Source organism: Schistocerca serialis, chromosome 5, assembly GCF_023864345.2.
Source record: "Schistocerca serialis cubense isolate TAMUIC-IGC-003099 chromosome 5, iqSchSeri2.2, whole genome shotgun sequence".
Lineage (NCBI taxonomy): Eukaryota > Metazoa > Arthropoda > Insecta > Orthoptera > Acrididae > Schistocerca > Schistocerca serialis.
Genome location: NC_064642.1, coordinates 399,164,852 through 399,236,940, shown reverse-complemented (window position 1 = coordinate 399,236,940; position 72,089 = coordinate 399,164,852).

Here is a 72,089-nt window from a genome sequence, read left to right as displayed (position 1 = left end):
ACGCAAAAGTGTTGGAAAGCCATTCTGATCCATAAGTACACAACCACCTACACCAATTCACTGACGTCGATAGCACTGTTTAACCCTGCAATGTTAGCGCTCTAAACAGAAACGTAAGTGTTCGCATGAATTACATATGTATGCCATTTTCTCAACTAAAAAAAGAGGCCACTGAATTTCCAAATACTTTAATGAGTGTTTTATGTGTTGCTCATAGTAATGTTTATTAAAACTATCAACAAAACGCATACGTTTCACCTCATATTTGAAAAACAACAAACGTTTCACAGCAAGTCACAATTTTAAGGAAGATAGGCTTTGATTTACTTTCAAAAAACACATATTTGTGAAAAACAAATTTAATCATGATTTTCTGAACAAAAAATACAGACGTTCTTGGAATGATTGGGGCAAAAAAAAATTTTACACGTGTTACACACTTTTCTTGTACTTCTATTTCTTGATCTTCTGCAGTCATAGCAGCGACCCACAGAAATACTCTGTGTCATTCCCGAAGTTGGTGGCTGACTTTCCATGAGAGGAATGCCAAGAAAGTCCTTTATTTTGAAGGGCAGACTTCTTGGCAACATTTTTTGGTCTAATCTTCGCCGATCCAGAGGTTTCAATCAAGACAAACACAGGTCAATAAGAAATTCTCGACGTCGAATAACAGTGTAGTTTTGGTTCGCTGTATAAATGCAAAGTGCATTGAGAGCACTAAGGTTCAGCAAATCATAAAATACAATAAGAGGCCATCTTCTTGAATTTCTGGATGCATCATAAAGCATACGCATCTTATCATCTAGATCCACACCGTTCTTTGTACGGTTGCAGTGCGTTATTATTTCTAGTTTCTGTTTAGATCCTGTATCGGCGTCAATTTTTGCGTCATTGTGCATTGTTGACATCAAAAGCACTACTTTATTAGGTTTTGGCACGAAAGAAACCAATGTGCAAGAGGGATGGAAACCAAATTTTGATGAATTTATTAGATTTCCTTCCGCCACACGAAATTTCCTGGGTACTTTTCTTTTGTAATTCCGTACCGTGGCAACCGTGGTTGTTCTACTTTTAAACAGCTGCTTGGCAACATGGAGCGAAGAGAACCAATTGTCCATTGTTATGTTCATATTCATGTTTCTGCCGAACACAGCACGTACGACTCTCATTACATCACTTCTATCATTACTCAAGCAATATGGCCCTTCCGGTTGTTTGCCTGCATATATTTCTAAGTTGAAAATATAGAGGTAGTGAGCATCCACAAGCGGAAATAGCTTCACACCATATATTACGGGCTTACTGGGAATGTACTGCCTAAATGGACAGTGTCCCCTGAATGCCAAAAGTTGTTCATCCAAATTCATTTCAGCACTCGGAACAAAGTACTGTTGAAAGTTTGTAAGGAACAGATCACATATTTCACGTATTGGGGCCAGTTTGTCAATTTTTGCACGCACTTCACGATCATTAATATCATCAAATCGCAAAGTCCTGATAAGAAATTTAAATCTTTGCTCAGACATAGTCAAATAAATTGCATCAATTCCAGTATGTTTTATGTGGTCAAACACTTGGCTTGTGCTCGATCGGCTTATTTTCAGAACTCCATTCATCAACAGAATCCAAATAAGTCCCTTTATTTCAGTTGGACCTCTATGTTCAACATCTCTCTCGCTACAAAAATTGTTCTTGATATGGCCTATTTTTATGTTAGTGTATTTGGTTATGAGATAAATGATATTTTCGTCCAAAAAAAAAAAAAAAAAGAACATACAATCTTCGATAGTAGTTTCCTGTTGTGCTGTTCCTTTAATACCAGTAGGAACATATACAGTGTTATGAGCTCTTTTTCTTCCTATATTGAGAGGAGGAGTCTTTGACCAGATTGTGTCATCTACACCAGTATAAAAATCAATCTGTCTGCTTCTCCAGGATGGTTTATCACATGAAAATTCAGGACTGCTCTCAGTTGCCTCACCTGGTACTTCTCCCTCTTTCCGAGACTCAGACTGATAGTCCTGCTCTTCCAGAACGTGATCTCCATCGTTATAACTTATCGGGAATATCTTCCTCATCCTCAGTCTTCTTCAGCCACGCCAGAATCCGAGTTTCTTCCTCTGATCCATAATTTACCTAAAATTCAATGAAATTCTTCTATTGTTTCAAATATTTATGCATTGTAAAACAATAATGAATAGATGTAATACGTATTCCAACAAATAAATGGAAAAAGTGGACTAAGAAAAAAAACTGTTTTTCGAAAATACTTACACAACAGGCTGCGCGGACTACAGTGGTAGACCACCTGCTTTGACGAGGTCCTGTGAGGCAACCACACGTGACCGACGCTCGCACAACACTGAGAGTGTCCGCTAACAATCCGTCTTAAAGTACGCAGAAGCTTGCAGCATTGTCGCTTCTGGACTTCCAAATTTATTGGAATTTCCACAGGTGGATTACATATGTAATTCACGCGAGCACTGCAGGGCCAGCACAAGTGTGTACATCATCTAGATGGCGTCTCAGAACTGACTGTCAAGTGACCAGGCAACAAGGCTCCCTTATCCGTTGAGTGTTCCTTAGACCATTCTGAAACAAAACTGAGAGCAGTGGGATGCCACACGGATATCATGTGTTATGCTCTGAGGCGACAGTAGTCGAGGGATACCCCGTAATGTCCTCTCGGATCTCTTTTTGCACGCATGAGTGCAGCTACTCGACCTGAGATGGACGCAACAAGTCGTTGGAACTTCCCTCCACAAATGTTGCGGCGTGCTGCCTCTGCAGACGTCCATAGTTGCCAAAGTGTTGCCGGTGCAGGATTTTGTACACAAAGTGACCTCTCGATTATGTCCCATAAACGTTCCATTGGATCACGTCGGGCGATCTGGGTGGTCAAATCATTCGCTCGAACTGCCTAGAATCTTCTTCAAGCCAATCACGAACAGTTGTGGGCCGGTGACATGACATCGTTGTTTGGGAACATGAAACCCATGAATGGCTGCAAAAGGTCTCCAGGCAGCCGAAAATAACCATTCCCAATCAATGATCAGAACAACTGAACCAGAGGACCCAGTCCATTCCATGTTCACAGCACACACCATTATGCAGCCACCACAAGCTTGCACAGTGTCCTGTTGATAACCTGGTCCATGGCTTCATGGGGTCTGTGCCACACTGGAATCCTACCATCAGCTCTCATCAACTGCAATCGAGACTCATCTAACCGAGCCACTGTTTTCCAGTTGTCTAGGGTCCAACCGACATGTCACGAGTCCAGGAAAGCCTCCACAGGCGATGTTCTGCTGTTAGCGAAGTCACTCGCATCGGTCGCCTACTGCCATAGCCCATTAACGCCAAATCTCGCCACACTGTCCAAACGGATACGTTCGTCGTACGTCCCACATTGATTTCTGCGGTTTTATAAGGCAGTGTCGTTCGTCTGTTAGCACTGACGCGGACGCCGTTGCTCTTGGTCGTTACGTGAAGGCTGTCGGCCATTTTTTATTCTTGGTGAGAGGTAATACCTGAAACCTGGTATTCCCGGCACACTCTTGCCACTGTGGATTTCGAAATATTCAATTCCCTAACGTTTTATGAAATGGAATATCCCACGCGTCTAGCTCCAACTAACATTCCGCGTGCAAATTCTGTTAATTTCTGTCATCGTGCGACCTTGTGACGTCGGAAAGCTTTTCAGATGAATCACCTCAGCACAAATGACGTCTCCGCCAACGCACTGCCCTTTAATACCTTGTGTACGCTATGCTACCGCCATCTGTATATGTGCATATCGCTATTCCATGACTTTGCCACCTAACTATAAATGAAGAGCAGATTCTCTTGATCAGCCAGAAAGTCCCAGTAGTCTTCATCAATGAGAGACGATGGTAGAGGTATCAAGGTCCCCATTTCACCCCACGCCATCTACTACTGCATGACTACAGTACATGCGTGAAAGGTGCTCTGCTGGTAAGAGGGCTTCCATCGCCTTATACGGTTCTCGACGTAGACGTACATACAAATCCTGTCATCCCCTTGGACTAACCTGAAAATGGTCCAGTTACATACATCTTTCATTCTTCCCTGAAGTAACCTATTCATTTAATAAGCACACGAGAGTATAGTGAATATTTAACGGCTGCTGTGGGGTAGGAGAAGGGCGACAAATTGGCAGAAACGTCTTTTATTTACCCACATTAAACGGAACTGTTTGTGGTCAGCGACAACAGGGACGCTCTCGGCCCGTGTACGTACAGCATGCCTGCCGCCGTGATACTTGCCACCACCGCTTATCCTCTACATCACACTTTTTGGGCTGCTTCACTCGATGCAACCATTAGATTTTCGGTAGGCTTCTCTAATCCAGCTGGAGAAGGCCATTACTGAATTCTATATACGCATTAGAATTGATCGTATGCGTTGCTTTGCGAATTCAAGTGAGCACTCCCCCACTACTAGAATTTCCACAGCTTATGGGTTTTGTTTCGATCTATCAGTGCTTACCCAAGCTTTTAGTCTGATGGCTTATTTCCGTTTATAGCTATACTTTGGACAATAGTAGTTCCATCAGGCGTGAGGTGATTACTTAAAAGCACCTGAGGATGCACGTTTAAAGTTCGAAACCGGCCATGAATCTTTAAAAGGACTACAAGAAACATCTGATGCTCTCATATGGACTTTCATTCATTTTAATTCTAATTTGGTGATAACACCTTTCGTAATTTTACGGCATGAAAGTTCCAGTCCCGTCAATAATGTATTATTTTACTGTGGTTGCCCCACATCTAGAGAACTTCCTGAGACCAACACCTCTTTGTGCAGTCAGTTAGTACCTCGATCTCGCACCCTCTCCCCACCAATATCGTCATTAATCCCTAACTAGACTTTAGAAAGAATAGGAAACTCGACATTTCCTGGCAGATTAAAACTGTGTGCTGAACCGAGACTCGAAATCGGGATCTTTGCCTTTCGTGAGCAGGTGCTTTACCAACTGAGCCAACCAAAGGTCCCGAGTTCGAGTCTCGGTCCGGCACACAGTTTTAATCTGCCAGGAAGTTTCAAATCAGCACACATTCAGGGTGAAAATTTCGTTCTGGAAACATCCCCCAGGCTGTGGCAAAGTCATGTCTCCGCAATAATGTTTCTTCCAGGAGAGACAGTTCCGCAAGATTCGCATAAGAGCTTCTATGAAGTTTGGAAGGTAGTAGACGAGGTACTGGCGGAATTGAAGCTGTGAAGAGGGGTCGTGAGTCGTTCTTGGCTAACTCAGTTGGTAGAGCACTTGCCAGCGAAAGGCGAAGGTCCCGAGTTCGAGTCTCGGTCTGGAACGCAGTTTTAATCTGCCAGGAAGTTTCAAATAAGCGCCTACTCCGGTGCAGAGTGACTATTTCATTCTGAATAGGAAACTTGTCTGAACACCTTGATTTTTAAAGTGATGAAAGATAAATTATATTTAATTTTTGCAGCTGTTTCATTTAACCACGAATTAATGAGTCATTAGCAAATTTGATACTGCGTATTTCTAACAACCTTTTTCTGTAGAATGATGAAGCAATTTTCAGTGCATCGTAGGTGCTACCTAAAACTCCTCCTCGGCAAAGAAAGCTGACTATCCTCATTGAGAATTGATGCTTGTTGCAAAACATGCTTCCTCTGCACCACTCCACTTGATTCATCCAAACTTTGCTCGCGAGTTGAAGTGAAACTAGTTAAAATGTTTTCACTGCATTAACTGTTTGTAAATCACTTGGTTGCTGGATTCCTTACTTCTGAACTGCCAGAAACTGGAAGATTTCAGGCTGCCACTGCTTTGTGTCTGACCACCCCCACTAACAACAACAACAATAATAATAATAATAATAATAATGGTAATAGTACTTTCTAGGCCCTACATCAGTTGTAACCTCCCCACTAAATTTGTTTCTGTATGAAATTTTAGCTCAACTTTACCTCCCACTCTATAAAAATCTTCATATTACCAAAACTATGTATTCAGAAACTGTTATCCAGCTTACACTTTTATGCTAACCTTTGACTAAAGAGAACCAAATTTGAACTGTAACTGATCGGTATACAACTTGTATCTACATTAAATGCGCGACTGAAGTAAAACAATTGTTTGTCCTCAATCAAAATTTCCACTTGGCAACAGTGTTGCAAATTTCTTGAAAGCACAACAGCAAGCAGGCAGCTGATAGCAGTGATCCCCATACAATTTACGTGGAATGTTTCACAGATGCAGGATCTGAGTGATGTTTTTTCGAAGGAATAGACGCCATGCATTCAAACAAACACAATGCTTAAAGATAAAAGAAAAATCATCATTATTATTCTTTATACTTCCTGAATATTGTCTTTCCGTGCCACACCTCATGAGTGATGAATTTTATCTTCACTTTCAGAATTTCAAATTTCCTAAACACCTACACTGATGGACAATATTGTTACGATATCACTTCATAAATATGTAAAGTTTTCTAGTAGACAAGAAAAAGACAGACCAGTTCTACAAAAGTCAGTACGAGTTTAATTTTTTTTCGCGCGCATGTAGCTAGATACAAACCAGAAAAAAGATCATTCAGCAGTATAAACAAAAAAATAGACACTACCCCAAAAACAAGTCATAAAAAGTTCAACGATGTACGAAATGCTAAAAGACTATGTCTCACTACGGAGTAGCAATCATTGTTTAGCTGAATCTTCGCAAAACGTATTCCGTGCACAAATGGACCCAAAGACTTACACTTCTCGAATTACTGTAAAGTTCCAAAAACCGGTGCACATTATTGTGTTCCGATAAAAAATGTCAGTATATGTTTAGTAAAATGGTTCAATAATTTACATCAGATAATTATAAATTCAGCATCAAAGAAATAACTATGCTGTCTCAAATCACATTTTATTATTCACATGTGTCATCTAGCTACATCTTTTCAAAAACTTACGTTTTACGCATATAAACTCGAAATGCATCCACATGGCATAACACTGACTATAACAAGAAACAGGGTCCCTATGTCCTAATCATTACTCACTTATTCTTTCTCTACATTAAGCATCATAATCGTTGCCTCATTCTATTACAGTCTGCATCATAAATCTCATAATTATAATCTCTTGTACCTAACCAACATAAATCTCATTATCCTATTACAACATTAATCACATATTCTGTCTTCATCTCAATACACATTTCAAATAATAATTCCCTGCTCTGTTTTCACCCATTTATTTCCACATAGACAACGCCTTGTAGCTATAATCGTAAATATTACAGTTCAGTAAACACAACCTCACTACTCATAATAGACCCTGAAAAGTTTCTTATCAAACCATCCTAACACCCTGTGTACCTCATCAAAAGTGTTAGAAAATGTTATATGTGTCTTCTTATCATCACTTTGTACAGCCAAAAATATTTATCGAGTAAATATCGCATTGCTGATAACCTGTGTCGTCTCTCACAAATGGTTTAAAAAATACTGTCAATTTTCATTTTATTAGGGATTCTACATCTACACGGATACTCTACAAATCACACTTAAGAGCCTGGCACGCACTTATTGGGTTTCTAAACGAAATTTCGAAGCTCGTAGCAGCTTGTTTAGCGTACATGTCGTGGCAGCAAATCGGTCGATTTGTTGCATGATAAATGAAGTCTGTTGCGCGACGATAGTCGCCCGATTCTTGTCAAAAGCTGCCTGTCCTGCGACGGGAGTTGCTCTGGCATGCGGGTACTAGCATTGTTTATCGCTAACTGTCGCTGTACGCTGTAATGCAAGAAATATTTTCGAAGTAGGCGACATGTAGTGCTACGATCCGGGTACAAATTTAGTAAATAGAATTATTCTGCACATGGCTTGATATGCGAAATATGACGAAGTCCCTTGCTCTCGTGTGTCCAGATACTTTCAGTTTCGTCCTGTATTGCTTCCTCATCACGTGGAGTTGGTGATCTGACTTCAATTACTTCCATCTGTCGCGCTGGGCTTGCCCTTCCAGAATTTTAGCACTGTTAATTATGATGTTGATTACTGGTGACTGTGTTGGTTGCTGTTTCCATAACTGTTGTAGTGCCATGTATTTTGCGGATTTGATCTACCTGAATAGTGCCCATGAATATTTGCTTGGTTATCTTCTGAGATAGGGAATAGTCTTTAATTATTTTAATTGTTGTGATGCTTATGATAACGCCTGTTCTCATTATCGCAACTCCTGTGACATCTGTTAATGAGTTCGTAGTCAGAGCTCAGAACATTACTTTTACCACAATAATCATTGCTTAACTGTGAGAATTGTGCGTCATACGAACAATTTTGGTTATTCCGTCTATAATTGTTTCTGTGGTTGTGTTTGTTATGTGAGTTCCAATAATTTTTGTTTTCACGTTATACAAAAGCGTCATGCGTATCATACTTCTGTTGTGACTCTTATGTTTTTTTGTTAAACCGTTGACACTGTCCAATTTCAGTTCCTCAAGTAGTGCTCGAAATGCTTCTAAATCATTTTCACATCTGCAGGCCAAAATTACGTATCTCAAATGTGTAGTTAACTTTGTTAAACAAATGCAAATTAGTTCTGACGGACTGTAAGGATCTGACAGTATGATATCTGCGTACCATGTCTTCACAGTGTTTTGCATGGCTAAAAAACCAGACTGTTCAATGTTTCGTAACATTATAATGCTATGTTTTCCCCTATCTTGTATGGCCTGCGACCAGTAGGCTGACAAAAATGCTCGGTAGAAATAATTTACGCTTTGGCAATCTCTCACTACTGATCGCATTCTTGCGGTGGGTTCATTTTTCAAATAACCGCAGAAAAATTCTAATTTGCGTTCAAGTGCCCAGCTTGGTGGTAAAGATTATAGGAAATGATCAGTCCAAGCTTGAGGGTGAATTTTGTGCTGTAATTCCCGAAAACTTTGAGTTTACGTATTGTCAAAAGTATTTGCAATCTGTGCGAAACAGATTGTTCTCTATTGCACCACATCGGAGATTCACTGTCGTATCTGGATGTATTTTCTGCCGTTTTGCCGTTAAGTTTTCCTCCATGCCTCGACTTCCTCATTTATAGTGTTCCTTTAGCGCCTGTCTTCCTGATTAATTTTGTCTTGGCTGTCTTTAAAATTTATTAATAACTGATATTCTGCTGTGTCTGAAAACTGTACTAGCATGGTATCATTTGAATCTCTATGTGCTCTGACTGACAAGTTTGTCGTTTTCGTTGTCAGGTCATCAACTTTGTCTTTAATTGTGCCTAGCTGTTCTTTTTGTTCTTCAGAATGTAATGTCAAAGTTTCCACCTATTCGCTAATTTTGTGTTACCGTTGTGTTAAGATGTTCGTTCAGTTCTTTTATCTGTGTAACTATCGCACTCAGAACTACTGTGTTGATTTTAGCTAACAATTCATCCTTGTCATTACGTTGAGTCGTTCTCATGTCTTCGTGTTCTGTTTCAAGTTCACGTTATTTAGTTTCAAAACTGATAATTATTGGTTTAAAGTCAATTTTAATTTAGTCCCTAATTTCAGCTATTAAATTTTGTGTTTTCAATTTCATTTCTTCCTGTGATTTTCTATTTTCATCTAGATTTCCTCTGTTACGTTCGGTTTTCTTACTCATTTCATCTTGTGTTGTCGCTTTTCTTGCTCATTTCGTCTTGTGTTCCTTGAAGCAACTGCAGAATTGATTCTAGAAAATCTGTCGGATTCGCGGAGTATGGTTCTATATAATTCTTGACTGAAGGTGATGTGTGTTGTGTTCGTCCAAAGGACATTGACGGAAAACATGGTTTTGATGTATTTGTTACCAGTTGTAAAATTTCGCACTGCTGTGGTGACTTTTGCAGGCTTTTGCTAGACTTATCGCTGACAGACTGAACTTCAGAATTTACTCGTGCATTACCCATCGTTTGTTCTGTTTCATTATTGTTCGCTAAAACGGTTAATAATTGTGGATCTACGCTATTTCCTGCAATTTCATGTAAACAATTGGTAATTGCTCAAGGTGTTTTATCTCATCCTGTACCGAATAGTTATTCTGTAACACCCTCAGTTGTCTTGGGTTACAACAGACTTTCATATTGTTTTCTGTTTGTCAAACACGATGACATACGATTTCTTGGAAAAACAGAATTGCTACAATGACCAAACAACCAAAAATTGTACTACCATGGATGCTAATACTCAACAGAGAAAGATACCCACATAGATCCCGTACTACTACGCCAACAGTTTATATAATAAAGTAATGTATAATCGTAACAAGACACAAAATTTCACAAATTTACAATTTCAATAACTTGCTGTAAGATTTGCTAATCTGTGTTGCCATCATTTGCAGTAGGTACTGTGTAGGCTTATTTAGCACTGTGATGAGGCTGTATAGTTGTTGTGTGCAAGTAAGCCACCTAAAGCTAGTAACTGCTTTCGGGGGTAAAGGGTTCTCTTCGTGACACCATTTTTTTGACACTTAGTCTATTTGATGAATACAACCAAAACATTTACTTCCGGGTACCTATAATCTGTATGAAATGCTACCCTGTATATTTCGAAGTCTGTTACTGAACTACAACACACAAAGGACTGTTCATTGCAGTACTCACTGAGCTATATGGCATGGAACTTCTGTTTATAAAGCCACATTACGACTACAGTAACGTGATACTAATTTGTATCCATCTAGTTGCACATCATAAAGTTTTGTAAATTCCAAATGACGTTATGCTATACACGCCAAGAGAAAAATAAAACGAGAAACGACGCACCACCAATGAATGATCTGAATCGAACAAGGATTGGTAAATATGATGTACATGTACAGATAAACAAGAGATAGTAATTTCAAAAAAATTTGATGATTTATTCAAGAGAAAGAGCTTCAGAAAGTGAGCAATTCAATAACGTGTCGGTTCACCTATGGCCCTTATGTAAGCATTTATGCGGCTTGGCATTGATTGAGAGCGCTATCGGATATCTTCGTGAAGGGTATCGTGCCAAATTATGTCTAATTATCGCCTTAGATCGTCAAAATCTCGAGCTGGAGGGCCCTGTCCATAATGCTCAGTTGTTCTCAACTGAGAAGAAATCCCCGACCTTCCTGGCCAACATAGTGTTTGGCAAGCACTAAGACAAGCAGTAGAAACTCTCGTCGGGTGCGGGCAGGCATTGTTTTGCTGTAATGTAAGCCCAGGATGTCTTGTCATGAAGCGTAGCAAATCGGGGCTTAGAACAAATAACAACTAAAGGGGTCTTGACATAAAATGTAGTGGCACCCAGGACCATCACCCCTGGTTGTCGGCAGTGTATGGTGGGGGACAGTCAGGTTTGGCCGGCCGTTGTGGCCGAGCGGTTCTAGGCGCTACAGTCTGGAACTGCGCGACCGCTACGGTCGCAGGTTCGAATCCTGCCTCGGGTATGGATGTGTGTGTGATGTCCTTAGGTTAGTTAGGTTTAAGTAGTCCTAAGTTCTAGGGAACTGATGACCTCAGATGTTAAGTCCCATAGTGCTCAGAGCCATTTGAACCATTTTTAGTCAGGTTGGTATCCCACTGCTGTCCAGGACGCTTTCAAACACTTCTTCGCTGGTCATCAGGGCACAAGTTCCAAAGAGGACTAGTCAATGAAGACAATTCTGTTCCAGTCTATGAGATTCAAAGCCGAAGACGTGTCTGGAGACGCTCTGGATAGTCGTGGGATTCCATGAAAGGTGTCAGGCTGTGGCCAACATCGTGTTTCATACTTTTTCACTCAGCATACTTAATTCTTCGATATGATGGATCTAACTGATCGATAATTTCTGATAGCATAGGAGTGGTATTACGCGTCGGAGTGCTTGACGATACTAGAGGATTTACTTTAATTTCTTTTAATTAAAAAATTATATGGTGAATTCATTCCTCTATTAACTAGAGGGAAGTGAAAGCAAGGCCCTTGCAGTCTGCTGTCGCCTCGGCTTGCCCTTAGCGGGTGGTCGGATGCACACAATAGGTGGACAAACCACGGTCATCTAAAACACTGGGAGCAGCCACCTCTGCGGCAGAGGCCGGCATGCGTCTTTGATAGTATTAGCAACGCTCGTGGAATAAAGCAGTCGCTTGCTGTGTTCTGTAAACTCCCCCAGCCGTCGCCGCCACTGCAGTGGCATTTATGGATGTGGAGATTTCTCTGTAGGAAGCAGACCACCCCGCAGAAAAGGCATGTCTTCTAAGACATCTCACTGTTCTGAAGCAACCACGGGTCACCTCCACAGGTGAACCGCCGCCGGGACACCGGCGTCTCGAGCGTAAACGTTGAGAAAGCAATGTTACAGAAAGCTTTTTCTGAATTGCTTTTTCTGAATCGCTTTTGATAGATCGACACTCGCAATCTATGGGAGTGGCGATTTGCCAGATTGGTGCTCTCACAAGCTTTTTTAGCGAACAGCTGACATACACGTAGGTCGGCCCTTGTAGTCTTCCGAAAAGCGACGCCGAACCCTCCAGCATAAAACTGTTAGGAGTTTTCGGATTAGAGAACTAAAATACACGATCTCAGAATGGAATGGCCAAAAATGGCAATGTTTTCGGGCTCACACTGCGAAGGAGGAGAAGAGCTAACTATCAGCTACTTATTCTCTGCTAATGGTAGAGAGCGGAAAACTTCTGTGTCAGAAGCTGGAGAGAAGTAGTTGATGCCTGGGTGTGACGAAGATTCGAACTCTTGACTTGAAGAGGAACAATCGATTTGACTATAGATGGGCCACACCATGTGAGCGTCTGTCTATATGTGCCACCTCACCACACCTCACCTATTGCAATTGATGCAAGTTTCGCAGCACAGTGGCGTTCGAAATTCGTAGATGGTAATAGGCACATTGTTTCATATTCATTAATTGGTCACTGTATGATGATCTCTCGGCCATGATTTTACTCTTTGAGGTCCTCTTTCTCTTTACTCTCTAATCTTCCTGTACAATCACCATCATCAATTTAATTTCGCGATTAGTTTTCAGTTACACAATTTCTTATCCATTTGGTCTGTTCTGTGAGAACTTTTCTGGTCATTTCCTTCTTGAAGATCCACAATTACCACACGTTCTTATGTGCTCTCATTCTCCCGTGACGAATATTTGATACTTATTTGTTCTGAGCAATCATTTGAATTTGCAGTCAATAAGGTACGTCATTTTTAGCTCTCGTTTCATTACGGTAACTGATTGTCTCCATCACTACCCAGTAATTATTAATATTTATCAGGGCACAAAGCTCCAGTCCAAGTGTTAGGGCCAACACTCTCCATCCGTTTCCTTGCACACAATTTATTTACATACATCTGGACCATAATGGGGGACTTGCACCTTGAGCAGGATACCCAACGAATATCAATGCCAAATCAGATTGACTACGGCCTTACCCCAGTAGCGTGTTGCAACCAACCCGACTGTTGTCCACCAGATGACCCAACAACCAGGAGTCTGTAGTTCTATTTCCTTTCATACCAGGACTCCTTTAGTCGTCAGTCGCGTCAATGGTTCGTCGACGATATTCTACAATCTTTTTTTGCCCTGCATGACACTATCCTGGGCTTACATTTCAACAAGATAATGCCCGCCCACACACTGTGAGAGCTTTTACTGTTTCCCTTCGGGCTTGCAAAACCCATCGTGGGTAGGACTCTCCAACCATCTCGGGATTTTGACGATTTAAAGAGCCATTTGGGCAGAATTTGGCACGATATCCCTCAGTAGGACATCCAACAACTCGAACAATCAATGCCAAGCCAAAAACCAGCGTGCATAAATGCCAGGGATGGACCAACGCGTAACTGGCTTGCTCAATTAGTGAAGCTCTTTCTCTTGAATAAAACACCCAATTTTTACGAAAATGTAACTATTTGTTTGTCTGTACGTGTCCATCACCTGTTTTTCGATTTTGCATTTTCCTAAGTTCATATTTCTTACTGCACAAGCTTCTTATAAGGTGATCGAAAAGATAAATGCATTACACTTGTTAACCTTTGAACTGTCAAAGCTGCTGTTTTCGTTACTACATTTATTATTGGGACTGTATTTGTAGATATTTGGTAGTTCTGTCTTTTGGAAACATTTACCCTAAAAAAGACACCGTTAAAATGCAGCTAATGACAGGTGTTGAAAAGACAGTGGTTGCACTGAATACTTGAACAAAATACTCTTGCAAGTAATCTGATGCAAAAACCAGTGAGATACAAACGCATTGATTGCGTCGATGTGTGTTCGCCCCACTTTGTTAAGCTATTTCTGTAGCTCTGAATATTCTACAAAATCTTTCAGCCAGGTTTTGTCATACCTTTTACAGAGTTATACAAAAGTCACATTTGTATAAGGACCATTCGCAGTGATGTGCTAACGCCATCCTTGGTTGCTTAGTTGAGGGTGCGGTCCGAAAAAAGTCACAACAGTAAAAAGGGGTTGTGCGACATAAACGAAAGTTGGTAGCCATCTTTCTACATCTGAAAGATGGTGTCTGTCAAAATTTCCCACCAGTCGCATAAGAGTGATGATAGCAGCACCACTATTAGGATGCAAGTCAGGTTATAGATACACGCCCTAAAGATCGTGAGCGTTAGTTACCTTTGACATTGGACGTGGTGAGTAGATGTTAGTCAAGAATGCCTTTAAGGCAACTTAGACGTCATTATCACCACCTCACTGAGTTTGAACGAGGTTGTGAAACAGGGCTACGGGAAGGTGGACGTTCGTTCAGCGATACTGCAGAAAGACTTTATAGGAACGTAGCCATTACAGTGAGGCTCAGCGAGAGTTAAATGCTTTTGAGTGAATGAATGTCATAGATCTCATCTTCACTGTGTGCAACAAATTTGGTGATTTTATACACATTCGTTTGTTGTAATGAGTGGAGGGCGCTGATAACCTCACCGTCGAGCTTCCATATTGCTGGCAGCGGTGGTCACGAGGATGCATGGTCGCAAGAAGATCGGTCTCGTGACAGTCACGTGCCACTATCGAGAGGGAAGATCATAGTGTTTGGCCTATGGCTCTTGTGCACCGTAACGCATCCGCAACAGCAATTTGAGCAGCAGTTGGCACCACAGTGCCTCAACGCACTGTTACAAAGCAGTTACTTCAAAGACAACAGCGACCTAGACGCCCTGCAGCGTGCATTCCACTGACACCAAACCAGCGCCGTTTGCGACTTCAGTAGCGTCAAGCGAGAGAGATCATTGGAAGGCGGGTTGGAGGTCTTTTGTGTTTTGTGATAAAAGGTGGTACTACCTCGTGCCAGTGATGGCCATATGTTGGTTAGGAGGTTGACAGGTGAGCGCTTGCAACTAACCTGTCAGTGGCTTCGACACATTGGACCTGCACCTGAAGTTATGGTCTGGAGTCCGATTTCGTATGACAGCAGGAGCACTCTCGTGGTTATCCCACGCATGCTGACTGAAAATTTGTACATCACTCTGGTGATTTGACCAGCTGTGCTGCCATTCATGAACAGCACAACAGGTTAACGCCGTTGTAACCAAGAGACCCTACAGAGTGTCGACATGTTGCGTTAGCCTGCTCGATCTCATGATCTGCCCTAGTTGAACACATGCGGGCCATCATCGGACGACAATTCCAGCGTCATCCACAAACTGCATTAACCGTCCCTGTATTGACCGACCAAGTGTAATAGGCGTGGACCTCTGTGGACGTTTGCATGCTTCCGTTCAACATTCTGACGGTCGTATTGGTTATTAACGTACTAGCATTTCACGTTGGCAATGTCTTAGCTCGTGCTTACTTTAACCCGTGATCTTGCAAAGTTAATACAAGATCCACCAGGTAGTGGTTCCTGCTGGTAGCCTGGTCGCGAAAGTGAAAGCAAGTGCGTTACTTCAAGGGAAACTATGGCAGCCAAGGCCAAGCCAGTGGGTAATATGTTAATGATAGCGAATGCCGTCAACCATCACTAACGGCAGAAGTGGCTAAACAGTCCGCTGTGGAGCAGATCACTTGCCATTTCAGTGCTGGACAACAACTGCTGAACAGCCACAATGTGTCACAGATGCCACCGCACTACACAGCCACCTATGAAGAGCTCACGCCACAGGACATAGTGACAGATACAGGCACAGAAACATCGAAATTCGGCACGAAAAGAATGGAAGAAAGACAATTGGTTGCAGGTTGTGCGATTCCAATCTTAAAAAAAAGAAACGACGCTTCTGCCTGAAGGTGCACTGGCTGACAAAAAAAGTTAAGCACTCAGATACGAAGGGGGAATGAAATTAAGTTTCACTGGTTGAGAGGGTAAGTAATGTTATTGTAGTCGTTACAAAACCGTGAGAAATCGAAAAATAACATGACAGTGAAAGACCACTGATCAATATGACATTGCACCCGCTCTGACCTCTACGCATTCACTGATTGAGTTGTGAAAGATATAAAGCTGTTGAGACCTCTCCTGAGGTAAGCTGGTCCACGACTGTGGCAATTGGTCCTGGCCCTGGGACAGAGTTGACGTCCGATGTGGTCCCACACATCGGCCCTGGGACAGAGTTGACGTCCGATGTGGTCCCACACATGTTCTGTCGTGGACAGATCACGGGACCTTGCTGGCCACGGGACATACAGACACATCCCATGTGTAGACGAGCATCGTCCTGTTGAAAACTGACACCACGATACTCTCGCTTGAGAGATAACAAATGAGAAAGCAGGACGTCCGTAATGCACAGTGGTGCCTTCAGAGATGTCTCCATCACTACCAGGTGTGACATGAAGCCATACCAGATGGGCCGGCCGGAGTGACCGAGCGGTTAAAGGCGTTACAGTCTGGAACCGCACGACCGCTACGGTCGCAGGTTCGAATCCTGCCTCGGGCATGGATGTGTGTGATGTCCTTAGGTTAGTTAGGTTTAAGTAGTTCTAAGTTCTCGGGGACTTACGACCACAGCAGTTGAGTCCCATAGTGCTCAGAGCCATTTGAACACACCATTGTCCCTCTTAAGAACAATGTAAGCATGTGGCCTCTTCCCAGGACGCCGACATACTCGCCGACGATGATTGTCCAGGGTAGTCCACAACAGTGATTCATCGAATGTGCTCCTACCTTCTGAAAATAAGGTTGTGGGGCCAATATTTGTTTTATGACATTCCATTGCTTCTATTTCTCCCAGAAACAATTGCATTTTGCGTGTCTGAGCCGCAGTCAGAACCTCTCTGGTTAGACAAATGGTGATATTTTCCTTCAAACACTCTCGTGGGTCCCTTAGTGACGTAAGAGCGTGAGCTTCTCCGCTCTCGAAAATTATCAACACCTACTGCGTCTTTACGTTAATTTACCATAGTTCCACATCCTACTTGATAAGGGCGAACCGTACAACACCGATACTGCATCTTCATTCTACCACTTGTAGTCAGATCAATAAGTATAATTAAGGTTCCACAATCACTATGTGGTCAAACATCGCTAAGTTGTTTTCCGACACCTCTGTACGTGTTGTAGCTCCACAGGAAACTCTCGTTCTGCTTGGTGGAATCCTGTCAAAAATTATTGTGGTAGCAGTAATACCGAACTTAACTGTCAGTTTTCTGCATGGTAGATTGATTCCTGCAACGATACCACTTCAATCCTTGTGTCATCGGATCGGTTTTCTAATGCTCGGAACATCTGCTAGTTTGCTGTCCAGTAAGCTCAGTCGTCTTTTATTTCTCGGAAATCACAGTTCACTGTTTCGATTCTATGCCGGGCGTAATCGGCTAACTCCAGGGTTAAGTCACGTACCATCTTGGTGTTATTCTGATCACCCTGCTTTAAATCCTACAGTCGCGTCGTATGCAATCCTGCTATAGCTTTGCAGTGTCTGCCATCGTTGCACTCGGCTAATCATGTTATTCAGCTCCTGGACATCTTAGTTACCCGCTGTCCGTGGTAGAAAGCCAATGTTACGCCTGCCTCCAATGCTTGAATACGAATAGTATGTATTGTTCTTCCAGTAATGCAGTGCATCGACGTCAGGATTGCCACAACCCATCCATTTGTTGCTGGGGATCCGCCACGTAAGATCAGTAACATCCATTATCCCTTCCCTCCTCAGAAAGTACTGAATACAAAAAAAAAAACAACTAAGAAATGACGATTCACAATTACAGCGTTCCATCTTGGATCGGTGGCACAGCAACCTTCATCGCTCCTGCTTAAAAAACAGTAGTAGGTTGCACTTGCCTAATCGTGTCATTCAGCGTCTGGCAATTTGAGTTATCCGCTGTTCCAAATACCGTTTTTAAAAATTTTCCTCCTGTTTTCAACCACCTTCTTTTCCTACTGACTAATGTCTGTCATAGTACGTCAGTGATTTGCGTCAGTTGAGCTCTCAGTATCCCATAAGATAGTCTCAATTCCTCCAATAAAGGATATTGTTCAATTTACGACTGTATTTTAAATAGTAAGAATAACACATAACCAATATATAACTGTAGCGACCTATAGTACAAATTCAGAATACACCTATTAAGAAGAGAACTCGTAGGCATAACATAACTAAACTTAACTAAACATAAATGCTATTACTTGTTACGTGACCTTCCTACGTAGGGTACGCTACGCACATCCTACTTGTCCATTGGTAAACGCTTCCGAACGTTTTTATTCTTCCCTCGCGCCCTGGCTCCATCATCAGGACTTGTGACAATGCATCCACCATTCCTCTAAACGATTTAACTCTATTTATAACGACAGTGGACGTTTTACACGGAAACTGTACCTTAACTTTTAGCGGAGAAGTCATCTCGATTATCTGATAACGACTCTGATATTTAGTCGAGAATTTTTCCGTCTTTCCCTTAGGAGTGTAGGGGTTGGTGACTAACGCCAACTGACCCACTCGATTTTTGTGGCAATTTTTCCACATGTTGTGTGGACTGTTCTTGTCATTCCAAAGCTTTAGTAATGGCTCGCATTACGATCTGTAAATTTTTTATTCAGTTCACAGTTTGGTCCTAATTTAGAATCACGACATCGAAGAATGATGGCATTTTTCTACCGTACACCATCTCGAAAGGTGAGAGTCCTGTACCAGGATGTACTTTAGGGTTCTACATTCAAAGTATGTGTTGTAAATATGTAGCTCAGTCCGCTTGACTACTGTTGACATAACTCAACGTTTTAGAGTGGTCCTATGCACTAGTTCCGTTCTGCCAGTAGTTTGTGGATGGAACGGGCTTGTTCATAATTTCAAAATATGAAGTTATGATATAACTTCTTCATCAAGTCTTACACAACATTTATGCGGATGATGACATGCCGACATCATTTCAGTGATGACTGAATGTGCAAACTTTAGGACTCTCGCGAAGTAACGTGGAAAATAAGTTCTGTAATAAAATTATCATTTGTACTGAAGCTTTTTTCGTTTCTCTTTGTTACTCTTTTCAGGTAACTCAAGTTCCTAATTACTTTGAATAACATTCCAGTAACTTCCAAAACTAAAAATATAATTAATTTGTTCATTAAGTAACTATTTACTGTAGATATTTCATTCTTTTGCAAATACTTTATCTTTTAGCACTGCCCTCACTGTTGCAATATTCACGCCTACTATTACTGGCAGTTATACAATATTTTTCAGTCTCTTTTCTTTCGCTTTTACTGTATATACGAGTATATTTACTGTGTTAGTGAATTTTGTTCCTACATTTGCATGTTGCCCGATTTTCGTGTTAAATTTTGTGTTGTTCATTGCAGTACGCTATAGAAACACACGCGTTGTATAGTGTTCGCCATTAAGCTATCTGCCTGCAGCCAGTCACAAAATGGTAAGTGTGTCCCCTTTGGTAAACATTTACATTGTGGAAAAGCTTAGATCCTGACAGATGTGCGTTCCAGTGCATTTGGTCACGTAGCAATATCCACATCTGTATCTAAATAATACTGCACGAGCCACACCGTGGTGCGCTGCGGTAGGTACTGTGTACCAATACTAGTCATTTCCTTGCCTGTTCCATTCGCAAATGGCCAACTGTCTATACGACCAACTGTCTATACGTCTCAGTACAAGTGCTAATTCCTCTTGTCTTATCTTCATGCTCCTTATGCGAAATGTACGTTGGTGGTAGTGAAGTCGTTGTGCAGTCCACTTAAAAAAAAAAAAAAAATTAAATTAACGTATGGCATCGTCGACCGGGAGACCCCTATGCGAGGAAGTTCGGCTACCAAGTGCAAGTCTTCTTTCATTCGATGCCACATTGGGCGACTTTCGCGCCGGTGATGAGGATGAAATGATAATGAGGACAACACAAGACCCAGTCCCCGAGCGGAGAGAATCGCCAACCCGGCCGGGAATCGAATTCGGGTCCGGTCGGATGGGAGGCGAGCACGTTACCACCCAGCTAAGCAAGCGGACAGCCCATTCTGATGTGAGTTTTTTAGATTTTCTCAGTAGTGTTCAGCGAAAAGAACATCGTTTTCCCTCCAGCAACTCCCATTTGAGTCCACAAAGCGTCTCTGTAAACTCACTTGTTGATCGAATCTACCGGTAACGGATCTAACAGACCGCCTCTGCATTGCTTCGATGTCTTCCTTTAATCCGACCTGGTTGGGATCCCAAACCCTGGAGCAGTACTCAAGAACAGAACGCATCATTGTTCTACGATATACGCGGCCTTCTTACAGATGAACCACACTTCGCTAAATTTTTTTCAGAAAACCAAAGAAGATCAATTGCCTTCCCAGCTACAGTCTTTACATGCTCGTTCCATTTCATACCGCTACATATTTAATTGACTTAATGTGGCAAGCAGTACACTATTAATGCCGTATTGAAACATTAAGCGATTGTTCTTCTACGTATCTGTGGTAACTTACATTTTTCTGCATTTAGAGGTAGCTGCATTCATCAAACCAACTGGAAATTTTGATGAAGTTACTTGATTCCTCCTATTATATCCGAAGTAGGAATATGTAAAGTAATTCAGTAGAAAACATCTACATCTACATTTATACTCCGCAAGCCACCCAACGGTGTGGCGGAGGGCACTTTACGTGCCACTGTCATTACCTCCCTTTTCTGTTCCAGTCGCGTATGGTTCGCGGGAAGAACGACCGTCTGAAAGCCTCAGTGCGCGCTCGAATCTCTCTAATTTTACATTCGTGATCTCCTCGGGAGGTATAAGTAGGGGGAAGCAATATATTCGATACCTCATCCAGAAACGCGCCCTCTCGAAACCTGGCGAGCAAGCTACACCGCCATGCAGAGCGCCTCTTTTGCAGAGTCTGCCACTTGAGTTTGCTAAACATCTCCGTAACGCTATCACGGTTACCAAATAACCCTGTGACAAAACGCGCCGCTCTTCTTTGGATCTTCCCTATCTCTTCCGTCAACCCGACCTGGTACGGATCCCACACTGATGAGCAATACTCAAGTATAGGTCGAACGAGTGTTTTGTAAGCCACCTCCTTTGTTGATGGACTACATTTTCTAAGGACTCTCCCAATGAATCTCAACCTGGTACCCGCCTTACCAACAATTAATTTTATATGATCATTCCACTTCAAATCGTTCCGCACGCATACTCCCAGATATTTTACAGAAGTAACTGCTACCAGTGTTTGTTCCGCTATCATATAATCATACAATAAAGGCTCCTTCTTTCTATGTATTCGCAATACATTACATTTGTCTATGTTAAGGGTCAGTTGCCACTCCCTGCACCAAGTGCCTATCCGCTGCAGATCTTCGTGCATTTCGCTACAATTTTCTAATGCTGCAACTTCTCTGTATACTACAGCATCATCCGCGAAAAGCCGCATGGAACTTCCGACACTATCTACTAGGTCATTTATATATATTGTGAAAAGTAATGGTCCCATAACACTCCGCTGTGGCACGCCAGAGGTTACTTTAATGTCTGTAGACGTCTCTCCATTGATAACATGCTGTGTTCTGTTTGCTAAAAATTCTTCAATCCAGCCACACAGCTGGTCTGATATTCCGTAGGCTCTTACTTTGTTTATCAGGCGACAGTGCGGAACTGTATCGAACGCCTTCCGGAAGTCAAGGAAAATAGCATCTACCTGGGAGCCTGTATCTAATTCTGGGTCTCATGAACAAATAAAGCGAGTTGGGTCTCACACGATCGCTGTTTCCGGAATCCATGTTGATTCCTACAGAGTAGATTCTGGGTTTCCAAAAACGACATGATACTCGAGCAAAAAACATGTTCTAAAATTCTACAACAGATCGATGTCAGAGATATAGTTCTATAGTTTTGCGCATCTGCTCGACGACCCTTCTTGAAGACTGGGACTACCTGTGCTCTTTTCCAATCATTTGGAACCCTCCGTTCCTCTAGAGACTTGCGGCACACGGCTGTTAGAAGCGGGGCAAGTTCTTTCACGTACTCTGTGTAGAATCGAATTGGTATCCCGTCAGGTCCAGTGGACTTTCCTCGATTGAGTGATTCCAGTTGCTTTTCTATTCCTTGGACACTTATTTCGATGTCAGCCATTTTTTTCGTTTGTGCGAGGATTTAGAGAAGGAACTGCAGTGCGGTCTTCCTCTGTGAAACAGCTTTGGAAAAAGGTGTTTAGTATTTCAGCTTTACGCGTGTCATCCTCTGTTTCAATGCCATCATCATCCCGGAGTGTCTGGATATGCTGTTTCGAGCCACTTACTGATTTAACGTAAGACCAGAACTTCCTAGGATTTTCTGTCAAGTCGGTACATAGATGTTGTGGGCCCGTACTTTTACCCTTCTTATATACGGGAGTCGCCTGCGCTTCTTTCCAGTAGCTTGGGAATTTGCTTCTCCATAAATGTAAGTAAGGGGCCAATACCATAGAGTAGTCTGTAAAACCGAATTGGGATTCCATCCGGACCAGGCGACTTATTTATTTCAACTCTTCCAGTTGCTTCTCTACGTCAGTGATGCCTATTTCTGTGTCCTCCACAATGGAGTCCGCGCGATGGTCAAACGACAGTGTGTTTATACGATCTTCCTGCATGAATGATTTCTTTAAGGAGACATTTAAAACTTGAGCATTTCTTTTCTGTTTTTTATTGCCACATCAGACATCTTAACGAATGACAACACAGAAACCTTAGACCTGATTAGCAATTTTACGTCGGACTAGAATTTCCTCAGGTTCGGCCAGATCTTTTCCTAGGTATGACAGTGGTAATTGTTGTATGCCTCCCACATCTATCTCTTTACAGACGCACTAGTCTCTATTAATTCTGCCTACGTCACTTGCGCGTTCGTTTTTGAACAGAGTGTGCAACAGTCTCTGCTTGCTTAGCATTCTTTTAGGATTTTTTAAATTAAATCACGGTAGGTCTAGATCATACTTAACCCTCTTACTCGGCACATACGTTTCCAGAAAGCGATTTAAAATCCGTTTCAACTCTACCCATAATTTCTTTACGTCCATCATACAGACACTAAATGATTCCATTCACTACTAACAACTGCAGAAATACTCTCCTAGCCTTCTTGGTGGATTTATTAACTTCAGTAACTATCGTTGCTAATACCTGTCTATACTGACACGGTCGATAAGGTCCGGCCTGTTTGTAGCCACAAGGTCTAAAATACTTCCTTCACGTGTGGTCTGTCGAACTAGCTGCTCAAGTTTCCGCCGTGCTGTGGTATTCCGAACCAGTGTAAGACCTTGCTTCCTTGTTTGGTAAATGGCTCTGAGCACTATGGGACTTAACAGCTATGGTCATCAGTCCCCTAGAACTTAGAACTACTTAAACCTAACTAACCAAAGGACATCACACAACACCTAGTCATCACGAGGCAGAGAAAATCCCTGACCCCGCCGGGAATCGAACCCGGGAACCCGGGCGTGGGAAGCGAGAACGCTACCACACGACCACGAGCTGCGGACTTGTTTGGTAAAGATTAGTTATCAGTTCAACCCATATGGGCATAATAACCAACACTGTCCTTGTTTCAGCCGGCCGAAGTGGGCGTGAGGTTAAAGGCGCTGCAGTCTGGAACCGCAGGACCGCTACAGGCGCAGGTTCGAATCCTGCCTCGGGCATGGATGTTTGTGATGTCCTTAGGTTTAACTAGTTCTAAGTTCTAGGGGACTAATGACCTCAGAAGTTGAGTCCCATAGTGCTCAGAGCCATTTGAACCATTTTTTTGTCCTTGTTTCAGCTATCTCAAAATTTATGTACATGAGACCTTGGGTACATTTAATCAGAGACGTATCAGAGTTCCGCCACTTGTATTCAAGGATCACGGCCATTTATAAAAGGATTAATATTATACGCAGAAAAATGTGTTCTCATTTGTTCCATGTGCCACTTCGTTCAGCAAAACTGTAAAAACAAATCATGTTACGCAGCTTGAGTCTATAGTCATGCCGAAACGCACTACACTCAGTATGTTCAAGCTGGTGAACACTAGTATTCTGATATTCTACAATGTATCATGTTTATAATGCACTACAGAGGAATGAATATAGGGCTATAAAAATGTTGAGGATTTCGTTACTTTTTTTGACGTATTCCCTGTTGTCTTTCATCCCAAGATCTTCGGCCGACGTTTCTATAATCATAATTAAACAATTGTTGACGGTCATCCCGCGACAAAGGCGAACACGCAGTAAGTCGAATCTACGAGGTTAAAGTCCACAGAAATGGATCAACAATCCAACATTTTAGCAGATTGGCAAGTATTAGAAATGTGCGTAGTGAAGTTTGGCTTCGTGCAGCTTCTTCTGTCTAGCATTTAGTTTTCTGCCTACACATCTCTCGGCTAATGCACTTCCCTTGTTACCTGCAGTATGGCCGTTGAAATGGCTGGTACATTAAATCAGAATGAAACGCCTGTCATCAGGGCTTAACAACGAAATCCAACAGCTAGGCGGATACAGCATTGCTGCCGGTGTAACGCATGTAATGAGTGAGGCTGAGGTAAACGCCGAATTCGCGGCTGACGTCGTTCGCACTAATGGTGGGGCTCAAACGAAATCGTGACTCACTTGAATTTACGACCCATGAGATGTTTTCTTGCCTGTGCCACGTATCGTGATAGGACGTAACATCACGACTGCGTTTTTTGCTATGAAAGACCTCTAAATGGCTACGGCTGGTGGAAAACCGCAGCTGACACGAGCTACGGGTCGTGTTGCCTCTTACGCATCGCACAAACTTTTATCCAGCTGCCTGTCAACCAAGGAGCGTTCCCTACGTCCCCATCGTTGATTTAACGTAAAACTATTAAATTCGAAGTAAAGAAATCAAGCTTTAAATTGTAAAAAGAAGTAATTCTTGTAAAAAGAAGCCAAATCTGTAATTTTACACCAACAAACACAATATCTTATTCATGGATATGTAATATGGAACTCAGTCCATTTGTATCTGTTTCTTTCATTCTCCCCAAAATATTAATTGAAAACAAAAGAAGATATTCAAGAGGTGGATCCGTTGCTTAGTGATGGAAGAACTGCTACCGTTTTCCATCCTCCTGCGATCGAATAGTGTAAGAACTTGATAATTTCGCCGGACTAACATCCATGTTGATTGTGCTAACTTTCGGTTGGCGACGCTTCGCTACTCCATTCCACCTCCGTGCAGACAGGTCAGTCAACGTCGTAAGTGGTTAGTGCACTGTATATGACCGATGGAGGTTGATACAAAGACAAATGAAAAGAGCAAGAAACTATCGGTCGTACGGTTTTAAATTCTGTTTGCATAAGTATCTCGTCGATGGCGTTGATGGTTGCAAGTGTCCGAGGAGAACACGTAAGTGTCTAGTGAAATCAAATTCTATAAATTGTACTGTGGGTTCGCAGTTGGACAATAACCATGAAAAGAATGATTATGGTATATTCAACCGTCAGAGAGTCAGTAACATTGTGAAGAGAAAAGCGGAAGAAAATTTTTGTCAGCACCCTTCGAAACTTATACGCGTCGATTTAGCCAATGGTGATATCGACAATCTCACAACACCGGATTCGGTTCGAATACGGAAAAGTATTAATGCCACTCGATCATGGAGTTGCCCAATAACTTACCATAATCACATGAAGCACTGGCGAGAAATGTTTTCCACACAAACAGGGGAGGAAATCTTTTATTTGTGAACGATTCTGAAAAGAATATTGTGGATTTCTTATGCCAAAGCAATTTCATTTCCCTGAAAGAGTCGAGCACTTTACTTATAGATGGGACTTTCAAAAGTTGCCCTAAGCTGTTCCACCAAATGTTTACAATTCATGGGGTAAATGAAAAAAACTATTTCGCATTGCTTTTTGTCTAGCAATGAAAGTAAATGAAACATATGAAGAAGCTTTTTCCTTAATGGCAAATAACATCAATTCTGACATTATGTACATTGAATCTGAGGTGGTACCTCACCTTGGAATTCCTTACGTTTGGCCCCAAACGAATATAAAGGGCTGCACATTTCATCTCCGGCAGACATGGTGGAGACAGATTCAGTAATTGGGATTATCAAGTTATTTTAAATCAAAGGAGTCTGAAATCGGAAGACTTCTGAAAGCTTAGTTTGGACTGCCTCTTCTGCCCTTTGAGCAAATTGAAGATTGCTTCGTCGAAGACCTAACGTCCTGCAAACCTAATAACGAACATCTGGACGACTGTTTTGGTTATTTACTTCATACCTATATTCTTGCAAACAGAGATTCTCCACCCATTAAGTTGGCTAACTTTAATATCAATTGTGAACGAACTATTAATTGCTGTGAGGCATTCCACTCTAAACTGAACTTTCATTTTTCTCTTCCCATCCCGACACTTTCAATCTCTTAGAGGCAATAAAGGGTGTTCAAACTTAAACTTACGTTAAAATTCGAAGTGAGAAGAAAACAGCTCAAAAGAGAAAAAAAGAGGGACAAACACAACTACATAAAAGAACAAATACAAAATTTTCTAATGCAACCATTATACCAGTACACATATCTTCGAAACATCTGCTACAAGTTTCTCCCAATTACATAATTTTATTACTTATGCTTAACAACTGGAATTTTGCTTGTACTGTTCTTATATTATGAGAATACCAAAAGGTCAAACATTTTTACCATACCTTCTGCTTGTAGACACTCCTAAGTCTATGTAAAATGGAAACGGAAATGTTCTGGCACTGTGGCCGTGCGGTTCTAGGCGCTACAGTCTGGAGCCGAGAGACCGCTACGGTCGCAGGTTCGAATCCTGCCTCGGGCATGGATGTGTGTGATGTCCTTAGGTTAGTTAGGTTTAAGTAGTTCTTAGTTCAAGGCGACTGATGACCTCAGAAGTTAAGTCGCATAGTGCTAAGAGCCGTTTGTTATGGCACTGTTGATAGCTTATGGGAATCAACATGCACGCTACGCTATGGAAAAATTAGATGGAAACTAATGGGAATCAATACGTCCGCTGTCGGATAAACACGGTGGCATCTAATGGGAATCAAGACGTTCGTTTCGGAATCAATTCGGGATCAGCCGATAGAAGGAGAAGAAGAGGAGAAATTCCTTTTATTAGTCATTGTGTTAAAATATGAGACAAATTACTGGCTGGCAAAGAAAATCTAAGACGTCACGCAGCATTGCATGCATGAGACTACCTACCTGATGTGAATGCGTCGGAGGCCATGGAGAATGGGCAAGGAATACGTGACGCAACTTCAACAGCCAGCAGATTTTTTCTGAAGAAACAAACCTAAGATTGTATGGTAAAACAGTCAGTTGTTCCCTTGTATTCGAACTGGACTAACGAATTTTGGTTGCATGAGAAGAGAACTATTTGCTTTTATTGCTTTATATCGTGAAAGTTACGTCATATAAGGAGAAACAGCTTTTGCAAATATAAATCATGGAATGTAGTCGAATTAAGTCAGGTGATGCTGAGGGAATTAGATTAGGAAATGAGACGCTTAAAGTAGGAAATGAGTTTTGCTATTTGGGGAGCAAAATAACTGATGATGGTCGAAGTAGAGAGGATATAAAATGTAGACTGGCAATGGCAAGGAAAGCGTTTCTGAAGAAGAGGAATTTGTTAGCATCGAGTATAGATTTAAGTGTCAGGAAGTCGTTTCCGAAAGTATTTGTATGGAGTGTAGCCATGTATGGAAGTGAAACATGGACGATAAATAGTTTGGACAGGAAGAGAATAGAAGCTTTCGAAATGTGGTGCTACAGAAGAATGCTGAAGATTAGGTGGGTAGATCACGTAACAAATGAGGAGGTATTGAATAGAATTGGGGAGAAGAGGAGTTAGTGGCACAACTTGACAAGAAGAAGAGACCGGTTGGTAGGGCATGTTCTGAGGCATCAAGGGATCACAAATTTAGCATTGGAGGGCAGCGTGGAGGGTAAAAATCGTATAGGGAGACCAAGAGATGAATACATTAAGCAGATTCAGAAGGATGTAGGTTGCAGTAAGTACTGGGTGATGAAGAAGCTTGCACAGGATAGAGTAGCATGGACAGCTGCATCAAACCAGTCTCAGGACTGAAGACCACAACAACAACAAAAAGAAAGTTCATAGGAACTATTTTTCATACCACCTTTGTAATTTCGGGAGTATGAGTGAACGGATGAGGAATGTGGTTTTAAGACATACATTTGCTTTTAAATGACGTAAAGTTATAAAATGAAAACCTATTGCAAGGTATTCTTTTAACACAGTCGCTTCTCTAAATTTAGAAAATTTACAGAGCTGTCATTTGAAGCTGACTGTCAAACGATACTACTGTCACCAACACACATTGCAGGTAAGGATCACGAAACTAAATACGGGAAATTAGAGCTCATTCAGAGGCGTATAGACAGTCGTTTTTCCGTCCTCTATTTGCGAATGAAACAAGAGTAGTAGTGGTACAGGGTGCCCTCCTCCATCACCGTACGGTGGCTCGCGGAGTATCTATGTACGAGGGTGAGTCAAATGAAAACTTTAAATCTGTAATAACAAATCGAAATTTCGCGCGGTTATCCTGTAAGTTGGTAAGCGTGCTACAAAAAGCGTGCAGAATGGCCTGTAGGTGGCAGCATAGTGCAGATGCACACATACCGTCGCAGTATCAGTATAAAGATGGCCGCCCCCACGTGCGACTTGCACCAGGGAAGAACAGCTTTCTGTTATTCGCTTTTTGCGTAGTGAAAGTGTGAAACCTATTGAAATTCATCGACGAATGAAGATTCACTACGGTGATGCATGTTTGTCACAGCAGCAAGCCTACGAATGGAGTCGGAAGTTCGCAAATGGTGTGACTTCAGTGGACAATGCTCTTCGTCCACGTCAGGCACAACGAGTTGTGACTCCACAGAACAATGCAGCAGTTGAAGCCATAGTGAAGAAAAGCCGCCGAGTGACAGTGAATGACATTGCAGCATGTTTACAGATTAGTCATGGGTCAGTACACCACATTGTGCATGATGTTCTCCAGTTTCACAAAGTGTCTGCAAGATGGGTGCCACGGCAACTGACTCCTGAAATGAGAGAACAACGTGTTGATGCTTGTGAAGAACTTCTTCGGCGCTTTGAACGACAAGATGATGGCTTCCTTGCAAGAATCGTTACTGGGGACGAAACCTGGGTTCACTTCCACCAACTGAAACGACGAGAGCGACCAAGGAATGGCGCCATTCCTCATCACCAAAACCAAAGAAGTTTCGAACAGAACCATCAGCAGGGAAGGTTATGCTGACTCTCTTTTGGGACGGAAAATGCGTCATTTTGGAGCATTACATGCCTAGAGGGACCACTGTCACGAGTGCATCATACGCAGATCTCCTAAAAAATCATCTGCGGCCTGCAATCAAACCAAAGCGACGTGGATTGCTGTCAGCAGGTGTCCTTTTGCAACATGACAATGCGAGGCCCACACTGCCCGTACAACAGTTTCAACAATCACAGACCCGCATTTTGAGTGTCTTCTTCATCCACCATACTCACCAGACCTTGTCCCAAGTGATTTCCGTATGTTTGTACCACTGAAAGACCCAATGGGAGGAAAGAAGTTCCGTTCTGATGAAGAGGTACGCCACGCGGTGCATGAGTGGTTGCGCGGACTACCAAGAGATTTTTTTTCTAAAGGTATTTATGCACCTTGCAAGCGCTGGAGGACTTGCATTGAGCTTGCGGAAGCTTATGTTGAAACGTGATACAGTTTGTACCACTTCTGCGCAATAAATAATATTTTAAGAAATATTTAAGGTTTTCATTTGACTCTCCCTCGTAGATGTAGACTTCATGTTTCGGCAGAATGTTAACATTATGCAGTCAGATGCTTTTTTAAGTCTCAATAACGCATTTCGTGATCTTAAAAATAGTTTTTTCAGAGATTCTTCCGAGCATAACCGTGTAGGCGGCAGCTTTTTATTTTCTATTTTTTTATCAGTAATTAATTTGTCCAAGAATAATTTTACAGGTATCCACCAGCTTAATGTGAGGAAAGCATAAGTCATGTATATGTAGTTTGGAGTACCAGAACACAGAAGCAACGGAACAAGGCATAGCAGAGGCGTTTTCTTTTGAACAAGTTTTGCCTTGCTCGGTTTCTTCTGTTTCTTCACATACAACTGTGTCACTTACATGAAAGAGCTACAATAATTTAAGGGACTCTTCTGTGGTTTTTGGTTTCCATTGGATCGATTATCTACAGACAGGCGTGATGGTGGGCACGTAAGGGGATATGTAACATGTTGCCAAATGTGTTCATTTGATCAGCGTCCCGCGTGTTTCCCTTTCAATACATGACAAGTATTCCGAGAACGTAGCAGCTCTCACTAATGTAAGTGGCTGTACATCTGATCATCCATTAAACTGCAATGCGTTTAGTAATTGAGTATCGCTTGCCGTCAGGCCGCATCTGTTCCCGAACGTTCGCATAGCGTGCGTTCCTCCTTTCAATGACGGATAGTCGATTGCCAAGAAAATTCCACATGACCTGCGCTGCTCCATAAACAAATTTGTGAGTCAGCGCTTCCTCATTTATGGCAGGCGGCTGTTGCACTGAGGCTGATTTTATGCATTTTGTCTAACATATAGATTTTATCATTTACAGTCAGCTACCATCGTGAGCGAATCCGTGAGGGCAGGAATGTCTGGTGAAGAAACCGCAACATTACTGTCCAGTTCACCTCCTGTTCCTTTACTTTAGAGGGGTTTCCAGGTGCGGCTTTTGTCATGGTTTTGTACACTCCTGGAAATGGAAAAAAGAACACATTGACACCGGTGTGTCAGACCCACCATACTTGCTCCGGACACTGCGAGAGGGCTGTACAAGCAATGATCACACGCACGGCACAGCGGACACACCAGGAACCGCGGTGTTGGCCGTCGAATGGCGCTAGCTGCGCAGCATTTGTGCACCCCCGCCGTCAGTGTCAGCCAGTTTGCCGTGGCATACGGAGCTCCATCGCAGTCTTTAACACTGGTAGCATGCCGCGACAGCGTGGACGTGAACCGTATGTGCAGTTGACGGACTTTGAGCGAGGGCGTATAGTGGGCATGCTGGAGGCCGGGTGGACGTACCGCCGAATTGCGCAACACGTGGGGCGTGAGGTCTCCACAGTACATCGATGTTGTCGCCAGTGGTCGGCGGAAGGTGCACGTGCCCGTCGACCTGGGACCGGACCGCAGCGACGCACGGATGCACGCCAAGACCGTAGGATCCTACGCAGTGCCGTAGGGGACCGCACCGCCACTTCCCAGCAAATTAGGGACACTGTTGCTCCTGGGGTATCGGCGAGGACCATTCGCAACCGTCTCCATGAAGCTGGGCTACGGTCCCGCACACCGTTAGGCCGTCTTCCGCTCACGCCCCAACATCGTGCAGCCCGCCTCCAGTGGTGTCGCGACAGGCGTGAATGGAGGGACGAATGGAGACGTGTCGTCTTCAGCGATGAGAGTCGCTTCTGCCTTGGTGCCAATGATGGTCGTATGCGTGTTTGGCGCCGTGCAGGTGAGCGCCACAATCAGGACTGCATACGACCGAGGCACACAGGGCCAACACCCGGCAACATGGTGTGGGGAGCGATCTCCTACACTGGCCGTACACCACTGGTGATCGTCGAGGGGACACTGAATAGTGCACGGTACATCCAAACCGTCATCGAACCCATCGTTCTACCATTCCTAGACCGGCAAGGGAACTTGCTGTTCCAACAGGACAATGCACGTCCGCATGTATCCCATGCCACCCAACGTGCTCTAGAAGGTGTAAGTCAACTACCCTGGCCAGCAAGATCTCCGGATCTGTCCCCCATTGAGCGTGTTTGGGACTGGATGAAGCGTCGTCTCACGCGGTCTGCACGTCCAGCACGAACGCTGGTCCAACTGAGGCGCCAGGTGGAAATGGCATGGCAAGCCGTTCCACAGGACTACATCCAGCATCTCTACGATCGTCTCCATGGGAGAATAGCAGCCTGCATTGCTGCGAAAGGTGGATATACACTGTACTAGTGCCGACATTGTGCATGCTCTGTTGCCTGTGTCTATGTGCCTGTGGTTCTGTCAGTGTGATCATGTGATGTATCTGACCCCAGGAATGTGTCAATAAAGTTTCCCCTTCCTGGGACAATGAATTCACGGTGTTCTTATTTCAACTTCCAGGAGTGTATATCGTCTTGTTAAGAAGTGGTACTGGCGTCCAAAGAACTAAATTCAAGACATCATTTCCAAAATGTGCTGGTATTCAGGAGGTATCTTCACTAGGGGTATTGGGGCGTTAGGCTCGTTGGTATCACGCTGGAAAAAACGCTACGAAGAAGGAATCCGCCCTCCCTGGCGCTTAATTACTTTTCTCATTGCGCTAATGAGGAGCGTCGCGAATTGGTATAGAACGCTGAGTAGCCAAAGGCCGTCTGCGAGGCAGACAGGGTGAATTCAGGAGTAAGGCAATCTATTTCTTGGACGAGCAATATTGAAGATATTCAGCTCAGTCGTAAATCGTGTGATTATTACCACAACATATATCGAGGCAACATTATCCCATTTACAAGGCTTCGTTACAACTTAAAAACAAGCTGCCCACTTGCAGTTGTGACGAGACGTAATGCCAAAAAAAAAAAAGTTTAAGTGCTTGAAAATGGGATAGCGTTGTTGTGAACATGTTGTGGCAATAATCACACGATGAACAACTAGGCTGTATATCCTCAATATTTCTTGAATAACAGTTATATGGTGGCTTCACATAAATTATCCTGTTTCTTGGAGACAGACGTTATCGTGCACACTGAGGAGAATAGTGCGAAAGGAGTCAAAAGGCTGACAGCAGTAATCAGTGTTAGTCATCACGTTTATCATATATCTGTAATTTCCATCTGTCATGCCAACCAACAGTCAGATCCATCCAATACAGATTTCATGGACATGAAGGCGCACATTTTTTCATGGGATTTCCTGTCTTTTGAATGATTTACGCTATCTTCCATTTCCGGAACCAGTGTTTTTATTTCTCTGTGCCTATTTTCTTATTGCACTACTCTTCGCACTGTAATTTAGTCTTTCCCTGGACTTTTCCTCCTCCCCAGTTTCTTCTGTTGACTCAGTATACGCTGAATTGAGAATGGTCATGAGATAGCAGTATGTGCCTACACAGATGGCGGTAGTATCGCGTACACAAGGAATAGAAGGGCTGTGCATTGGCAGAGATGTTATTTGTACTCAGGTGATCAGTGTGAAAAGGTATCCGACTTGATTATTGCTGCACGACGGGATTTAACAGACTTTAAACGAGGATTGGTACTTGGAGCTAGATGCTTAGGACGTTCCATTTCGGAAATCGTGTATGAGATGCACAGTGCCAAGAGTGTGTCCGAGAATATCAAATTTCAAGCATTACCTCCCACCACGGACAACGCAGTGGCCGACGGTCTCCACTTAACAACGAGAGCATCGGCGTTTGCTTAGAGTTGTCAGTGCTATTAGATATGGAACACTGCGTGAACTAACCGCAGAACTCAATGTGGAACGTACCAAGGACGTATCCGATATGACAGTGCGGTGAAATTTGGTGTAAATGGGCTATGGCCGTAGATGACCGGCGTGAGTCCCTTTGCTAATAGCACGACATCGCCAGTAGTGACTCTCCCGGGCTTAGGTAATATCGATTCGACCCTAGACGAATGAAAAACCTTGGTCTTTTCAGATGAGCTCCTATTTCAGTTGGTAAGAGCTGATGGTAGGGTTCGAGTGTGGCGGAGACCTGCAAAGCCGTGGAACCAAATTGTTAACAAAGCACTGTACCAGCGGGTCGTAGCTCCATAGTGGTGAGGACTGTTATTACATGGAATGGACTGGGTTGTCTGTTCCAACTGAACCGATCAGCGGCTGGAAGTGGTTACATTGGCTACTTAGAGACCGTTTGCACGAAACAACGATGAAATTTTTCTGGATGGCAATACATCATGTCAGCTGGCCACAGTTGTTCGCGGCTGGTTTGAACAGCATTCTGAACAACCCGAGCCAATGATTTGGCCACCCAGATCACCCGACATTAAGCCCATCGAACATTCATAGGACCCAAAGAAAGGTGTCAGTCCGTCCACAAAATTCTGCACTGGCAACACTTTCGCAGTTATGGACGGCTGTAGAGACAGCATGGCTCAATATTTCTGTAGGGAAATTCCAACCACTTGTTGAGTCTGCCACGTCGAGTTGCTCCATTACGCCAGGCGAGAGGAGGTCCGACACGATACTAGTAGATATCCCATGACTCTTGTCACCTCAGTGGCGATGCCATCGAACATTCTGATCTTCGCGAGAGAGAAGCTATATTGTCCCGCTTAATTTTGAACCATTCTGTATCATTTTTTGTAAAGTGCTTTCATCCTTTTTCCTTATTTTTTAAAGGAACATTTTTCGCTTCTATATATCATTGTACTCGAAACACATACTTTTAGAAATTTGTTTTTCAGCTCCATGATGGTGCAGCAGTAGTGCCTGTCATATTATAAACAAGATCGATATGCAAAGTAAATCTACTCTCTCTCCGCACAAGTAAGTATCGCACTCTCCTGCTCTTCAGTATGAGAGGAAATAATCCGTTTCATATTCCATACCGATTTTTCGAACACCATGTTTCCAATAAATAACATTCGTTTTACATTATTTTACACCTTTTTCTTTATACTGATTCTGCCGATGTGATTTCATTCTGCTGATAAACGTGCATTATGCCGGTTTTATTTATAAGACGTCCCATGAGATACTTTTGTAACATTTAGCAGAGTCCTATTTATGAAACTCGTCGACCAGTAACAAACGCGAAGGAAAAGGGCGTGGTAGATTTATTGCTGTGCATACCACATGTCCGTCGCCTTTTTTTGCCCCCAAGAATCTACAGTGTTAGACGGCACAAGAGTTTCGGCAGATTTGCAAGGGCAAGCAAACGAAAATGAAAACTTTTTCTTTGAATCTGAATGGTGTAACTCCCTGTTACTTTCTGATTAAAAGGAGCATGTAATAGCAATTAATTTTCCCTTCATTAATATAGAAATACGTGGTACAAAATTCTGTTACTGAAAAATTTTGAATTTGTATAAACTTTTTCCTCTAATTAATCATTCAGGAAACATTTTATGTATATTTTTCTCAAAAATTTGTAATTGTGAGTTGATTTCCTTGTGCAATGAACACCCCTTATTTCAACAGACTAAAAATTCGTTGTTTGCCGACCGCGGTGGCCAAGCGGTACTAGGCGCTTCAGTCCGGAACAGCGCGTCTGCTACGGTCGCAGGTTCGAATCCTGCCTCGGGCATGGATGTGTGTGACGTCCTTAGGTTAGTTAGGTTTAAGTAGTTCTAAGTTCTAGGGGACTGATGACCTCAGATGTTAAGTCCCATAGTGCTCAGAGCCATTTGATCCAACTTAGTTGTTTAATTAGATAACAAACTGCTCAAAATCTGGTGCATCACCCTCAGGTCTTGTGTAGTTAGTGATTATTTGACCGGAATATTCTTCATCAATACTCATTCGTCTACAGAATATCATTATGTACAATCATCTTCGTCTGTTTTTCTTCTTCTTGCCTTTTCCCGTTTCTTCGACGGGGTCAGCACTGGTTGCGCGTCGAGTAATCGAGACAAAGCCAGTGGAAGGATCCCCTTGCTGACGTCCCCTCCTGTATCCTGCAAGCGGCGCTTTAACGAGCTCGGCTATGGCGGCAGGTACAGAGTCATCCACATAATATAGGTACAGTAAGGAAATCTGCATTCCGATGCAGTTCAGTCGAGCTTAATGTCTCACCAATCGTCAGCGGCATGATGTGGCTTGCGTATAGTGTTCCGTCTGTCAACAAGCTCCGAGGGGTCATTGCAACTGCAGACTTAAGGTGGGACCGCACTGAGCGGAACTGTACCGCGGCATAGCGGCGCGGCGCGACCACGACGCGGCTCTGTTTAGTATAATGTATTTGACCTGCACCAGAGCGACAATATGTAGCAAATTTTATATGTAAGTCTTTTGGCAACCTCTGAGCACATGGGCGAAAGTGACATGGATTTCTGTTCTGCGTGAGGAAGAAGACTATAAATATATATGTGTAAACGTTGGTGAACTTAGAAAGAATAACGATGAGGGGATCTTTTCACGGTCGGATTTAGTAACAAAATGGAAACAAACATCTTGAATATACCAGATCCAAAAGAATTACCTGGCACGAGAGGCCTACTGTCTCAAGTGATTGTCGGAAACGAAGTTTTTCCATTTAAAACCTCTTTGATGGCCGGCCGAGACGGCCGAGCGGTTCTAGGCGCTACAGTCTGGAACTGCGCGGCCGCTACGGTAGCAGGTTCGAATCCTGCCTCGGGCATGGATGTGTGTGTTGTCCTTAGGTTGGTTAGGTTTAAGCAGTTCTAAGTTCTGGGGGACTGATGACCACAGCAGTTAAGTCCCATAGAGCTCAGAGCCATTTGAACCATTTTTTATAAGACGTTACACTTTTCTGCCATTTTCCCTCATTCTCATAGGGTAATTGACATGCAACCATGGTGATCAACACCTGACCTTGACTGTTACAATGAAAATTATTTAAGATGTTACATACGAGGATGGGCTTCATCGCAGCACAAAAGTATGAAATCTACGTACTACGTTTATGTCTAAGAATCAATTACGACTTCGTGGTTAGAAGCTGCGATGCTAAGGGCGTTGCTTGTTCGGGGTATCTCAAGTGCGAGAAGAAAATATTCACTTATCCACTATATCCTTACAACTGCATATTTGCTATAGCTACGAAACTGAAAACTGCTACGAGAAAGTCCATTGTAAATCAATGCACCACCGTAATATAGCTCTGGATGCAGAGCCTTCATTCGAATAATCCCATGTTGTTACCTGTAAAGTCCGTAATGGACCACAGAAGCAAGATTTCAGAGTTAGACTCGCTAAATGTATCAATATCAACCTTCTCACATTTCGACCAGTATACGGCAAGCCTTTCTGATACTCCCTTTCAGTGTTATAATGTGCTTTATCCTTTGCGAAAGTTGTTTAAAGTACTCAACAATTTTATTTTTTAGACAGTTCTCAACCGGCAGTAACAATGCAGGCTGCCGCATTTATTCTCCCAAATTTGCATCTGCAACTAGCGACACAAAAGATTAAGTACAAACAACGGAAGAACATTGAGACAACATTGATATCTACAAAATTTTGTCTTAGTTATATTGGTAAAACTTACACAGAAATATAATTGAAGTGTGAATTTATCAGCCAGTTTGGTTTGTTTCTTCTTCCTAAAGTAGTCGTGTCTGTGTGCACGCTAATGTGTGCTTTAAGTGGAAGGAATAGTAGACGATGCCGTCATTTCTCCTTTTTTTTGCCACTTTGCCTCAGTATAACTACACGGTGAGCACAATGTCTTGCCCTGATTATAAAAATTTATAACAGAATAGCCGTTTGACATAATAAGTCACATTTTATGGCGTTACATAGGTTAGTGTTACCGGCTGTTGTGACCAATAGATGGCGCTAGTACTCCACAACACCGAGGCGGTCTGTTAGGTCACGTTAGTTGCTGGCGAAATGGTGTCGAAGCAGGAGAAAGCACAATGTGTGCTTTGGTTTCACGAAACGAAATCGCCCTTCAGTGTTCAGCGTAAATTTCGGGCTTCTTATGGACGCAGCCCTCTTTATGTTAAATCAATAAAGCGATGGTCTGCAAAGTTCCACGAAACAGACAGCATTGAAAATCGTCCTCGAAACGGCAAGCCTCGTATGAGCGATGCAACTGTTGATCGTGTTCGGCAATCGTTTCACCGGAGTCCGTCTAAATCAACTCGTCAAGCATCACGTGAACTTCAAATACCGCAAGCAAGTGTGGTGGAGATTCTTAATGAATTGTTTAGGTTGCATGCTTACAAAGTGCAAATCGTGCAGCCCTTGCAACCGAATGATTTGCTGACACGTGCTGAATTTCAACTGAGATTCTCAACAGGATTGACAGCGCTATCGATCACTTAAATCGCATGCGCCTTACCGATGAATCCATCGTTCATGTCAGTAGAATGGTAAATAGGCATAATGTCCCTATATGGGGTTCAGAGTCTCCAAATGCTACTGTAGAGTTACAGCGAGACAGCAAAAAAGTGAATGTTTTGTGCGGCCTCATGCATAACAAGGTTTTTGGACCGTTTTTCTTCGAGGAAAAATCCATTACCGCTATATACTTAGACGTTTTGGAAGAGTTCGCCGGCCGTTGTAGTCGAGCAGTTCTAGGCGCTTCAGTCTGGAATCGCGCGACTGCTACGGTTGCAAGATCGGATCCTGCCTCGGGCATGGATGTGTGTGGTGTCCTTAGGTTAGTTAGGTTTAAGTAGTTCTAAATTCTAGGGGACTGATGACCTCAGATGTTAAGTCCCATAGTGCTCAGAGCCATTTTGCAAGAGTTCATTGCCCCACAGTTAGGAGAATATCAACTATGGATGATTTTCCAGCAAGATGGAGCATCCCCCCCCCCCCCCCACTGGGCTTTGATAGTGCGTGATTCCTGGATGAAACATTTCCGGATCGGTGGATTGGAAGGAACGGTCCAACACCCTGGCCACCCCACTCTCCAGACATTACGCCACTTGACTTTTTTTCTGGAGCTAAGTCAAGGACAGAGTCTTCGTCACACCAGTTGCTGACGTCGACGAACTGAAGGCTAGGATACAAGCTGCTGTGGGTACTGTGGCAGAACACATGTTACGAAACACCTGGCGAGAACTGGAATACCGCCTCGACATTCTCCGAGCTACAAAGGGACCACACGCTGAGATTTACTAACGTAACTGGAATTAAGAAAAACTAGTAACACTAACCTATATAACGGCATCAAATGTAAATTATTATGTCAAACGGTTATTCTGTAATAAATTTTTATAATCAGGGGAAGACTTTGTGCTCACCTTGTATATCAAAGACCTAAGAGAGATTTATAAGAAGCGCTTATGAATTAATGTATGGCTTTCAGACGCGATTGTACATGTAGCGAAGACGATAGGCATGAAAAAAAGGTAAAATAAGAACGCCCTCGACTTGTGCTCAGTAAGAAATAACTATACACTGATGAGCTACGATAATTACGACCACCTGCTTAATAGCTTGTCTGTCCGTCTTTGCAACGAAACACATCAATAATTCTGCTTATCAGGGATCCAGCAGTTTATTGGTAGGTTTATGGAGGTATACGGCATTAGATGTCTACCTACAGGTCATGTAACTCGCATAAATAACGGACTGATGATGTGCGTACGCGATTATGACGCCTGATAGCGACCCAGATGGGTTCCACAGGACTGAAATCAGGCGAATGTGGTCGCCGAGACATCAACGTGAGTTCACTATAATGTTCTTCAAACCACTGTAGCACGGTTCTGGCTCCGAGACACGAACGATTACACTGCTGAAAGATAACGTCAGCGTCGGAGAAGACATCAAGCATGAAGGGACGCAGATGGTTCGCAGCTGTCAGCGTGTCGTCGATTGGTACCACAGATCCCATGCAAGTGCAGGAGAATGTCTCCCATAGTATAATACTGCCTCCACTAGCCTGTGTTCGTGGCACGCTGTTCGTTTCGAGCAGCCGTTCACCTCGATGACATCATTTGTGGAGACGAGCATCGAACTAGTGTAGCAAAAATGTGATTCACACGAAGAGCCGACTAGTTTCCATTGATCGACGATCGAAAACCGATGGTCCAGTGACCGTTGCAATCGTAACTGACGATGTCGTTGGGTCAACATGTGAACACGTAGGGGTGGTCTGCTGAGGAGCTCCTTGTTCAACAATGTACGATGAACGGTGCGCTCCGAAACACTTGTGCGTGTACCATCGTTGTGCTCTTTTGACAGAGATGCCACAGAACACCATACATCCTACTTTACAGAGCAGACAAACCTCCGAACCCCACATCCTGTGAACAGTCGTGGGCGTCTAACCATTTAGGTTCTAGTGGTAGTTTCACTGTCCTACTTGTTACCGTAGATGCTCACGACAGCACCACTTGAACAGTCGATCAGCTTCGCCGTTTTCGAGATACTCTTCACACGCTTTGCGTAATAATAACCTGCCCATATCTTCGCTAGGGTGATCTCCACCTGTCTCTGCTGCTCTTACGTACTATTCATAGCGTGTTACGTGCCCGCAACGTCACGAGGAAGCATCCAACCACGCGGTAGGCGGTGGTCATAATGTATTGGCCGTTCAGTGTACATTACAAGTAAGGCAATTTAATATGTGCTAGTATTTATTAAGAACTATTAGAGTATGAAAGTCCCTTAGAGGGCGGCAACAAAGTATTTCAGCAAAATTTGAACACTTGTCTAGTTCGTAACAGTTAGAATGGAGGGGGGTGTTCTGCTAAAGATAGAAATTGATGTGACTGAAGATATTGCCTTAGAGTTACCATTACATGCTACCCCACTAATATGAAATATTGAGTTCAAAAGTATTAACGGGCAAGGTTTAGGAGAGAGTGTTAGTGGTAAAGTCTTATGGGACCAAACTGCTGAGGTCATCGGTCCCTAAGCTTACACAGTACTTACTCTAACTGAAACTAACTTACGCTAAGGTCAACACACACACACACACCGATGCCCGGAGGAGGGACTCGAACCTGCGACGGGGGGAAGCCGCCCGGACCGTGACATGACGCCTAAGACCGCGCGACTTGGAGAGAGTGGTAGAGTTTTTGTGGAAAGGAAATTCATGACACATTAGCATAAGAGTGGATGGGTCGGAAAGAGGTTTTCTAGGGGCGGAGAATTGAGGAGAGACACAATTTTCTATGTTCATGTAGATAGTAGATTTAGTAGTTATAGTCTGTTGCGTCATTTGTAGTCTATGGCTATTATGTGCGGTTTATATGTTAGTTTACGGTGGATGGTTAGTCCGAGGTCCAGATTGGGTCAAATAAAAGTGTCCCGGAGAATAGAGTTCCAGTGTACAAAGAAACACAGAAGAGGAAAGGAAATACGGTACTAACCTGACGACAGCAGACGTTGAAAGTGACCACCATGCATCTCCTGACACTTTTGGCCCTGATCAGCCAGCTGCTGAAAGCGATCGAAGCTGAACTGTTGGAATTGCTGCACTCGCTTCCGAAATGTTCTGCTGCAGTTCTTGAAGACTACGAGGGTTGTTGTTATAGATCTTAGAGTCCCCACACATGACAGATTAGGTGACCTGGGTGGCCAGATAGGACCACGACAAGTCTGCTAATAACTCTATCAGGCGTAATGATTAAGGATATGTGCACCAAGTTTCGGCCGGCCGTATGAGCAGCTGCTCCATCCTGTTGGAAGTAACTGTAGATCTTCTTCTCCTCCGTTAAAGCTGCCACAAATAGTATGCACTCGTACTGGCCACGGTTATTTGCCACACCTTGTATGTCAGTGGGTTAGTTAATTGGATAGAACGGTTATAATTAGTGAAGTAAAAGTGATGGGAGTGGAAGCTACGAGTAATTCGTCCTATAGCTGTGGCAAGTGCGATCTTGAAAAGTAAAAAATGTAATGGTTGTTTGGCATTGTTGGTTTGGTCCCATTTCTTGAGGATATGTGACAGTTGTGAGATATGTGCATTTGTAGAATGTAGGTGAGTGTAATGGATGCGTGTATAGTGGAGTGCTGTGTTTGTGGTGTATGACAATGACGGCCTCGGAGCCGGCCGATGTGGCCGAGCGGTTCTAGGCGCTTCAGTGTGGAACCGCGCGTCCGCTACGGTCACAGGTTCGAATCCTGCCTCGGGCATGGATGTGTGTGATGTCCTTAGGTTAGTTAGGATTAAGTAGTTCTAAGTTCTAGGGGACTGATGACCTCAGATGTTAAGTCCCATAGTGCTCAGAGCCATTTGAACCATTAGACGCCCTCGGAATAGCAGCAACGGGGCCACCGAGCTTAACTTCCTCATCCGACACAGTCAACAGTTCTCACTTCATGAGACACCCCTCCTCCCTTCCTCGGCCAAATACTGTCTATGAAAATTTTATCCACCACCAGGATTCGAACTGTCTTACCTCAGAGTCGAGTATAATTGTGCGATAGCGACCATGTCTCCGATAGTGGGTATATTGAAGAACCATCTATTGCAAGAGGATTTGAACAGGTTCATATGGTGTTTAAAGGTTCGTTTGGATACCAGAAAGCCTACCGTACAACATCACGGCTTAAACAGATGTTTTGTTACTCAACGGTTGATTTCTATAAATATTTAGGAATATTTTAGCATGTGCTAGCATGGAAAGAGAAGTGTTTACACAAATAAATCGATGGCTCCCAAGTCCAAGTTTGTTGCAACCATATATATACGGGGTGTATCTGAAATGAATGTATAAAATGAGAGAGCTGGTAGAGTGTATCATAACAAGCGTTTTTCACACAGCAACCCATGTTCGCATCCATTAGTGTACGGCACTAGACGTCGTTGAACAGCGTCCGCCCAATATTTCTTCTGACTGCCTTATCCAAAATTATTGAAAAAGTAATGTATTGTAGAGTAGCTTCACACCTTTGTAAAAATAAAGTTTTAACAAAATGTCAGTTTGGTTCCAAAAGGTTTTTTCAACTGAAAATGCTTTATATACTTTCACTAATGAAATATTAAATGCTCTGAGTAACCGGAAGTCACCCGTTGGGATTTTTTGTGATCTATCAAAGGCTTTTGATTGTGTGAATCATGGAATACTTCTAGATAAGCTCAAGTACTGTGGTATGAATGGGACAGTGCTCAAATGGTTTAAATCATACCTAACTGGAAGAGCGCAGGAAGATGAAATAAACAGCTCACATAATATGCAAAAAACGGGTGATTTCTCAAACTGGGGAACAATCAAGAATGGGGTGCCGCAAGGTTCGGTCTTGGGTCCTCTGCTGTTCTTAACATATATTAATGACTTGCCATTCTATATTCACGAAGATGCAAAGCTGGTACTTTCTGCCGATGATACAAGTATAGCTATCACACCGAACAGACAAGAATTAACTGGTGAAATTGTAAACGATGTTTTTCAGAAAATCATTAAGTGGTTCTCTGCAAATGGGTTCTCATTAAACTTTGACAAAACACAGTATATACAGTTCCACACAGTAAATGGAATGACACCATTAATAAATATAGATTTCCATCATAAATCGGTAGCTAAGGTAGAATATTCAAAATTTCTAGGTGTATGCATTGATGAGGGGCTGAACTGGAAAAAACACACTGAGGATCTGCTGAAACGTTTGAGTTCAGCTACTTATGCTATTAGGGTCATTGCAAATTTTGGCGATATATATCTGTGTAAATTTGCTTACCACGCCTATTTTCATTCTCTGCTTTCGTATGGCATCATATGCTGGGGTAACTCATCATTGAGTAAAAGAGTATTCATTGCACAAAAGCGTGAAGTCAGAATAATTGCTGGAGCTCATCCAACATCATCCTGCAGACACTTATTTAAAGAGCTATAGATCTTCACTGTAGCCTCACAATATATATATTCACTTATGAAATTTGTTATTAACAATCCGAACGAATTCAAAAGTAATAGCAGTGTACATGGCTACAACACTAGGAGAAAGGATGATCTTCACTACTCAAGGTTAAATCTAACTTTGGCTCAGAAGGGGGTAAATTATGCTGCCACAAAAGTCTTTGATCACCTACCTAATAGCATCAAAAGTCTGACAGATAGCCATATAGCATTTAAAAGTAAATTAAAAGAATTTCTTAATGGCAACTCCTTCTACTTATTAGATGAATTTTTGGATATAGTAAGTGGGTAACTTCCCCAACCCCCACAAAAAAACACAGCAACTATCATAAAGTAAACTTGTAGCTCTTTATTCATTGTATTATACTAACAATGGTGCCTTTGTCAAAATAATTACATAAATCTTAATTCAAGTGTCTTGTGACACAATACTTCATAAAATATTCAACTATTCGTCCACATCTGCAATTCTCTTACGACCGCATTTAAGAGTAATAAAAAGTCTAATTTCTTACCTGGCCAGCAATCGATTTTTGTAAATAAATATGTGTTATCAATATATGATAGTTGTCTTTTTTCATTTCTATAGAACATGTGACTTATATTACTTAACAGGCTGAGCATAGTTTTGGTTTGCATCTGTTTAAAAGTAGCAGCAGAGTTGGCATACGTCCCTAGAATGGTACCGCATTACTGCGCAATTGCAATGATGTCCACCGAAGTGGTATTGCAAGTGGTATGAGCGTCATTTGAGCGACAGGTCTACAGAGCTGATGTTCGGAATGACACATACTAGGGTTGGAACTTAAATAGTGGCAACTATTTATTCACATCCTATACAAAAGAGTTACATGTTTGCATCTGTGACTGTCCTTGAAAGTAGTCACCAGCGTTGTGTAGAACCCGTTTCCAGCGATTTGGAGGGTGTAGTATACAGTTAGCAGAGCCTGTCCTGTTGATTGTGCGAATGGAGCGGACTACTGCCTGTCGAATCTCTGGAACAGATCTGAAGCGAATGCCACGAAGTGGTTCCTTCGTCTTCGGAATCAAATCAAAGTCACAAGGACTTAAGTCTGTGGAGTATGGTGTATGTACAGTACTTCCCAGTCCCATCGACCGAACAGAGCACCCACGGCTTGCGCTGTATGAGCCGGCGCATTGTCGTGCAAAATGATGGGTGGGTTGTGCAGAAAGTGTCTCCGCTTCTTTCGCAAAGCTGCCCGCAGGCGATGCTCCGAAAACGGACAGTAATACTGTGCAGTGACGGTCTGCCGTGGAGGAACGTAATGCGTTAGGATAACACCATCACAGTCGTATACGAGAATCACCATAATTTTAGACCGCTCCATTCGCAACATCAACATAACAGGCTCTGCTAACGGTATACTACGTCTTCTACATTGCTGGCAACGGGTTCTACACAACGCTGGTGACTGAAGGTCAGTAACAGGTGCAAACATGTAACTGTTTTGTATCGGTTGTGAATAAGTAGTTGCCACTATTTAAGTTCCAACCCTCGTGTTAATTAAATTAAATATGATTCATATTCCAATCGGTAGGTTATTTTTTCCAGCTATGGACAATCCACAACTGCAGTTTCTCTAGAGTCGCTCAGAGAACAGGGAGGTAGCGAACACAGCGTTACTCACGCAGTCGGAAGCAAGGGGCGGCGCTCAGCTGGTCTTGCGCTGTGAGGGACAGTGAGTTGCGTCGGAACCCAGACGGCGGGTCGTCCGGAAGGCCGCTGAGGTGGTGTGACGTCAGCGACTGGAGGCCGCTGCACGCCCGCGTCAGTAGGCTTATACGCGGCGCTGAACACCAATGACGCGCGAATAGCTGATCCGTCTGAGGAGGTCGCTCTCCACGCTCGCTGACGCAACTATTGCGCTTCATGTATGTTCCGCATTCTCAGAACAAGGTCCAGTATCGAACGACATGTAACTAATAATTGTTGGATGCATACAATAATGGTGTACAGGTATTCCTATTGGGTTGGTCCATAAGTTCATAGCATTGTCCATAAGATTGATAAACACAGTAGATGCACATAACAGAGATTTTACTCATCAATAATCCTTCACTATTTACAACAGTCTGTCAACTCTGGGAAAATTTTTCGATTCCACGTTGTAAGGTGTCAGGCAAATCCAACCCCTTCCATGAAAACCCTGACATGATAAGCAAATCCAGTAGTATGTCACATAGCTCCGAATAAATCGTGAATTAAATTAACCAAAGTAATACGAGTAACGAGTGAGCAAATGGAATACCACAGACTAACACAAGAATGCATAAATGCATGTCATACCTTCCCACCGTGAGACAGACGCAGTCCCGAAGGGAGAAACGAGAACAGAAGCCGAGAGCAGAACCGTGTTAAGCGAGAAGGCCCTACGATAAGGGACGGACACCCACGTCGCCAGCTAACCGCTACGACTACACCACCCGCAAGTTTTTAGCGTGTGGCTCTTTCGCCTCTCTGTTACATTAGGACCCCCCCCCCCCCCCCCCCAGCCCATGTTAAAAGATAGAGCCCTCCGGAAGAACAGTATAGATCTTACGATAACGCTAAAAGGACCACACCAGCTGCAAGTTTTAGCGTGAGACTTTTTCGCGTCTCTGTTACGTTGCAAACTTTAAAAAACATTGCCCCACCACGAAAAGTATAACGTTTCTCATTGGATAGACAGAATTTTTGTAGGCGGAGCTTAAGGTTAACATTGAGACCCTGATTGGTCAGATGAAAACACAGCCAGATAGTTTTTTTTTTAAACCAACTTCGGTAAATTGTAGTAAGGAGAAGTTAGGAGGGAGTTGCTTGAGAGTTGCTTCAGAGACGGCGAGGTGAGCGGAGCTGTGCTGCCCGCGCCCCCTGGCGAACACCGACAAGGTAATGAACGCACGCGATGCCGCATAACAGCGCATAAAGCTTCACTCAGAACTGCAGAAGTCTCATCTGTTACGTCCCCTTTACGTAATACTAGTGTCGATCGTCAATTAAACCTCATGATGTTCACATTTGCCACTTGAAGTAAAAATCTGAAACTCGATGATTTTTCTGTTATATAGTTATTGAGAAGCCGCATCAGCCACTGTAATTTACGACAAATTAGATAAGTAATTAAAGACAATTGAGGGTCACTGTAGACCATTTTGATAGTTTTCTCTCTTGTGAAACTTAATTTAAACCTAGATTATAGATGTGATATGGCATAGGTCATCCTTCGATCCATTGTAGAACTTGGAAACCCATGCAGGGAATATTCGTTCACATTTTTGTTGAACGCAGTTGGTTTTTACCATCCTGTATTAAAAGATTTCCTTTTATCAATAGTGCAATTTATGAACAATGTTTTGTGAGTAGAATAAAATTTCCAATGGTAAACTTAACTGCTTTTTCGACGTTATTTTACCAGCTAACTAAAAATAGGAAACCCTTGAACCCCTTCCACTAAATTTAGTTAGTATTAAGATTCTCTTACAGGGAGTGCAGTGGAGCTGACGCTGAAATCATTAAGTATTTGGTTATATCATCGCTAGTCTCACGGAACTCTTCTGAATGTGTGGTCTGGCGTCTCCTTACCAGCAACAGGTCCCAGGTTCAAACTAGTCAATTCCCTAAAAAACACGCTCAGAGCGTCGTTGCGCAAAAGTGGTAGGGAGACACGATATAGATCAAACAGACACCACGCAGAATGTTTAGAACGTTTATGGAAATCAAGTGGTTCTGAGGTGAAGAACTCGTCAAGCCATGCTCCGAGCGCAGTTTCATCCGTAAAGCAAGTTCCTTGAAGGTTGTTAGATAGAGAGCGGAAAAGGTGAAAATCTGGGGGCGCAAGAGCACGTGAATAATGTGGGTACGGAGTGACTTCCCAACTCAACTCTGTATAGTGTTTTTCGTCAGTCTAGCAGAATTCGGGCGGTCGTTATAGTGGGGTAGCATCATTTCATATAGTCTTCCTGGTCATTGTGCTTGGATTATGTGTGCAACACGTGTCAGCTGTTGACAATAATTATCAGCAATGATGGTTACACCTCGAGTAAGCAATTCGTAGTACACAACACCGTCACTGGTCCACAAGATGCACATTATCTTTTATCGATGCACACAGATCTTTTTACAGAGAGTTGCTGCTTTGTTTTGGGTCATCAGTTCCTTTCTTTTCCTTATTTTAGCATAAAGACACCGATTATCGTCACCAGTAACAACACAGAATAGGAATGGTAGGTGTAGTTCGCGAGCTAATTGAGGATGAGCAAGCAGAGACGCACATATGGGCACCCGCTGATTTTTGTGACTTAGGCTTACAGCATACAATATCCATATACCCCGCCGCGCGGAGTGGCCGCGTGGTTTGACGCACCGTGCACGTATTGTGCGGCCCTTTCGCCGGAGGTTCGAGTGCTACTTCGGACATGTGTGTGTGTGTGTGTGTGTGTGTGTGTGTGTGTGTGTGTGTGTGTGTGTGTTTTGTTCTTAGCATAAGGTATTTTAAATGGTGTGTAAGTCTAGGGACCGAAGCCCCCAGCAGTTTGACCCTTAGGAATTCACACACATTTGAAGATTTTTATCCACATACCCACTTTTTGAACCTTTTCCATTGCATGTAAATATCGCAAGATGGGGTATATGACAGTTCATTACCTTTGCCAGTTCTCGACTACAGTGACTTGCATCGTTGTGGATTAATGCGTGTAAACAGTCTCAGTCAAATACCGAAGAACTTCATGCACGTTGGAGGATCACTAATGTCATAACGATCCTCCTTAAAACGAGAAAACCATTTTCTTACCGTGCTCTGTCCAGTGGCATTATCCCCGTATACAGCGGAAATGTTTCTGGCTCTCTCTGCTGCTGTCACCCCTCTACTGAATTCCAAAAGACGTATATGCCGGAAATATTCCGATTTACTCACTTGGCACTCCATTTTCTGACGTCCACAGCTCCACTCACTATCGCCAATTTAAAAAAAAGACTATATTTAAATTCAAATAGCAAGAGGGACTACAAATAGAAAATAACAATCGGTATATAAACCAGTAGCAACTGGAAAATGCGAAACAAAAGCGCTACGAACATATGCGGCCATCTAATAACAACAGAAATTTTAATCCAGGTTTTGTCCGATTGTTACGTCTGCAAATTCTTAGTAGAATCCATTTTAGCTTCCATTATTCCATAATTTACGAAAAAATCTGATTTTTTGGCGTTCTTGGAAATGATTTGATTGTTAAATACTTTATTTATGACATGTTTCGAGTAAAGTAGTGAGATAACTGCGGTAAAACCTACACAAAAACAGATTGCAAAATTTATATGTAAATATTACAATGTTGTAAGCTTATATATAAATATTAAAATATTATAGCATTGATATATAAGCCTTTCTAGTTTGTCTTTTTTGTAAAATTTTCCCCTCTTATCTGATAATAATTACATGAAATGAGTCATAAATAAAGCATTTAGCGGTCAACACGTTTCCAGGGAATTACTACATAACAGGTCTGGATGGTCGCATACCCTACATATGAATGGAAGAAATCTGTTTTCTGCACGTAACCTAATCATACTGTATGAGCTTCGATAGCTTGAAAACTGTTCCTTTCGTTTTACGTCCTGTTGCACATCCGAAATCTCTCTCCTTGTATTTCGATTTGTGACAAAACAGGCTTTGTCTCCAACCATTCTGTAACTCCGACCATCGTCGTAAGTTCCTTATACACTCCTGGAAATGGAAAAAAGAACACATTGACACCGGTGTGTCAGACCCACCATACTTGCTCCGGACACTGCGAGAGGGCTGTACAAGCAATGATCACACGCACGGCACAGCGGACACACCAGGAACCGCGGTGTTGGCCGTCGAATGGCGCTAGCTGCGCAGCATCTGTGCACCGCCGCCGTCAGTGTCAGCCAGTTTGCCGTGGCATACGGAGCCCCATCGCAGTCTTTAACACTGGTAGCATGCCGCGACAGCGTGGACGTGAACCGTATGTGCAGTTGACGGACTTTGAGCGAGGGCGTATAGTGGGCATGCGGGAGGCCGGGTGGACGTACCGCCGAATTGCTCAACACGTGGGGCGTGAGGTCTCCACAGTACATCGATGTTGTCGCCAGTGGTCGGCGGAAGGTGCACGTGCCCGTCGACCTGGGACCGGACCGCAGCGACGCACGGATGCACGCCAAGACCGTAGGATCCTACGCAGTGCCGTAGGGGACCGCACCGCCACTTCCCAGCAAATTAGGGACACTGTTGCTCCTGGGGTATCGGCGAGGACCATTCGCAACCGTCTCCATGAAGCTGGGCTACGGTCCTGCACACCGTTAGGCCGTCTTCCGCTCACGCCCCAACATCGTGCAGCCCGCCTCCAGTGGTGTCGCGACAGGCGTGAATGGAGGGACGAATGGAGACGTGTCGTCTTCAGCGATGAGAGTCGCTTCTGCCTTGGTGCCAATGATGGTCGTATGCGTGTTTGGCGCCGTGCAGGTGAGCGCCACAATCAGGACTGCATACGACCGAGGCACACAGGGCCAACAACCGGCATCATGGTGTGGGGAGCGATCTCCTACACTGGCCGTACACCACTGGTGATCGTCGAGGGGACACTGAATAGTGCACGGTACATCCAAACCGTCATCGAACCCATCGTTCTACCATTCCTAGACCGGCAAGGGAACTTGCTGTTCCAACAGGACAATGCACGTCCGCATGTATCCCGTGCCACCCAACGTGCTCTAGAAGGTGTAAGTCAACTACCCTGGCCAGCAAGATCTCCGGATCTGTCCCCCATTGAGCATGTTTGGGACTGGATGAAGCGTCGTCTCACGCGGTCTGCACGTCCAGCACGAACGCTGGTCCAACTGAGGAGCCAGGTGGAAATGGCATGGCAAGCCGTTCCACAGGACTACATCCAGCATCTCTACGATCGTCTCCATGGGAGAATAGCAGCCTGCATTGCTGCGAAAGGTGGATATACACTGTACTAGTGCCGACATTGTGCATGCTCTGTTGCCTGTGTCTATGTGCCTGTGGTTCTGTCAGTGTGATCATGTGATGTATCTGACCCCAGGAATGTGTCAATAAAGTTTCCCCTTCCTGGGACAATGAATTCACGGTGTTCTTATTTCAATTTCCAGGAGTGTAGTTACCAATATTCTGAGTGGCAATCGGTGTTCTACCGTACGCTACAGTCTCCTTAGTTTTCACTTAATCGTGGTTTTTTTCCGAGTTTACATGGGAGACCATCATTAATGTCTTTCCCCATTCTCCAGTAAAATAGCTTCCCAAGCTTTATTACAGGGCTGTTAAACTAGTACTTTATAACAAAGCTTGTGAAATGTTTTCTGCTGTGAATTAAGCAGTGCTTTAATAAGCACATCAGACACAAAATTAACCATCGCAGAGATACATAACGCAAATACCAGACAATACTGCCTGTATCCACGAATATTACCTCGTTTCGGTGAGGAAGAAAGACTACAGGTTTCTTTAGGTGAAGCCATGCAGAGATGACTATTTATGATAGGTGTATTAGAAGGACGGTATGTTGATTGCTAAGTTTCTTTCACTGTTTCAAAAAGTCGCAAACATTTCTATTGGTATAAAAGGGGGTGGTTCAGTAGATCAATCGAGGTCCTATTGGATGAGTGTTTGTTAGTTCAGGAACGTGTGCATACCGCCTGTAAATATGCTTGTTTTCATTTTGGGTGATGGAAAGGGGTACAGCATCCTCAACATGAAGGTATAGAAGGCGACGGGAAAACGTGATAATTCATAATATTGAAATAGCCATCCTGGTTAACATTCAGGTAACATGAATAAATGGGACTAAATCAGGGTACGAAAAGCACTCTCGAAATGTCACAGAACCTGACACCAAACGCCGCCCACACTATCTGAAGATGTCCTGTGAAAGCCCAAATCGGTTGTGATTGTATCTTAAAAAAGTGATTGCATAAAAAATAGAATATCTCACAATAAGTCAGTCACCGTTTTCGTAAGCGGAATGTCTTTTGTTTCCATGAACTACAACCTCCACACACTCTTGGTTCAAACCCTCACTGGGCTGTCTGTGCGTTCGATTCTGTCCATCATTTGAAATCGGGCAAAAATGCAACCCGTTGATACAGTCTGCACGTCTCCAGACCAATACTGCCCCGTTTTTGTGTTGTTTGCCCCGTTGAAGAAGTGTAGCTACAGTTACGGGAAAAATATCGCAACACCAAAAAATAATTCATGTAGAGTAATGAAATTTCTGGAGTACATTTGTCTACGTGGGTTAATGTAAGCGTGAGATAGGCTATTGCAAATGTGAAATGCTAGGGCATTAATAACCGGTGTGACCGGAAGAATACTCCCGGTAGCTGAGTGGTCAGCGTTACAGACTGTCAATCCTAAGAGCCCGGGTTCGATTCCCGGTTGGGTCGGAGATTTTCTCCGCTCAGTGACTGGGTGTTGTGTTGTCCTAATCATCATCATTTCATCCACATCGACGCGCAGGTCGCCGAAGTGGCGTCGAATCGAAAGACCTGCACCAGGCGAGCGGTCTACCCGCCGGGAGGCCCTAGCCACACGACATTTCCATTTCCTACCGGAAGAATACTGAATGCAAGCATGTGAAAGCGCATGCATTGTGCTGTAAAGATGGCGGATGTAAGTTTATAGGATGGAGTTCCATGCCTGTTGCACATGGTCGGTCAATACAGGGACGGTTAATGATGTTTGTGGACGATGCTTCAGTTGTCGTCAGATGATGTCCCATGTGTGCTCGACTGGAGACAGATCTGCTGATTGAGCAGGACAACGCCACATGTAGACAGTTTGTAGAGCACATTGGGTTACAACATCAGTATGTGGGAGAGAGTTATCTTGTTGGAAAACACCCCCTGGAATGCTGTTCATGAGTGGCAGCGCAACAGGCCAAATCACCAGACTGACGCACAAATTTGCAGGCACAATGCGTGGAATAACCACGGAGGTTCTCCACCTGCCATACGAAACCGCACCCAAGACCACAACTCCAGGTGTAGGTTCAGTTTGTCTATCACGCACACAGGTTTGTTGCAGGCCCTGTGCTGGCCTCCTCCAAACCAACGCACGACCATCACAGGTCGCAAGATAAAACCAGCGTTCATCACAAAACGTAACAGACCTCCACTCTCCCCTCCAGTGAGCTCTCTCGTTACACAACTGAAGTCGCAAATGGCGGTAGTTTGGGGTCGAGCGTCTGGCTCGGAGCTGTCCTAGAAGTAACCGATTTGTAAGTGACCGTCGCGTCACCGTGGTGCAAAATGCTGCTTAACTGCCGCTGCAGATGCAGTACGATGCTTCAGAGCCATATGCCGAACGCGATACTCTTCCCTCTCGGTAGTGCCACGTCACCGTCCGGAGGCCGCCATCTTGCGACCGTACATTCTCATGACCACCACTGCCTGTAACCATGTACAGTGGCCAGATTTTTGCCAAGCCTTTCTACAGTATCGCAGAAAGAACGTCCAGTTTCTCGTGCCCTGTTACACGACCGCGTTTAAAGCCAGATAAATGTTGATAATGGCGTTTTTGTAGCCTTAAAGGCATTCTTACCCAGACTAGCGTCAGCTCACCACGTCCAATCTAGAAGGTAATTCTTTCATGTGTAGAAATACGCCTAACAACTTTCGTTATGTCGCACAATTCCTTCTTGGTGTTGTTTTTTTCCGTCACTGTATGTGCGCAACTGACCTGTAGACAATGACAGTGCGATTCTTTTTCCATAGCCACCACTGTACTTGGTTACTGTAATGTTAGCGCGTGTTTTCGGCAACGGCCAAATGCAGTAACATCGTGTCTGTGTAGTACACTATTGCTTGTAAACCAGCTTGTCAGTTCGCGTTGATACAGCAACAATCCGGACAGCTTCATAATGGTCGGCTTATGGAGACAAATACATTATATCCTTTGTACTATTCTGTCACGTCTCCAAGTCGAACCGTCTTACAGCCTTCATACCATGTAACCGGCTGGCACTCACAACACACACACACACACACACACACACACACACACACACACACACACACACACCAATTCACTGCCATGGCTTACGTCATCGATGGAGTGTTACATAATCACCAGGTACCAATGTGCTTTTATTAGGGGGAGGGGGAGAAGGTGACTAATATATTGTCCGGTGACTTTATTTAAACCTGTATTAGTTAGAAATTCAGTATAGACCATCTTATTAGGTATTTCACACTTAATACGTCTGTGTCTTTTTGTATATTCGTACACCACAAGACTACATGTGGTGAGTGGCTGATGTGGCGAATTGCCAGTATCATTTTTCACAGTCAGATTCTACACGCACTTTTTGCGCTGTAAAAGGTAAGTTAGTATGGCATTGTTGGCTGGGAGACCTCCAAGATGCTAATCCTGCTAATAGGAAAATCTTTCCTTCCTTGCTCATAACTGCCCTCCTAAGTCTACAGTCCTGTATTGATGAATGTGGTGAGTTTATATTTTTGTGTTACTAACGCTCTCCTCTCTAACAGCATCGCTACTAAGCCTAACGTCCCCATCAACTTCAGGATCGCCATCAACAGTATCATATGTCCTCACTCCACAAGACATTGCTGTGTACCTTGGAATTTTACCCAGAACGTTGGCGCAAAGTCTGGTGACCATGCATTGAATGTCTTCACCTCTCCTTCTCTTGGAGGCCAAGTGCTAGTAATGCACATGCATTCAACCACAAACATTCTAACCGGCTATTACCAAGTCACTCTCCAATGCACAAGCCTGCATCGACAGTCTCGGCTACGGAATTGGGTTTTTGCACAGTAAAAAAAAGTCCGAATTTCTTAAATTCTGTTCTAGTCGTTACGCTAGGCGTGCGTGGAAGAAATTATGTATTTCTTGACTCCTCTTACAACGTTTGCTCTAAGAATTTTAATAGTAAACGTTTCCGTGAGCTATATTGCCTATACTGTAGCAAATGCCGTAAGTGTTACGACGAGAAGGCTGTCACCTTTCAATAATCTTGTCTCAGTCAATCTGCAGCAGCTTTTCCAGACCCAGAAATTAAAATAAATTATGATTACTGTGCTGTACACAGCTGTTATTGTGGATCTCCGAATTCAAACCCCAGAGTTCGTTAGGGAGCGTAGCTGGGAAGAGGTTTAAGTGACAATGAACTGTGCGCTGACTCCTTTCTTAATCTCCTAAGAGGCGAGAGTGAGTTGAAGCCTGCTCCAATTACTTAGGACTGGTAAGTGAAACAGAAAGGATTTTCTCATACAAGGAAACAGTCTGGATTTCAGACAGGTATTATTTAATTATCTCAATAATTTATCGCACCTATAGACCTTGGGAGGAACATCTCGCAGGGTCTTTACTCTTGTGGGTCGCCGACCTAATTGTTCCAAAAGCCACATGCATTGTTGCAAAGCGTTCTGATTACTCTAACAGTATGGACTCCCAGCCTTCAGAGGCGAGTGTTGTTCCATCAGTAGTTCAACTTGTAGAGAATACGTATATCTCACTCAGACCCCTTAAGCACTTGGCTTTGTTTGGGACGAGCACTATGGCATGACTTGTTCTTACTCTATACAGAAGCACATACACTAACGGAAAAACATCGGAACACAGTAAAATAATTAAGACTAGTGAAATTTTGGGTACAGATTTCTCCAGATAATATATTTCAGCGATTAACTTTGCAAGATCACAGGTAAGCGTGAGATAAGCAATTGCAAATGTTGGTCCAATAATAACCGGTTATGTTGGTTGTGGATGTCGCTGGAGTTGTCATCTGATGATTGCTCGATTGGAGGCAGTTCTGGTGATCGAGCAGGCCGAGGTAACATATCGACACACTGCATAGCATGTTTTGTTACAACAATGGTACGTGAGACAGGGCTATTATGTTGGAAAGTACCGTTTGGAATGCCGTCTATGAATGACAACACAACACTTCTAACCACCAGATTGACGTACGAATCTGTAATCATAGTGAGTGGGATAACAATTGGAGTGCTCCTGCTGTCATACGAAATCACACCCCAGAGCGTAACTGCAAGTGTAGGTCCAGGCGTCTAGCATGCAACACAGGATGGTTGCAGATCCTCAGTTGGCTTCCTTCTAATCAACAAATCACCAGCATCGAGGCAGATTCAGCTTGCATAAGAAAACACAAAAAACCTCCAACCTGCCCTCCCAATGAGCTCTCGCTTGACACTATTGAAGGCGCAGTGGTGTTGGTTCGGAGTCAGTGGAATGCGCGCTACAGGGCGTCTGGCTTAGAGCTGTCCTTGAAGTAACCGATTTGTAACAGTTCGGTGTCACTTTGGTGCCAAATGCTGCTGTAATTATTGCCCTGGATGTAGAACGATGCCGAACAAGATGGTCGTCCGTCGCTGTGGTACCACGTGGCCGTCCTGAGCCCGGTTTTCTTGCGACCGTACATTCTCGTGACCACTGCTGCCAGCAATCATGTACAGTGGCCATATTTCTGCCAAGTCTTTCTAGAATATCGCAGAAGTAACATCTAGCTTCTCGTGGTCCTATAACACAACCTCGTTCAAATTCAGTGACATGTTCGTAACTACGTCTTTGTCGCCAGGAGGGCGTACATGACTAACATGAACTCCAGTCTGGAAGGTAAGTAACACTCTCGACCGTTAAAACGTCTATTTAAAGCAAACCTGATTTGCTTCATCTTAGTGGCGCTACTAGCGTCTGGCGCGAAATTTGAATAGACATCATGTTTAAGATGTAGAATCACGCCTACCAACTTTCGTTTATGTCGCACTGCTCCTTCTTGGTGTTGCAATTTTTTTTTCCATCAGTGTATATGAGTTCACTAACAGACACCAAGTGCAGACGGATTGTGTTTTACTACTAACACAGAAAGACACCTAATATATCTGCTGCTCAATACTTCTCAAAGGCAGTTGCTCTCCAGATGGATTACAACCTCACTTGCAGATTGCTTACTGATGCATGGAAGTTAGCGCTGTCACTTCGAAGCTTCGCTGGGGAACTGTGAAAAAAGTAAGTTGCGCAATTCCCGCCACAGCGTGGACAGCAGAGACTCATTTCCATACACAAAAGAAGGGCACAAAGTGATGATATCAATAACCAACTAACGCTAAAATATACACTCATGCACATAAATTAAGCATAATGCTGATACATGGTGAAACAACGCTCTGGAGAGCGGTTTGCGGATTTAGATCACCTCAGGGTATGACCATGAGGTGCACTTGACCTGCGGTCGTCGCACGGTGGCGCTGGCAGCAGTCCACATACGCTGAGGTGTGTTGATGCATCTCAGAGTACTGTGCAGCGAGTAAGTGTGCAGACGTTTTCAGACGTGCTAATGGCGACTGTGTGTTGAAAATGGCTTAAAGAACACATATTGATGACGTTATGAGGGGTAGAATACTAGGGCGACTAGAGGCTGGTCAAACACAGTAGGTAGAGCACGGGCCCTCCATGTGCGACGAAGTGTGTTCTCAAGATTATGGTAACAATTCCACCAGACAGGAAACGTGTCCAGGCGCTACAGTACGGGACGTCCACAGTGTACAACACCACAAAAAGACCAGTATCTCACCGTCAGTACCCGCAGACGGCCTCGGAGTACTGCAGGTAGTCTTGCTCTGGACCTTACCACAGCCACTGGGTCTCCAGACACACAGTCTACAGACGACCGAACAGACATGGGGTATTCTCCCAGAGACATGCAAGATACATTCCACTGACCCCTGGTCACAGGAGAGCCCGTAAAGCCTGGTGTCGAGAACACAGTACATGGTCACTGGAACAGTGGCCCATGGTTAAGTTCGCGGACGAGTCTAGGTAGAGTCTGAACAGTGATTCTCGCCGGGTTTTCATCTGGCGTGAACCAGGAACCAGATACCAAGCCCTTAATGTCCTCGAAACGGACCTGCATGGAGGTCGTGGTTTGATGGTGAGGGGTTGGATTATGATTGGTACTCGTACACCCCTGCATGTGTTTGACAGAGGAACTGTAAGAGGTCATGTGTATCGAGACGTCATTTTGCATCAGTATCTCCGCCTTTTCAGGGATGCAGAGGGTCCCATCTTCCTCCTGATGGATGATAACGCATGACCCCACAGAGCTGCCATCGTGGGGGAGTACCTTGAGACAGAAGATATCAGGGGAATGGAGTGGCCTGCCTGTTCTCCAGACCTAAACCCCATCGAGCACGTCTGGCATACTCTCGGTCGATGTATAGCTGCACGTCTTCAAACTCCTGCCACACTTCAGGAGCTCCGACAGGCAGTGGTGCAAGAATGGGAGCCTATATACCCCAGCAGCTGCTCGACCACCTGTTCAGAGTATGCCAACCCGTTGTGAGGCCTTTGTATGTGTGCATGGTGATCATATCCCATATTGATGTCGGAGTACATGTGCAGGAGACATAGGCGTTTTGTAGCACATGTGTTCCGGGAAGGTTTTCTCAACTTATCACCAATAACGTGGACTTACAGATCTATGCTATTAGCGCCAGTTCTGTGTAATGCCATGTTGTGTGGTACCACATTCCCCAATTATCCTTCATTTATGAGCATGAGTGTAGTTACCAGTAGCACTGTCCTCATTCTAGATCGCGCTCCATATTATAGAACCAATCTTCGGATGTATTCCTCTATATCAGACACTTAAATGCGATCTGCGCGATAGTCTGGCTTTCAGTTCACAGTCACAGGCTGCTACCTTTTACTGCTGTTACCGTACCCGCTGGTACGAACCCTGTTGAGTATATCTCACAGTGGACAAGCTAGTTAAAATCCCAGATGTTTTTTTTTAATAGGATGCCACAGTGGAGGTGGTTTGTTAGTACACTCCTCATTCCGTCCGCTTTCCAAGCTGAAAGTGTCTGGAGTTTCAATGAGTCGTTTATATGGTAGAAACTTTCTTGATATAATTATGAGATATAGAAGTCTATCGCCGACCAAGTGTTGGTAACTGTCTGTCGAATTTTATTTTTCGATATTCTCGTACGAGAACATTTGGCTTCTGAATATGAGATGTTGTGGGAGTGGCAGTAGCCAGTGGAGGGGAGTGGATTTCATCAGTCACGATATCAAACTCATTGTGTGATTAAATTGTACGTCAGTCTTCTTTAGATGGTAGACCTAACTGTTAAGCCAAGTGGACGCACCGTGTTCTGTATCTCGTGGTGTCCCTGAGCAGCTACCTGGAAGCGGAATTGCCATTATATCGACGCTGACTATCAGCCTGTCATATTGATATGGCAGACAAACAAAGCAGATTAAGATCATTTCAGTATGAACTACAATTATCTGGTGTCAAAATTCCACGAAACAGAAACTATTCCATTACTTTTCCAGAAAAGCATTTCAAGGAATCAAGAGCAGACAAGCGTAAGCAGCTATGCTTGACCTATTACGCTTCTAGTTAATTAAATAACGTGCCACAGAATACAGAAACTTTTGTGTACGTAAATGTTGCAGATACGCAGGTGAATTCCAAGAGGCAGCAAGTATCACGTTCTAGCTTAGCGTCCATCGTTCCAGTGTGATTATCAGCCAATGTAGCTTTCTCGTTATTGATCTACGTGGAATAGTGCCAATGATCTGGCATTCTTTGTGTTCTATTTGATTGCTGTTTTATTCTTTCTCTCTTAATGTATTCACGTAAAGACATAATACGAATCCTGCACTTTCAGCGACGGTGACGATAAACAACTACGCCAAAACGAATAATTCGTTTCAAATATTTTACATTTTTTTTCATTCTTTCTTTTCTTGCAGACTCGATTCAGTAGTTAGATGCAGGAAGTAGAAGACTTGTAGGAAAGACTAATTTCCTCAGTGAAATACTTACTAATGGTTCCATCAATTAAAAACTACCAGACACTGATACAGCAAAAGACCTGTGAAATACTCTCTAAATGTTAAAATTTAGATCATTCATTTATACAAATTTAATTTTTGTGATTCGTCTCAAACTTCAATAGATAACCTATATTTCTAAACATAGACAAGTTTCTTCGAAAATAAGAACTAGTTTAAAAATTTTCTGTAAATAATTCGTTTATAATTATTTTATTTACCTTCTCATTACAAATAATGGCTGTTGTTCACTAATAAGCATCAACACAATGTATTATGAACCGCATCTTCCGTCAAACAGATGAATACTAACAGTTCCCTCATAAAACATTACGTAGTTGCTTTACAATAAATAAATATTGTTTTATCTTTCATTTTTACAGTGAAAAATTATTAGGGTCTTCACAGTGCGGTTTTCTTCTTCTAGGAATCGCTGGATATCGGGTGACAAATTGCGTTTACCGGCATGCGAAAATCCACGTAAAGGGAAAGAGACGATGGCGTGCTGGTACGATTCGCGTAAACTCTGTATGAAACAAAGAAGCATGAGTATACTGAAACGTAACTGTTGCCACTATATTAAAACATGAATTTTTATCTGTTATCGGTCAGACGGTACAGAGAGCATTGTTACCAGCAGTAACATGTAACACTACATATTGTTTCAAGAAGTAATGCAACACATTTTTTTCCTCTGCCAGTTTCGGTTCAAAAGATGCCGCATTTGTTGTTGGACATAGTGAAATATTCACACTTCAGCCCCATAGTTTCATGAAATGCCGATTGGTGGCGACGCTATACTTAATCTTCAGAATGTTGTATGTAAAGGAAGCTGAGTTTCTTTTATGGAAAACGAGAGCCTCACAGATATTGCTAGGCGCTGGCATGAAATCTGCGGAGACCTGGCAGTGAACAAAAGTACAGAGAGTCTCTGAGTGAGACGCCTGCAACGTTGGAACGTGCGGACACTCTCATTCGAGGTGATCGAAGAATCACAGTCAAACAGGTTGCTGCTCAACTGACAACGCAAAGCCTCACACACAGCCGAGAGGATCTCACGAAACTTCATAGGAACGTCTTCCTCTTCCACCCTACTATCCGGAACTCACGCCATCCGACTGCAATCTGTTTAGCTCAATGAAGGGTGCACTCCGCGGGAACCAGTATGTGGGTCATGGGGAGGTTATTGATGCAGCAAGACATTGGAGCCGATGTCGAATAGTAGAATGCTCTCGTGCAGGCCCTCCCAGTAAGGTGGCGTACCGAGCGAGATGGCGCAGTGGTTAGACACTGGACTCGCATTCGGGAGGACGACGGTTCAATCCCGCGTCCGGCGATCCTGATTTAGGTTTTCCGTGATTTCCCTAAATCGCTCCAGGCAAATTCCGGGATGGTTCCTTTCAAAGGGCACGGCCGACTTCCTTCCCCGTCCTTCCCTAATCCGATGAGACCGATGACCTCGCTGTCTGGTCTCCTTCCCCAAAACAACCCAACCCTAAGGTGGCGTAAGGCTGTCGCATTGAACAGAAATCATGTTGAAAAATAGGGTTCTGTAGCCAGAAGATTAGAGGATAAAATGGTGTATTGGAATCCTGAATAATACCAACCAGCGTTTAGGAAAAAACGTGTGTTGCATTACTTATTGAACGCCTCTCGTGTCCTCTAGTTCTCCGGTCAATTGTATAAATTCAGATCTGCGTAATTTTAACACTTTTCACTAACGGAGAAGAAACTTTCGTAATACAATATGCAAACATGAATTATTTTACAGCTATGAAAACATGATTTAACTGTCATAATTTATTCTATAAACCATACTGATCGTTGTGTAGTCATGATTAATGATAATAACGTCAGAGAGATACTCTCTACTCTATCAGATTTTTTCCGGTTGTTAGTGAGAGTGTCCTCATTATTTTAATATAATGAGTGAAATATGGTTAAAATTTGGAATGACGTATCACAGAAGCTTTTAAAGAGACGCAAATTAGAAGTATTTTTGTTTTTCTAATTCAATAGTATAGCATTAATGATGGCTGAGTTTCGGTGAGGAATGGAACATCACAAAATTTTACTGGTATGTTAGTTTCCTGAACTTCTACTCTGTTGAATATACAGAACTATGATTTGGCCGGATTATAAGGAGATACATGCGGCTAGATACAATCTTTAACTGCTAGACTACATGACACACTGGAGACTTAAATGCTCAAATGAGAAAGCATCCGTTTGAAACTGTCTCTAAGCACTATGAGACTTAACATCTGAGGTCATCAGTCTCCTAGGTTTTGAACTACTTATACCTAACCTAACGACATCACACACATTCATGCCCGTTGCTGGATTCGAACCTGCGACCGTAGCAGCACAACCCGTTTGATCTGTGCTGCGATTTCATTGTGCGACAGCAATCAAGACATCTTCCGAATTGCTGTCTTTGGCTGAATAGTGCATTTTATCGGTTTCTTATCTTAGTTTTAGTAATTTCTACTGCTTGCGTGATTGTATCTTCATATATGTTCAGTGTTAGTTCTGTAAATAAAAACGTTTCGGGTGAAAAACAGGAAAGCAGTTATTTTCGCCATTTTTGAAGAACGAAAATGTTACTAGGTAAATCTCCCTGGCCTAAAACCATTACTTGTATAATTTCCTTTCAAAGCACTAAATTTTTCAAGGAATCCTGACTACAAAACAAGTATCGTTTCTTGTTGCGTGTATCGTATTAGTAATAAAACATGTGACTATGTGTTTTGAGTCGCTGCTTATTGTCAAGTATTAAGTATAACATAAATTCCGAAATTTTAGCAGTGAGTAATTTAGTGAAATGTTGTTGAAGTTTTGCTCCTGGTATTCGTATAGTGCTTATTGTCTAATGAATGAAGGATAAAGGATTTACACGAACCTCGAAATGTCGAAATCATAACTGAAACGTCTGACATGTTGAGAGGATGTTAAACGATTGGTGCAGTACAGTAACTGATGCTACAGTATCTTCCTACATCCCAGACACTGTAACGCTGCGTAGCCCACAAGTTGCAGCATTCGGAGCCCTACATCACAACAACAACAACAACAACAACAACAACAGCTAGCATCACTGGACGTTCTATTTCGTCCTTTTCCCCATTACCCAACACGAAATGAGTCCGTCAAAACCGTCTGGACACAGTTTATAAAATTGTCGGATAGTTAATTTTAATCAAAAATGGCTCTGAGCACTATGGGACTTAACTTCTACGGTCATCAGTCTCCTAGAACTACTTAAACCTAACTAACCTAAGGACATCACACACATCCATGCCCGAGGCAGGATTCGAACCTGCGACCGTAGCAGTCGCGCGGTTCCGGACTGAGCGCCTTAACCGCGAGACCACCGCGGCCGGCTTTTTAATCAATTATTGTTGATTTATCCGTCTCAAGCTTGCAGCAAAAAAGAGTATTTTTCACCAGACACGTTTCGTTGTTATTTATGAAGCATCTTCTGTAATCATTCTGGAAACATGAAATATAACAGACTGACGGAAAAATATTGAAACACTAAAAAATTATTATTGTAGAGTAATGAAATTAATGGAACACATTTTCTAGGTAACATATTTAACGGCTTAACATTGTAAGACCACATGTTAATGTAAGCGCGGGGTAATACACTGCAATGCGAAATGCTGGTACATTAATAACCAGTGCAACCGTGAGAATGTTGAATGTGAGCCTGCAACCGTGCATGCATTGTGTTGTACAGGTGCCAGATGTCAGTTTGTGTGATGGAGCTCCGTCCCTGTTGCTGATTGTGGATGATGCTGAAGTTGTCATCCGATGATGTCCCATTCGTGCTTGATTGGAAGCAGATCTGGTTATCGAGTAGACCAAGGCAACATGTCAACACTCTGTAGAGTATGTTGGACTAAAATAGCAGTATGTGGGAGAACATTATCCCGTTGGAAAACATCCCCTGGAATGCTGTTCATGAATGGCGGCATAACAGGTCGAATGTCCAGACTGACGTACAATTTTGCAGTCAGGGTGCGTCAAATAACCACGAAAGTGCTTCTGCAGTCGTACGAAATCGCACCCCAGACCATATTTCCACGTGTAGGTCCAGTGTGTCTAGCATAGAGACAGTTTGGATGCATTCCCGCGACAGGCCTCCTCCGAATCAAAACACGGCCATCATTGTCACCGAGGCAGAAGCAGCTTTCATCAGAAAACACAACAGACCTCCACCTCGCCCTCCAATGAGCTCTCGCTTGACACCGCAGAAGTCGCAAGCGGCTGTTGTTTGGGGTCAGTGGAATGTGCGCTACAGGGCGTCTGTCCCGGAGGCGTCCTTGAAGTAACCGGTTTGTAACAGTTCATTGCGTCGCCGTGGTGCCAACTGTTGATCAAATTGCTAATGCAGATGCAGTGAAATGCGGCAGAGTCATACTTCGAACATTATGGTCTTCCCTCTTTGCTGTGCCGCGTGACCGTCCGGAATCCCGTCTTCTTGCACCCTTACATTCTCGTGACCACCGCTACCAGTAATGATGTACGTACAGTGGGTACATTCTTGGCAAGTCTTGCTGCAGTATCGTAGAAGGAACGTCCAGCTTCTCGTGTCCTCTTTGTACGACCTCGTTCAAGCTCAATGAGGTGTTGAAAATGACGTCTTTTATCGCCTTAAAGGTATTCTTGACTAACATCAACTCGCCACTTCCAGTCTCAAAGGTAACCAACGCTCACGACCATTACAGCCTCATTTTGAAGCAAACATGACTCGCATCCTCACAGTGGCAGCACTAGCGCCACTCTTATGAGACTCGCACGAAATCTAAATAGACATCACTTTTCAGATGAAGAAACAAGCCTACCAACTTTCGTTTTGTGTCGCACTACTCCTTCTTGCTAATTATATTTTTCCTGTCCGTCTGTATCTCTAAATTTTGGTATTTGTATATTAAAAACAGTATTTCCTTACAACATTTATGTATATTTTACTTACGGTGTCCTCTTCTTTATATTCCTGCAAACCAGTGCTTTTTCCTTTGTTGTAAGCGGAGAAAGGGCTCGAAAGAAACTTGATTGCATGTTCACTCTTGGTAATTTTTCGCCTTTTTGGAACCCAGTCTACACTACTCGCCATTAAAATTGCTACACCACAAAGATTAAGTGCTACAGACGCGAAATTTAACCGATAGGAAGAATATGCTATGCAAATGATTAGCTTTTCAGAGCATTTACACAAGGTTGGCGCCGCTGGCGACACCTACAACGTGCTGACACGAGGAAAGTTTCCAACTGATTTCTCATACACAAACAGCAGTTGACCGGAACTGCCTGGTGAAACGTTGTCGTGATGCCTCGTGTAAGGAGGAGAAATGCGTACCATCACGTTTGATAATGGCCGGATTGTAGCATATCGCGATTGCGGTTTATCGTATCGCGACATTACTGCTCGCTTTGGTCGACATCCAATGACTGTTAGCAGAATATGGAATCGGTGGATTCAGGAGGGTAATACGGAATGCCGTGCTGGATCCCAACGGCCTCGTATCACTAGCAGTCGAGATGACACGCATCTTATCCGTATGGCTGTAACGGATCGTGCAGCCACGTCTCAATCCTCGAGTCAACAGATGGGGACGTTTGCAAATCAACAACCATCTGCACGAACAGTTCGACGACGTTTGCTGCAGCATGAACTACCAGCTCGGAGACTATGGCTGCGGTTACCCTTGACGCTGCATCACAGACAGGAGCGCCTGCGATTGTGTACTCAACGACGAACCTGGCTGCACGAATGACAAAGCATTTTTTCTGATGCATCCAGGTTCTGTTTACAACATCATGATGGTGGCATCCGTGTTTGGCGACATCGCGGTGAACGCACATTGGAAGTGTGTATTCGTCATCGCCATACTGGCGTATCACCCGACGTGATAGTATGGGGTGCCATTGGCTACACGTCTCGGTCACCTCTTGTTCGCATTGACGGCACTTTGAACAGTGGACGTTACATTTCAGATGTGTTACGACCCGTGGCACTACCCTTCATTCGATTCCTGCGAAACCCTACATTTCAGGAGGATAATGCACGACCGCATGTTGCAGGTCCTGTGCGGGCCTTTCTGGATACAGAAAATGTTCGACTTCTGCCCTGGCCACCACATTCTCCAGATCTCTCACCAACTGAAAACGTCTGGTCAATGGTGGCCGAGCAACTGTCTCGTCACAATACGCCAGTCACTACTCTTCATGAACTGTGGTATCGTGTTGAAGCTGCATGGGCAGCTGTACCTGTACACGCCATCCAAGCTCTGTTGACTCAATGCCCGGGCGTATCAAGGCCGTTTTTACGGAGAGAGGTGGTTGATCTGGGTACTGATGTCTGAGGATCTATGCACCCAAATTGCGTGAAAATGTAATCACATTTCGGTCCTAGTATAATATATTTGTCCAATGAATATCCACTTATCATCTGCATTTCTTCTTGGTGTAGAAATTTTAATGGCCAGTTGTGTATAAATACGAAAAGTTAAAGACGTACTAGGTACGCTTTCCCCCCCAAAAAAAAATAAAAAATCTGGTGAAACAAACTCTTTAGTTGCGTTATGCTTGATAGGGAAAAACCAATAATAATTAATTATTACGACTGTGGAAGGCGTCCATGCTAACTAAATGTTAGTTAATTTTAGATTAATTTCTTAACTTTTGCAGTGATATAAACATGCGTAAAAGCGTGAGATGGTGAACGAAAAATGTTCGAAACACGTCGCAGTGTGTTAAACAGAAACAAAATAAATAATGTGAGCAGCCGCAGTACAAAAAAATAATGTCACATTCTTCTAGTCATGTTCATCAGGTAGATTTGATAGAGAAAGTAGAGAAGCTACAAAGAAGAGCGGCACGTTTCGCCACGGGTTCGCTTAATATGCGCAAGCGTTAACCATATTGGAGTGTACTCCAGTGATAGAGGCTGCAACAGAGTCGTCAGGTATCAAGGAGAGGTTGTTAAAATACCGAGAGCTTACGTTCATGGAAGAGCCAGGCAACATAATATTACTTCACGCGACATACATCTCGCAAAATGACCGTGACAAGAAAATCCGAGAAGTTCTAGCTCATACGGATTTTACCGACAGTCATTCTTCCCAAACATCATTCGGGAATGGACCAAGAAAGGGGAGACACGATAGCGATACCAAAAATAATTTTCATCGAACTCCATTTACGGAGTGCAAATGTAGCTGTAAGCGTATAATTGGATGAGCATTTCAAAATGTACACCAATTGTTTTGTTCATTTCTGTACTAGACATTAAATATATTATTGGACTGAGAATTGTGCAGTAGGCATATGTGGACCATGAGATTGGAGCACTGTCTCGTTTCCCAGTCTGTGCGCACGTGACGGGAGATCCACACGGGCCGAGCGGTGGGAGAGAGGCGGCGGCGGCGGCGGCCGTGTTCTGGTTGGCAGAACTGGTCTTCTGCCTGCCGCCACTTTGCGCTGTCAAGGTCACGATCCCCGCCCCCGCGCCAGGGCCTTCACGGGCCGGCGCCGCCGTCTCGAGCCTCTGCTACACTCTCGCCCAAGACTACTGTTCCACCGACTGCGACTGGTTTTCTGTATACATATTTTCTTGGGGCACAACTTTTTCGATATGTTCCACGTGTCCATCTATTTCCCCATACACTAAGGTGACAAAACTCATGAGATAGCTCCTAATATCGAGTCGGACATACCTTTCCGCGGCATAGTGCAACAACTCGGCGTGGGATGTCAAAAAAAAACAAAAAAAAAAAAAAAACAAAAAAAAAACCGTTGGAAGTCCACGGAAGGAATACTGAGCCATGCTGCCTCTATAGACGTCCATAATTAGGAAAGCGTTGCCAGTGCAGAATTTTGTACACGAACTGACGTCTCGATTACGTCCCATAAACTTTCGATGAATGACCATATCATTCGTTCGAGTTGTCCAGAATATTATTCAAAAAAAAAAAAAAAAAAAGAAACCACCAACATTTTTGGCCTAGTGACATGGCGCATTGTCATCCACAAAAACATAACCATTTCCAGTCAATTATCGGTACAGTTGGACCAGAGGACCCAATATATTCCATGCAAACACAGCTCACACCCTTATGGAGCCACCACCAGCCTGCACAGAAACTTTCTGACAATTTGAGTCCATGGCTTCGTCGGGTCTGCGTCACACTCGAACACTACCGACAGCTCTTACCAACTTAAATCGGGACTCGTCTGTCCTGACCACGGTTTTACAGGCGTCTGGGGTTTAACAGATAGAGTTACGAGCTTTTAGCAAAGGCGCTCGCGTCTGCTGCCATAGCCCATTAACGCCAGATTTCGCCGCACTGTCCTATAGGATACGTTCGTCGTGCGTCTCACATTGATTTCCGCGTTATTTCATGCAGTGTTGCTTGCCTGTTAGCACTGACAACTCTACGTAAATGCTGCTCCTCTCGATCGTTAAAAGAAGGCCGGTGGCCACTTCGTTGTCCGTGGTGAGAGGTGTGCCTGGAGTTTGGTATTTTCGACACACTGTGGATTCGGAGTATTGAATTCGTCAACTATTTCTGGAATGGGACGCCCTTTGCGTCTACCTCCAGCTACCATTCCGCGTTCTGGTTTGTTAATTCCCGTCGTGCCGCCATCATGACGTCGGGAGCCTGTCCACATGAATCAGCTGAACGCAAATGACAGCACTGTCAATGCACTGCCCTATTATACCTCGTGTACGTCATCTGTGTACTTTTGTCACCTCAGTGTACATTTCGTCAGAACGTGCCTGCTACCCCAGATAAGCCTAATAAGATGTACAACTGTTTATAATAATAACTGAGGAGGAGGAGGAGATTAGTGTTTAACGTCCCGTCGACAACGAGGTCATTAGAGACGGAGCGCAAGCTCGGGTTAGGGAAGGATGGGGAAGGAAATCGGCCGTGCCCTTTCAAAGGAACCATCCCAGCATTTGCCTGAAGCGATTTAGGGAAATCACGGGAAATCTAAATCAGGATGGCCGGAGACGGGATTGAACCGTCGTCCTCCCGAATGCGAGTCCAGTGTGCTAACCACTGCGCCACAATCATAACTGATTCGTCCAATACACAGAACGAGATAGAGCATGTAGTTAAAGACGACAGGTTCGTGATTAGTAGGAGCGTACAAATCTTTGGCCGATCTTCTTAATTTAGATTTTGCATAATTTCTCTGTGTTGGATAAAATGAATTACAGTTCGAACATGCTGTCCTAGCAAATGTGGATGTGACCTACCTTATACACCAATAACGTTATAGGAGGTTGTGCGACGGACGTTCAATAAGTAATGCAACCATTTGCATATTCTCGGCCAGATTCGGCTGAAAACACGCTGAATTTGTTGTGAGATCTTGTGGAACATTCCCGCTTCAGCTCCTATGCTTTCATGAAGTTCCGATAGGTGGCGACGCTGTATGTAGCTTCAAAATGGTTGTAAAGGAGGTGCGTTCGCCGGCCGGAGTGGCGGAGCGGTTCTAGGCGCTACAGTGTGGAACCGCGCGACCGCTACGGTCGCAGATTCGAATCTGTCTCGGGCATGGATGTCTGTGATGTCCTTAGGTTAGGTAGGCTTAAGTAGTTCTAAGTTCTAGGAGACTGATGACCTGAGAAGTTAAGTCCCACAGTGCTCAGAGCCATTTGAACCATTTTTGGAGGTGCGTTCGATGCAGAGTGTTCCTTTCGGCGAAACACCAGAGCACCGAAGATATTCATAGGCGCTTGCAGAATGTCTACGGAGACCTGCCAGTGAATGAAAGCAAGGTGAGCCGTTGGGCGAGGCGTTTGCCATCATCGCAACTAGGTCGCGCAAACCTCATGGTGCGACGATCAACTCTGATGTGTATTGCGCTACACTTAGGGAACAGTACTACGGTTTCAGAGTGTACATCGACAAAGAAATGCAAACGAACTTCTCCTTCTCCATGACAACGCAAGGCCTCGCGCAAGCTCAGATGTTCAAATGTGTGAATGCTTAAGGAACCACACTGCTGAGGTCATCGGTCCCTAGACTTACACACTACTTAAACTAACTTATGCTAAGACAAGCAAACACACCCATGCCGAGGGAGGACTCGAACCTCCGGCGGGAAGGGCTGCGCAATCCGTGACAGGACGCCTCAAACCGAGCGGCACCTCACACAAGTCTGCGCACCCTGGAGGAGCTCATAGAACTTCGTTGGACTGTTCCTCATCCACCCTGAAACCCAGATCTCGCAGCTTCCGGCTTTCCTCTGTTTGGACCAATGTAGGATGCACCACGGGGGAAACAGCACGTTGATAAGGGGAAGGTTATTGATGCAAGAAGACGTCGACCAGTAGAGTCGTACCATGGGGGCACACAGGCCCTCCCAGTAACATGGCGTAAGGCCGTCGCATTGAACAGAGATTATGTTGAAAAATATTGTTGTGTAGCCAAAAGAGTGGAGAATAATATGGGGTTTTGGAACCCTGAATAAAACCAACTTTCTTTCACAATAAAATGTATTGCATTACGTATCGAACGCCCCTCGTACAACCTGACTTTGGACGCCTGACGTCTATACACAAAGAACATGAAATATAACAGTCATCTCCAACATAATGTATAGCAGCGTTTTCGTTTCGACTGCCAACTGCGCTGAAATGATGTGGTCGTATGGCATTGACGGCCCCACTTGGGAAAGTTCGGCCGCCGAGTTGCATGTCTTTCCAATTGACGCCACATTGGGCGATTATGATGAAAGGAGGATGAAGACAATGCCCGAGCGGAAAAAATCTGCGACCCGGCCAGAAAGGAAAAGGGGCCCGCTGCATGGCAGTCAGACACGGCGACCACTCTACATCTAAATATACATCTATACTATGCAAACCACCGTGAGGTGCATGGCAGAGGGTATGCACTATATTAGGGTTTCTTCGTGTTCCATTCTCGTATGCCTCTGTGGGTGTAGTAATTATTCTATTCTTATCCTCACGGTCCTAAGTGAGCGATACATAGGGCGTTGTAGTTTATTCCTAGAGTAATCATTTAAAACCGATTCTTGAAAGTTTGTTAATGGACTTTCTCGGTATAGTTTACATCTTTCTTCAAGAGTCTTCCAGTTTAGTTCCTTCAGTATCTCTGATACACAATCCATGAATTAAACAAACCTGTGACTATTCGCATTGTTCTTTTTTGTATATGTTCAATATCCCCTGTTAGTTCTGTCTGGTACGGATCCGACACACTTGAGCAATATTCTAGAACTAGTCGCATGAGTAATTGGAAGCAATCTCCTTTGTAGACTGATTGCACTTCCCCAGTGTTCTGCTAACAAACGGATTTCTACCACCTGCTTTACCCACAACTGAACCTATGTGATCATTCCATTTCATATCCCTACAAAGTGGTACACCGAGGACTCAGGGTGTTGTACCGATCCCCCTAATCAACAAGTCTAGCTGCTGTCTTTCACTGCAACTTAAACTGAACTAATGGGATTCACTTCACCTGTTTTGAAGAAATCTGTTATGTCCGGTGTTAGGAGCAGGCAAACGCAAAAAGGTAGGGGTCTATTAATCGTTGGTAGTTCAAACTTATGGCGAATGATGGTATCCCCTAAGGAAATGGCAGCAAGGGACAGGAAAAGGCAGCAAGTGTATTCAGTGTGTATGCTGGGATCCTCATTCAACGTATTAACGAGGCTATTCCGGCAGTCATTGAGGGAACAGGTTGCAACCAACTGCGGATTGTGTCGCACGTTGGACGAAATGATGCTTGTCGTCTGAACTCCGAGATCATTGTTAGCTCATTCCATCGACTGGCTGAGAAGTTTGAGAAGACAAGCCTTGCGCGTGGAGTGTCAACGAAGCTCACAATTTGCAGCATTGATCCCAGAACTGATAGCAGCCGTTTGGTTCTCAGTCGATTGGAAGGACTGAACCAGAAACTTTGAAGGTTCTGTGACAAGCTTGGATCCGACTTCTTGGACTTGCGTCATAGGGTTGAGGGAAGGACTGAACCAGAAACTTTGAAGGTTCTGTGACAAGCTTGGATCCGACTTCTTGGACTTGCGTCATAGGGTTGAGGGAAGGACTGAACCAGAAACTTTGAAGGTTCTGTGACAAGCTTGGATCCGACTTCTTGGACTTGCGTCATAGGGTTGAGGGAAGGACTGAACCAGAAACTTTGAAGGTTCTGTGACAAGCTTGGATCCGACTTCTTGGACTTGCGTCATAGGGTTGAGGGAAGGACTGAACCAGAAACTTTGAAGGTTCTGTGACAAGCTTGGATCCGACTTCTTGGACTTGCGTCATAGGGTTGAGGGAAGGAC